Here is a 72,089-nt window from a genome sequence, read left to right as displayed (position 1 = left end):
ATGTCCACTCAATAATATTTCTAATTAAAATATGGTGGTTATTAAATAGTCTCCCACCCAAATTTGTGACCTTCTAAAGTTAAAAATCTGCTAATTAGCTACTAATTGATAACAAAATAATTAAGAATTCTAGCGGACAATTGATAACTACTAATTAGTTACTCCTAGAGCTAAAAATCTAGGGACCAACACACAAGAGTTAAGAATCCTAGTGGCCATCTGATAACTACTAATTAATTATTCCTCCTGTAACTGTGGACTTCGAGGCTTGTGTTTTGAGTTTGGGTTTGGAACCTTTAATGTGTCGTCTTTATAGTGACTATAATAGAATGGATCAAATGCAACTCCTTCCATTTCAAGCTGACGGTTACAGATATACGTATCCATCCGTTATTTTTCAAAAAGATTGTCGCAGAGGCTAAACTAATTCAATTTTTCAAGGTTTTTTTTATCTATTCTTTCCGGATCCGTAATATTCATCCAGAACCCTCATATGTTTCTTCGGTAAATCAATATAATAATACCTCATCAGTTTCTCAAGGGAAGGACTACACTGATAGAAGCAATGATAACATTGAAATGTGTGAATCAAATTTATAATAGGAAAAAGAAACACCGACTATTATGCATATTGAAGTGTTATGTTTTATTTCAACCAATTAATTTCAACCTTAATATTGTAAAAATACAATTGCTATTAAATATTGTTTAGATCCATATAATAAATATACGTTAACTATACATTCATGCATATTTAACTTTATAAATTGAAATATGTTAATAAGAAATGGATGAAAATCAATGATCTAATTAGCATGATTCATCGTGACCATGTACATGTATTTAAGATAGTTAAGTTGTCTAACTTTTAACCACATATGTTCATTAACTGTATTTTAAAAACTTTTAGACTGCTCTGAATTTAGAATTGCCTATAATTTTTGAAAATCTGAATTTTTAATATTACATTGGGCTTATTTGGGAGGTGTACTTTTTTGAATATTTGTCTAAAATTTTAATGTAGCATACTATAGACTTTTTAAAAAAAATTTATGAATGATGTATTTTTTAAAAAAAATTTACGATAGCAATTTTTTGGATTTTTTTTTGTGTTTGTTTAAAAGGACAAATGAAACTAAAAGATTGTTTGACAGAAAAAGTAGAATTTTTTATAAAATTTTTGCACAAAAAGTGATTCACAATTGCTCCTTTCTAAACTTGATTCACAAAATTGGTGTAACACTAAAATATTCCAACATTGATATATATAAGATTTTTTTCTTTTTATTCTCAAACATCTATAAAAGCTCAATTAAATATGATGAGAAATATATCAATTCAACAATAAAAGAATTTATAATTAAGTCTCATACATAATTCTTAAGATGTGTTGACTAATTGAACTACTCATTTCGATTCATCCACAGATGATCGGTCATTGCTTAACTGAGTCTATCCGAAATTGACATCTTTTCTGCCATCATATCAAATTGTGTTAATTGAGATTCTAGATCACCGTTGATATCTAAATTCTGTGCAATGCGTGCTCGTATGACAATATCTATGATAATATCGCTGATAAAATTATGCAACACACAACAACCTATGACGATATCTCTCTAGAATTCAATGGGCAATTTTGCATCTACCCATCCAAAATTTTGAAGTGTTGTTTCAATATCTCAAATGTCCACTAATAATATTTCTAATTGAAGTATAGTTGCGATTAAATAGTCCCCCCAACCCAATTTGTGACCTCATAGAGTTAAAAATCTACTAATTATCTACTAATTGATAACAAAATACCTAAGAATCCTAGCGCCCAATTGATAACTACTAATTAGTTACTCCTAGAACTAAAAATCTAGCGGCCAACACAGAAGAGTTAAGAATCCTAGTGGCAAATTGATAACTACTAATTAATTACTTGTCTTGTAACTGTGGACTTGGAGACTTGTGCTTTGAACTTGGATTTGGAGCCTTCAATGTGTCGTTTTCATAGTGACCATAATAGAATGGATCAAATGCAACTCCTCCCGTTTCAAGTTGACGGTTATAGACATGCGTATTCATCCGCGATTTTTCAAAGTGATTGCCGCAGAGGCTGCCCAGATTCAAATTTTTGAAGTTTTTTTTTTATCTATTCATCCCGGATCCATAATGTTCATCCAGAACCTTCATATGTTTCTGCGATAAATCAATGTAATAATACCTCATCAGTTTCTCAAGAAAAGAACTACACTAATAAAAACAATGAAAAAACTGAAATGTGTGAGCCAAATTTAGAATAGGAAAAAGAAACACCGACTATTATGCATATTGAAGTGTTATGCTTTACTTCAACCAATTCATTTCTATCTTAATATTGTAAAAATGCAATTGCTCTTAAATATTGTTTAGGTCCATAAGATAAATATACGTTAACTACACATTAGTGCATATTTAAGTTTATAAATTGAAATCTCTTAATAAATAATGGATGAAAATCATTGATCTAATTAACATGATTCATCGTGACCATGTATATGTATTTATAATAACTAAGTTGTCTAACTTTTAACCTCATATATTCATTAACTATATTTTAAAAACTTTTGGATTGCTCCAAATTTAGAATTGCCTATAATTTTTGAAAATCAAAATTTTTAATGTTGCATTAGGCCTGCTTCAGAGGTGTACTTTTTGGATATTTGTCTAAAATTTTAATGTAGCATACTATAAAATTTCTAAAAAAAACTTCTGAATGATGTGTTTTAAAAAAATTTTTACATTAGAAACTTTTTGGATTTTTTTTTTGTGTTTGTTTAAAAGAACAAATCTAACTAAAAGATTGTTTGACAGAGAAAGTGGGATTTTTTATAAATTTATTCACAAAATGTGATTCACAATTGCTCCTTTCTAAACTTGATTCACAAAATTTGTGTAACACTAAAATATTCCAACATTAGTATATATAAGATTTTTTTTCTTTTCATTCTCAAACATCAGTAAATGATCAATTAAATATGTCAAAAAATACATCAATTTAACAATAAAAAAATTATAATTAAATCTCGTACATGATTCTTAAGGTGTGTTGTCTAATTGAACTATTCATTTCGATTCATCTACATATGATCAGTCATTGCTTAACGGAGTCCATCCCAAATGGACATCTCTTCTATCGTCATATCAAGTTGTGTTAATTGAGATTCTAGATCACCGTTAATATGTAAATTCATGGCAATACATGCTCGTATGACAATATCTATGATAATATCTCTGATAAAATTATGCAGCACACAACAACGTATGATAATATCTCCATAGAGTTCAATGGGCAGTTTTGCATCTTTCCATCCAAAATTTTGAATTGTTGTTTCAATATCTCAAATGTCCACTCAATAATATTTCTAATTGAAGTATGGTGGTGATTAAATAGTCCTCCAACCCAATTTGTGATCTCCTAGAGTTAAAAATCTACTAATTAGCTACTAATTGATAACAAAATAGTTAAGAATCCTAATGGCTAATTGATAACTACTAATTAGTTACTCCTAGAGCTAAAAATCTGGTGGTTAACACAGAAGAGTTAAGAATCCCAGTGGTCAATTGATAACTATTTATTAATTACTTCTCCTGTAACTGTGGAATTGGAGGTTTGTGCTTTGAGCTTGGGTTTAGAGCCTTCAATGTGTCGTCTTTCAGTGACCGTAATAGAATGGATCAAATGCAACTCCTCCTGTTTCAAGCTGACGGTTACAGACATGCGTATCCATTTGTGATTTCTCAAAGAGATTGCCGCAGAGACTGCACTGATTCAATTTTTTAAGATTTTTTTTATATCTATTCTTTTCGGATCCGTAATGTTCATCCAGAACCCTCATATGCTTTTTTGGTAAATCAATGTAATAATGCCTCATCAGTTTCTCAAAGGAAAGACTATTCTAATAAAGGCACTGATAACACTGAAATGTGTGAGTCAAATTTGGAATAGGAAAAAGAAACAACGACTATTATACATAGTGAAGTGTTATGTTTTACTTCAACCAATTCATTTCTATCTTAATATTGTAAAAATGCAATTGCTCTTAAATATTGTTTAGGTCCATAAGATAAATATACGTTAACTATACATTAGTGCATATTTAAGTTTATAAATTGAAATCTCTTAATAAATAATGGATGAAAATCATTGATCTAATTAACATGATTCATCGTGACCATGTCCATGTATTTAAGATAATTAAATTGTCTAACTTTTAACCTCATATGTTCATTAACTATATTTTAAAAATTTTTGGACTGTTCCAAATTTAGAATTGTCTATAATTTTTGAAAATCTAAATTTTTAATACTATTGATGGCTGTCAAACTACCAAAAGTAAAATTTATATTAGACCTAATACCAAAACTGAATGAGTATAGCGGTGAGTAGGGTCGTCTCCTCAGGGAAATAGTAGACTTATCACATACAGATGATTTGGAAGATTTTGGAAGAGAGATAAAAGAAACAAATTAAAGATGTAAGATCACTAACTAAACAATTATAAGAAGTGCAATAGCTAAAGAATGTAATAAATACTTAATTGACACAACCTAGTCAAGGAGATAATCTCGGCACCAGTTCACGCAATTGATCATAGATACCTGAAGTAATCCACACGTTCACAAATAAATTGGTTAAAGCAATTCAACAACCGTCGAACCACCAATCTCTCCTTAATTATGTGGTAGTTCAGAGACGCTCTTAAACTACCTTCTTGTAAATTAGATAACCCCAAAGACGCTCGAAGGATTTAATCTATTCATAGCTTTAGGAATTAGAGAGACCCAATTCTAGTTAACAAACACACATGCAGGTTCATTTAAACTAGATCAACTATTCCCACGTCCCAGATTAGATTGCTTGCGAGGCAATGAAATTGTGCCATTCGCCACTAATTTAAGACAATCAAGTGATACACACTCTTGTCCTAATTGGCAGTATACCATTCAGACAATTGAACAATTGGCCATATTGATCCAATAAATCCAAACAATAATAGATTATTAAATCAAAGAACAATTAAATATTCACAAACGCCGAATTTAGAATAAGCAAAAAGATCTCACAATTATTTGTGCACCAGACCTTAATTATTTCTCAACTAGATAAAAAAACTAGTCTTGCCGCATAATCACGAAGCAATTGAAAGCTTTCATAGAGTTTAGCCAATTGAAGAAAAGTAGAGAGCGGCACAACCGCTAGTCTCCAACTCACGTATAAGAAGGGAAAAAAGATAAAAGATTCCAGATGCTAGTCTATTGCTGTCCTATTTAAAGTCTCGCCGCCGCCTCTTTCTTTGCCAATCAAGAGTTTGTTTCCATAAAGGATAGCTTCCTTATTTTCCTCTTTGAGTTGTTGCCAAAGGTATTCTTTGAAGATATTTCCTAATCCCATGTAACTTCAAGCACATCCCCCAAGAATTGCAGCAGCTTCCAGGGACAGGTCTCGCGGTTCGTTTTTTTTATGCAGCTCTGTGATCTTTGGTGTGGGCACGCTCTGGAATGACTAGTCTTCTGAAATTTTGCCTTTTTTTGTCACTTTTAACACCAGTTGCCTGCAAATAACACTAATACCAAATATGAATAGAAACCCATTACTCTGGATAATAAATGACCAAAATCAAGACCAAACATCAATGAATAAAGCGCGCAATTATCTCTCTATCAACTACATTGGGCCTCCTTGGGAGGTGTACTTTTTGGATATTTGTCTAAAATTTTAATATAGCATATTATAGAATTTTTAACAAAAAATTGTGAATGATTTGTTTTTTTAAAAAAAATTTACTATAGCAATTTTTTGATTTTTTTTTTGTGTTTGTTTAAAAGAACAAATAAAACTAAAAGATTGTTTGACAGAAAAAGTGAAATTTTTTTATAAAATTTATGCACAAAAAGTGATTCACAATTGCTCCCTTTTAAACTTGATTCACAAAATTTGTGTAGTACTAAAATATTCAAACATTGGTATATATAAGATTTTTTTCTTTTCATTCTCAAATATCTGTAAAAACTCAATTAAATATGTCAAAAAATACATCAATTCAACAATAAAAAAATTTGTAATTAAGTCTCATACATGATTCTTAAGATGTATTGTCTAATTGAACTATTCATTTCGATTCATCTACATATGATCAGTCATTGATTAACGGAATTCGTCCTATATGGACATCTCTTCTGCCGTCATATCAAGTTGTGTTAATTGAGATTCTAGATCACCGTTGATATCTAAATTCACGGCAATGCGTGTTCGTATGACAATATCTATGATAATATCTCTGATAAAATTATGCAACACACAACAATCTATGACAATATCTCTCTAGAGTTCACTGGGTAGTTTTGCATCTTCCTATCTAAAATTTTGAATTGTTGTTTCAATATCCCGATTGTCCATACAATAATATTTCTAATTGAAGTATGGTGGTGAATAAATAGTGCTCCACCCCAATTTATGACCTTCTAGAGTTAAAAATCTACTAATTAGCTGTTAATTGATAACAAAATAGTTAAGAATCCTAGCGACTAATTGATAACTACTAATTTATTACTCCTAGAACTAAAAATCTAGTGGCCAACACAGAAGAGTTAAAAATCCCAGTGATCAATTGATAACTACTTATTAATTACTTCTCCTGTAACTGTGGACTTGGAGGCTTGTGCTTTGAGCTTGGGTTTGGAGCCTTCAATGTGTCGTCTTCATAGTGATCATAATAGAATGGATCAAATGCAACTCTTTTCATTTCAAACTGACGGTTACAGACATACGTATTCATCCATGATTTTTCAAAGAGATTGCCGCAGAGGCTGCACTGATTCAATTTTTCAAGATTTTTTTTTATCTATTCTTCCCGGATCCGTAATATTCATCCAGAACCCTCATATGCTTTTTTGGTAAATCAATGTAATAATACCTCATCAGTTTCAAGGGAAGTACTATACTGATAAAGGCAATGATAACACTGAAATGTGTGAGTCAAATTTAGAATAGAAAAAAGAAACACCGACTGTTATGCATATTGAAGTGTTATGTTTTATTTCAACCAATTCATTTCTACCTTAATATTGTAAAAATGCAATTGCTATTAAATATTGTTTAGGTCCATATGATAAATATACGTTAACTACAAATTAGTGCATATTTAAGTTTATAAATTGAAATATCTTAATAAGTAGTGGATGAAAATCATTGATCTAGTTAGCATGATTCATCGTGACCATGTACATGTATTTAAAATAATTAAATTGTCCAACTTTTAACCTCATATATTCATTAATTATATTTTAAAACTTTTGGACTGTTCTAAATTTAGAATTGTCTATAAATTTTGAAAATCTAAATTTTTAATACTACATTGGGCCTACTTGGGAGGTGTACTTTTTGGATATTTGTCTAAAATTTTAATTTGCATACTATAGACTTTTTTTAAAAAAAAACTTATGAATAATGTATTTAAAAAAAAAATTTTTACTATAGCAATTTTTTGGATTTTTTTTTGTGTTTGTTTAAAAGAACAAATGAAACCAAAAGATTGTTTGATAGAGAAAGTGAGATTTTTTATAAAATTTATGCACAAAAAGTGATTCACAATTGCTCCTTTCTAAACTTGATTCACAAAATTGGTGTAGCACTAAAATATTCCAACATTCTTATATATAAGATTTTTTTCTTTTCATTCTCAAACATCTGTAAAGGCTTAATTAAATATGTTGAAAAATATATCAATTCAAAAATAAAAAAAAATTGTAATTAAGTCTCGTACATGATTCTTAAGATGTGTTGTCTAATTGAACTACTCATTTCGATTCATCTACATATGATCAGACATTGCTTAACGGAGTCCGTCCCAATTGGACATATTTTCTGCCGTCATATCAACTTGTGTTAATTGAAGTTTTAGATCACCATTGGTATCTAAATTCAGAGCAATGCGTGCTTGTATGATAATATCTATGATAATATCTCTGATAAAATTATACAGCACACAACAACCTATGACAATATCTCTCTAGGATTCAATGGACAGTTTTGCATCTACCCATCCAAAATTTTGAATTGTTGTTTCATTATTCCAAATGTCAACTCAATAACATTTCTAATTGAAGTATGGGTGTGATTAAATAATCCCCCCACCTGAATTTGTGACCTCCCTCCCGAACCACTCTTAAAGAGCTCCACGAAACTAGCATATTATTGTACATTGCATCAACCATATAATACTTAGCAACATAAAGAATATAGAGTTTGGATTGGTAATGGCATCTGTAATGACTCGACTATCATGGGTACTGCCTTCCCACCTAACTCTCACATGTACGAATATCATATCATAATTAAAAATTATTCAAATATTTTGTGAGATGAGCCCCATTCGATTATGAAAGACATCATTTTTGTGCCTAGGCACTCAAGCTGATACATTGATTTCATCAATAGTCATAATACAATCTTATAACTTATTCAAATTAATTATTAACTTTATTTAAAAGTAAGCACTTTTTAATCAAAACTTCAACATATATACCTTAAGTCATGGGTAAAAACAATTGCTATTTAAGATCCTATTAATGAATATCATTCATGTTTATCTGTTGAAGTACATTGGGTTCTAATTGAATGAATGCCTTGCATGTATGGAGCACATGACGATGGATTGTCTAGAAAGAATGTTGAAAACATTCAGCCAAAACCCTTTGTATCAAGTCATGGTTTAGACCATATAACCCAATTGCCAAATTTTCTTTTAGAGTCAACTTATAATTCGGACCCTAAATTATGTATCCACCTTTCCTCATGATAATGCAAAAGTGAAGAAAGGTTTGCACATCCATTCATGTGTTCTCCAGCATCCTAGCATAGTGGCTAGTAATAAGTTCATTTATCCATTATTCGCTCGTTAGTGCACTTGTTCGACACTGTTGCTTTGGAAGCAATAGCAGCCTTGCTCCATATTGCTAGGTTAATATGGTTGCAGCATAGTTATCAACTTCATTTGAATCATCTAGATTCATCTCAAACTCAAGATCATGGTTGCCCATATCTGAAAGTAGCACTTGCCCTCCGCTTGGATAACCTGCCAAGGAAAAGAAATGTGTAGATACATCAAATTATTAGATGCATCCATTAATCACTTGGGCCCTTTTCAAGAAGTGGTCCTCCATAATATGTCTAGCGTTAAAAATAACAACAATAATAACAAACATTAAGTAAACACAAAAGTGTTAAATAAGGCTAAAACGTTGATAGGACGCATTTTTGTTATTAAATTTACAATTGTTTTTCCCTTGATTTTAGTCAAATATTGCATTAATTGGTAGATTCTACTTATATTTGGTAATTGGTGCTGGTGGTAGGGATCCCGAGTAAAAAGAAATTAAAGATGTAATTTTTAACTGGATTTCTATGCAATTCAGCGTGGGCGCATCAAAGTCTAAATTCTACATGTCCGAAAAGTACGGAATTTGTCACGTGATCTCCAGTCGTGAATTGAAGTAGCAATAATTAGATGCTTTGCCAGATGGATAGTCTTTTACTCCCACTCGAATACTAGTCTATCTATGTACTAAAACTTTTCTTTTTTGGATAAGAATGTTAATTGGTTGGGAATTTGATTTTGTTTAGGAAGAGTAGCTTATTAGGAGAAGGAAACAAAATAAGGCACATTATCATCTATCTATTCTTTATCGTGAGGGTGAGGGAGCATTAGCATTATTTTTTTTTGTCTTTCCTACAAGAAACAAGAACTGATGTCTTTTCTCTTCTTTTGATACTTTATCTCATATATTTTGGAGAATGGTCTCGGTAAATAATTCAAATATTTTGTATGTGGTTTTTTCCATGGAGATGAACTAAACTCTTCATTCTAGTCAAAAAACAACAGAGGATTTGGTTTAACTAAATTGTGAGATCGAATTGATTATATTTATTTCTTTTATTTACTGGTATTCGTATATTTTCTGATTTAATTTCTTATGGTTATTATATTATTTGAATATCTAGGGTTCGGTGTTTAAATTAATCTAATAACCTAAAATTAATTAAAGCAGTTAAATCCATAATTATTTAGTTATTTTAAATTAGTGGTAACTAGTATGATTGGTTTTGTGTCAGGGGGACAAATGGGCTAATTTAAAATAACCTTCGTAGCATATGATCTGATTAGAACATGGTTTCTCTAATTCTTAAGACAATTAGGAAATTGAACTCTAAGGTTGTAACTAGAGTTTTTTTTTTTTTAGAGTAATGGTTAATAGTCGTACCTTAATCATCAAAACAGTAAGGAGAAGTTGATTGTCATCACTTGTTTAATAGTTATAAATTGTTTATCAGTGAGTAAATGAAATTATTATTTTATCAATGATCAATTGAGTAAATCATTTCCGAAGTTATTTCTTGATTAGAGTTTATCTATTATTACTTGAATTTTAATAAATTATTTAGTTTTTATTTATTTATTTTTTCTGAGTTATTTAATTATTCTCGATTTTATAAAAATCCCCCTATTTTGGGCTCTAGAAGAAACAAATTTTTCACAGTCTCTGTGGATTTAACCCTACTCACCGCTATATACAAAAATTTACATTTTATTTGAGTAAATATTTATAATTGCACATGATCGACACTTGTCAAACATCTTCACTCCAAACACATGAGTGTTTGATCTACAGTGCAACAGTTCAAAGAAACATTGACAATTTCTAACCTCTAAAGAAAAATAAAATAAATAATCTAAAGTGTTTATACAATCATAGCGTGGCATCACATTTCCGAAGTTATTTCTTGATTAAAGTTTTATCTATTATTACTTCAATTTTAATAAATTATTTATTTTGTCTAAGTTATTTAATTATTTTCGATTTTATAAAAATCCCCTATATTTTGGGTTCTAGAAGAAACAAAATTTTTATAGTCTCTGTGGATTTGACCCTGTTCACTGCTATATACAAAAATTTATATTTTATTTGAGTAAATATTTATAATTGCACATGATCGACACTTGTCAAACATCTTCACTCCAAACACATGAGTGTTTGATCTATAGTGCATCAGTTCAAAGAAACATTGACAATTTCTAACCTCTAAAGAAAAATAAAATAAATAATCTAAAGTGTTTATACAATCACGGAGTGGCATCACACCAACATAAACACAAAGTGAAAAAATGAAACAAAGTCTAAACATAGACATCAGTCCCAAGCAATCCTTATGCATCATCCAAATTCCCCCTGAAATCCTTAACCGTCTCCTAGTCTCGCTCTTCAGATTTAGGAATGTGATCTGGTAATCTTTGAACTCAATCAAAACGTGAGCAACTATAACAAACATCCCGTCATCCAAATCTAGCTGTTTAGGATGGTCTTTTGCTTTTGTTACAAAGTACATATCATTTTCAAGAGTGAGGAGGGGGGGAATGGGATTAGGAGGGGCAGGGGTTTGGGAACCAATGGAACTTGACATGTTGTTCTTCTAACCAAAGTGGGAGTTCATCCACAATATGGCATTGCTATATGGCTCTCAGCTTAGGCTAGAGGGGAAAGTAGGGTTCACATTAGAACTTTTCGAGGTCTTTCACTTCCCCTTGCCTTTAATTTATTTTTTGTTATACTTTTTTGTTTGCTGCCACATCCTGGACCTTATTGTCAGATAAATTTATTTAGGTTAATTTTGGGTATCCCTCATATTTTTGGTTTCTCGCTCTTTATCACTATCAATTGAGGATTAACTCGAATCACATGAATATTTTCCTGATGCAAAAATTCCATCAAATACTTTGGCTAACTTGAAAAATACCTGATAATCCTTGTTATGAAAGGACTCAAAAGATGGATTCTCCTACAATCAAACACAATAAATGAGACAATAAAAGAGTTAATTTATGATATGCATGTGGCACCAAATGTAACTTAAACTAAACTAAAAAAACCTATCAATCAAGGGAATACTAAACCTTAATCACAACTGCCCATTTCTCCTTAGATGTTGTAAATGTATAGAGGTAAGGATTCCAACCAGCACCAATTTTCCTCAGTCGCGTACTATTTGTATTCGAGTGTTAAGTGCCACAAGGCATAATACTTTGCTTAGATTTGTGAGATATCAAACTGGTTGTATTTTTCTTCAAACATCTTTATAATTTCTGAGTCTTAAGATTCCTCGTGCATAGTTTACAAGCCCTCTTAAGTGTTACCAAAAGGCTAGCAAACTAGGGCTCCTTATCAAATGGGAACTAAACCCAACCTATTCTTGATGTACCAGGTAAATTCTCCATTATTTTCTTTTTCTTTGGATCACAAAATCATCAACACAGAGTAAATCTATTAGTGTATAGGTAGTGGCTAACATGTACAACAATAATCTTTGTAATATATTAGTAAAGATATTAAAAATGTAAATATTTTATGCAATTTCAAACGAAAAGAACGCCCCTAATATGTTACTAAAATGCCTTATAGGGACATCTTCCAAAATACTATATCAATTGCTGACACATACCTTGAAGTAATTCATAATGCAAACTTCTAAGTTGTTCTCTCCTCACTAAAAAATTTGCCGAACGAGAAGCAACAGAATTTTTCAATTGACGGGTTGACAAGGTGATCGACAAATTCCTGCAAGTGCAGTAAGTCGATTGTAGTAGTGAATTACTTGGAATATATTACAGGAATAAGTTAATTTTTCTACTTTAATTATTCTAGACAACTAATAAAATTCAAATTCAAAGGGATTGTAATCTATAACTAAAAAAATGAACAAATAGTCAAGGCAAATTAAAAAGAGTTAAGAAAATAGTTGACACGAGTCTAGGGTTTCAAATTTTGATCCAACATTTGAATTAATTATCCAATTGATTTATTAACATTCCAATAATGTATCACACACAATCATCTTAAATTATTTCTCAACACATCTAAGTTATGCCTCGTTAAATCTTGCGTCTCTCTTGAGATCATAAGTATTTAATCAAATCCTTTAAAATTTTAGGTGATATAATTACGTTATACAAGCCCTCACTTACTCTTGTGATTAGGCTAAGTGTATTTATTTATCTAGTGCACAACTATATATCTTTTCTTAATTCAATACAAACCCTAAAAGCATATCTATGGTAGCAAATTACAAATATGTAATTAAGCCAAGATACGTAAATCAAGGCAAAAGTTAAGATATTAACTAAGTTAAATAATCAAATCTCCTTCAAAAAACCCTAACCCTAGAAATAATTTTGGTCGACATATAATTAAAACCAAGAATTCAAAGTTTGGATAAAAAAAGAAGATAAAAAGTAAAGAAAACTTCTCAATTTCCCTTGCTTCGATCTCCATCTTGATCTTCCTCTTTGATTCTTCCATACTTCCTCAATCTTTCAAGAAAAGAAGATGTAAAAAGGATAAATTAGTGCTAGTCTAATATTTTCTAACCTCTAAAAATGTCTTAGATAGCCCCTATTTATAGTTTCTTGAAGTAGTATCCCAAACAAAGTAGGATTAGGCTTATTGAAGCTGAAAAATAATGATTTCACGCAACTTTCTAATGAACTGTGACATAAACTTTGGTATTAACTCCAACACTGGAGTTGTGTCAAAGTTCAAAAGTGGCCAAGACTAGAGGAACATCAGTGAGAAGACCAAAATGAACACCGGCGCCGGTTATAACAGATCCGCAAGCAAATCACTATTTGAAACCAAAAAAACTCAATCAAAGAGACCGAATCAGCTCTTGCACAAAACACAAAAGCTGTAGCCCTTTAAATTAGCTTTCCAATGCTATAGTAATAATGATATCATTTGGAGGTCTAGACATTGAGATATGCCTAACATACTGAGAATTGGTTAGACGAGCATTGTAGCAAAACTATACTTCAATATTTTAAATTTTTGACTATGAAAGTGTGAGAATTGGACTTTGATGTCCCATTGAAATTGTAGATAATTCTCTTAACTTCATAAGAATCATCTCAACCCAATTTGTGTACCTCAAGTTATTGCCAAAATAGAGAAACATGTCATTTCGGCCAAACCTCTTACTCTTTATGTTTTCTTTTTCTATTGTTTCTTCGCATCACATTTTTGGTCCAATTTCTCTCCAATTAAGCTTTTCACATATTAGAATAATATAAGGACAAAATTAAATAGTTTCTATTCAAAATAAAGCCCAAATATTATAGTTAACTAGCAATTTATGCTTATAAATGTACTATAGTTTATACCCTATCACAAGGAAAATAAATTGATAATCAATACATTCAAGTAGCTCAAACCTATCAAAATATACACAATATTTAGAAATAATTCCAACCTCTCGCAAATAGACCAAATATAGGGAGACATATACCTTCCAAGAAGATGGTAGTTAAGATGGATTTTATCCATGTAATGGTACTCGGACTCTATAATAAACCATATATGCTCTTACTTAAAAGTGAAATTGGAAATAGACTAAATATATAGCTAATACATTAAGTTCATTCAATTCCTTGATTACCAAAACAAAACACCATAAAAACAAAGAAAAATGTCCTCAACTACTAAAATTAAAATCAAAAGGACTAATTAAATTACCTAAAGAAACACTAAGTCATTTGTATTTAAATTTTCTTTTCTAACATATTCATCAAGTCCACTTCTTGATTAGCAAAACATAATCAATAAACTAAAAACAAACAAATAAACATATGTCAATAGAAAAAAATTAAAACCAAATTCAATAATTAACATTAACCTTGCTATTCTTTAAAGTAAGAACCATCTTATTGTCAATTGAAATAGATTAAGACAGTTTCAATTGTCTAGGATGAACATAAAACATCAAACAATCGGGCTAAAAAGACAACGGACACAAAATCAAGATATCACACTACTAGGATGAAACAAATACCCAGGAAATACTCGATAAGGTTGCATTCTTAGACTTGGAACTACAAATATTCATTAACATTTGCTTTACACTCAATATTGTAAATTCATAAATTACACATGTACCAATATAAGGCCATCTTTCTAATTATCCAAATTACCAAGTTCCCAATCTCTATACAAAAATGTCAAAACACAACTCAACAAAAGTTGCAGAATCTTAGACGAAAAAAAAAAAAGAAAACCCAGGAATAAAAATCAAAACTTTTCATGAAAAATGATAAGATGAACAAGAAAAGAAGGCATGTTGACTGAACCAAATAAGTGAGTAGGTAGCAATTTTTTAATAAATTCATAAATTACACATATACCAATAGGGCAAATTATCCAATTGGCCCTTTAACTCTTTGTTTAGATAAAATTAAGCCCTTCATCTATTTTTTTCTGACTTTAAGCCCTTGAACTTGTAAAACTGGTAAACTGTGGCCCTTTTAGCCAGTTTCTCTGGTTTTGCAACCGGAGGACCAATTCACACGAATGCAACTGTGCTTCTTCAAAGGGCATTTTTGTCTGCATATTCTAAACAAAAAGCGCACAACTCCTCCCTCCCTCCATTTTCCTAACCCAACCCTACCCAACTGCTAGTCGAAACTTCACAGCAACAATGGAAGCAACAATGGAGTGGCAAGAGAAAAGGTTTCCTACATTTTCCTTACCCATTTTCATCTTCCCTTAAGGATCTTTGCGGAGGGAGAAGAGCAAGAGAGAATCAGCACTGTCGGCTTTGGGTATCATCGACATTGAAGCAACAAGGAGTGGCAAATCAGGCCGGAAAATCATCGACATTGAAGCAAGAGAGAAGTCTGAAAGGAAAAAAAAAAAAGGGGAGAAGGTAAAAGCTTTGTGAAGGGAAGAAAAAAATGCGCAAATATCGCGGCCCTCTGCTTCCTACTTGTCGTTGCGGTAAAGTCACGAAGATGATTACTTCTTGGACTGATAGAAATCCAGGAAGAAGGTACGCCGTTTGCTCAGAAGAAATTGGTGGCTGCGGGTATTGGAATTGGATTGACGACGAGATGTGCCGTCGTTCTATTGAGGTGATACCAGGCCTTCTAAGGAGGATCAATGCAACAGAAAAGCAAAAAGACGAATTTGAAACTGCAGCCGCGAGATCCGAGGCAAAAGCTGCCAAGTTGAAGGCAAAATTGAGAGAAACAGAGAAGCAGCTGCGGTGGCAGAAATGGTTGAACAAGTTGCTTGTAAGGGTTTTTGTGGTAAGTTGGTTGGTTGCTGTAATAATGGTGCTTACAGAGAAAAAAATTGCAGGTGGAGTCTCTCTTGGGATGCTCCAAATTGGGAATAAATGTAATGGGATTATGCAAATTGAAGAGGATACATGAAGGGCAGTGTGTAAGTGTAACATATTGCCATCGGTACTGTCAGTTTTGAGAACCATGGATGGAGCAAATGGATCTATGGTGTATGATGCAGATGGTTAGGGAGAAGTATATTGTATTGTTTAGCTTAAACAAGTCATTGTTGTACCCACAGATTAGTGTGAAAGTATGGTTGAACCCAATCAATGCTAACTGTAATTTTCGGCAAGTAATGTGATGAGAATTATTTATCCCAATTCGCATGTCATGGGCTTTGTTGGATTTATTTGATTTATCTAGTCAACAAAAACTGCTATACCAAACCATACAAATATAAGATAGCAACTGCATAATATTAGAATATAATTAGCAAAAGGAAATTACAATGGTGTTTGCCTGTAAATACAGTCAACAATCACTTTCATAGGAAACAGACAAATACACAAAAAGCAGTGACCTGTGTCCATCTAACTAGATACCAAGCACAGGCACATGCTTTGATTCCCCACAAAAGCCTATTCAAAAAAATATCATTTATAGTTTCAACATTCTAGTTACATCCATTTACAGTCAACAAAATCACACAAAAATATTTGCAGGTCCAGCAATACTTCAAGAACTTGTTCCAGATGGACCCTTTCCTCTTCCCCTTCCCCTGCCTCTTCCTCTTCCTCCACCTCTTCCCTGCCAGTTTCCAACATTGAAAGGTGGATCTTTACCCAAATAAGCATAGTTGAGATTAATAAAACCTTTGCCTGCTTCTGTCAGTGGCCTTTTTGATGTACTTCTCTTGTTCCTATGAACTGCTGGCCTTGAGGTGGATTGTTGGGACTGAGGTTGATGTGTTGGCTGCTGCTGAGAAGGCTGGGACTGAGGTTGCTGTGTTGGCTGCTGTTGAGAAGGCTGGGACTGAGGTTGCTGTGTTGGTGGCTGCTGAGAAGGCTGGGACTGATTTCTTTGTCCCTGATTCTTGCTTACCTACAAATTAAAGAAAGCATTTCAGATCACAAAAAAAGGTCACAAACAAGCTGAAAGTTATAATGAAGTGCAAACGCACACGTTGTCTTTTTGTTGGTGCTTCGTGCTGCTGCTGTTGAGAAGGTTGTCCAGTAGGTGCTGGTTGTTGAGAAGGTTGCTGTTCAGTAGATGACTTAGGAGGATTCTTGCAAGTTTTAGCATTATGTCCAATCCCTCCACACTTTCTACAGTGGATTACAACCCTCTTTCGTAACCTTTTGTCATGATCTTTTCGTTCTGTAACATCTCTCTTTCTAGCTTTCTTTGGCCTACCAGGTTGAGTGACACTTGCTGGTGGATCCAACTCCAGCATGTCTGACTGTGGCCACTGAATATCTCCATTAATAGGCTGCAACACATTATCATAGATGGTAAAAAATACCTCCCTATGATAGCAATTAGCCAACATTTTGTAGGGATCCTTTTTAGCTCTATGTAGAGCAGCAATTGCATGGGAACATGGAATGCCACTCAAGGCCCACAAATTGCAGGTGCACTCATTTTTGTCAAGGTCAACAGCAAATTGGGCTCCCCGTGGCCCTTTTGCTTGATAACCTGAGCTTGAATTCCATGTTATTTCCCATTGTGCTGCACGTTTGACCCTTTCTTCCACAATTTGTCTAATGAGTGGTTCACCATCTAACTTGTATTTTTCCATTGCTGCCCTTCTCTTTTGGATCCTTTCCATGAGGTATTCCCTAATAGCCTCCATCATAGAAATAATAGGCTGGTCCCTAGCCTCTAAAATATGGGCATTAAATGATTCACAGAGGTTATTAACCAACATATCACACTGTGTATGTTTGGAAAAAAAGGCCTTACACCAATGTCGAGGGTGTGGTCCCTTCTTCACCCATGCATGTGCTTCTTGGTCATAGGCTTCAAGGTCATCCAAGGCTTGGTTGAAATGTTCAACTGTTGTGGTGCTTGCTATATGCCACAATCGATCCTTTAAACCTAATCCTGGATGTTTCTTCTTGAAATTCCTATACATGTGTTGAACACAGTATCTGTGTTCAGAATTTGGTAGAACCTCTGCGAGTGCTCTGTCTAGTCCCTACAAAAAATATCACAACAGGTATAAGTTAGATATCTAAGCCAAGTGGTTAGTTTGAGGGCAACAAGTATGCTATATTAAAAGTTCAGGGGCTTGTTTTTACCTACACTAAAAGTTCAGGGGCTTAAAATCTGCTATAAAAAGTTCAGGGGCTTGTTTTTACCATAGAATAAAAGTTTTAGATCTCTCATTAAACTTTTACCTTCTGCTGGTCGGACATGAAAGTATAATGTCCCTGGTTCTGTATTTCCAGGTCGGCACTCAAGAGGGTTAGGAACTATCTCCATTGCTCCGTGGCCTCTTTTTCAACAGCTGCTCATGCAACTGGCCAAAAGCCGTTGTTGGGATCCACTGCAATAGCTGTCAACAGCTGGCCTGGGTACCTACCTTTAATATGACATCCATCCAAACACAAAATAGGTCTGCACCCATCTTTAAAGCCTTTCTTCAGTGGGCCAAGGCAGCAGTACATCCTCATGAACCTTGGATTACATCCAGGTTCTCTAAATGGAGTGAACATAACCTCCATTGTACTGCCAGGATGAGTCCTTTTAATTTCTTCACAATATTGCCATATTTTTTTGTATTGTGACTCAGCTGACCCCTTGATCTTCTCTATAGCTAGTGTTTTCGCCTTAGCTGCAACATGCTTAGATACTTCTGCCTGGTAGTCTTCATGGACTGTTTGCCTTAACTCTCTTGTTGGCAGATTGTTATTTGATCTTATCCTCTCTACATACCTGTCAGACAGCCACTTGGGTGTGATATTCTTATTTTTCCATGCATGGCTGCATGTTTCATGGACATCATGCAGACTCTTTACTACCAAGTCCTTTGTGCCCAGAGCCTTTTCTATTGAAGCAAATACAAACCATTTACATGGTTCCCTGCACTTGGCCCTCACCCTGGTGGGCTCATTTTTACTAGTCCAAACAGGTTTACCCATCCTAATCCCATACTCAGTCACAGCAGATTTGAATTGCGCTCTTGACTCAAACTTCATCCCAATCTCGAATTTGGGATCCCTGAGGAATTTCTCTAGGACAAAGTCCTTGTATCTCCCTTTGAATTCATCATCTGAAGAGTCATTGTCACTGCTCAGGTGATCAGGGATGTAATCTTGTTGGAGTGAATCTATATCCTCTGGTGCCTGGCTAGTTTGTTCTGCTGATCTGGTTCTCTTTCTCCTAACTTGTTTCTTTCTCGCACCTTGCTGTTGTGTTTCCAGGTCAGTTTCTGTTTGCCTTCCACAAACATTCTCCTGTTCTGAACATTGCGTCTGGTCAGTTGTTTCATCTCTCTGCTGTTGCTGTGAAGTTTCACCACAACCATCAGCATTCGAATTCAAAATGTGCAGCATAATCTCTTCACCACCATATTCATTGGCACCACTAAATCTATCATTTTCTTCCTCTACTTGTGATTCAGATTCATCATCTATGTTTTCACCCTCTGCTTCATGTTCACCTTGCTGTTCACCACCATAGTCAGCTTCATGTTCACCCTCAGCTTCATGTTCACCTTCGTGTTCACCACCACCATAATCAGCTTCATGAACACCCTCTTCTGTCCCAACATTACTAGCTGCATGAGTGCTTTTTGCTGTTTTTGCACCCCCTACCTTTTCAACCATATCTACACATTCTACTGGCCTAACATTACTATCCCTTTGACTGTTTTTTGCTCTTTTTTCACCCCCTACATTCCCCAACCATACAATCCCTTCTACTACTCTTCCCAGTACCTACATATCTAGTTATGCATTCTTCCTCATCTACTTCCTCTATGACAACTCCAATTTTCTTTTTCCCCTTGTCTGGTGACTCTATTATTACAGCATTTTTCAGTTCTTCAATTTCTGGGTCTGTCAGATGATGGCAATACACTTCCATCACCTTGAATTTATATGCCCAGTCACAGAATGTCCTAACATGGGTATCAGTAGACAATTCTCTCAAACCATTCCTCATGTCTGCAACTGGTTCAAGGTAATAGTATAAAATGGTTGCATTACGATGACCAACTTTTCCAATCATTTTATTCAACTCATGCATTGACATACGTTCAGCATCACACATATCTATGTAGGCCACTTCTCCATTCTCATAACTGACATAATTTTCCCAATTTATTCTTCCCCCATGGTGTAATCTTATGCTAAATATTTCACATTCTGGATCTGCATATCAATATGAATATATTTTTTCAATACAAGTTGGGCTACAACAAATGCAGATAAATATACTATTCAAATTCAAATATAATTAATTAAAATTTCAATTTCTTTTTCACATGCTTTTTATCAAGGGGAAACCCTAATGTAATGCTTAAATCGAAGTTAAACAATAAAAAAGTTCCAACTTTTAATGAAATGCTAATTATTTGTCAATCCCTACAGTTTTTGAACATCTAAACAACAAACTTTGGTACCCACCACTATATCCCCACATCTAGGACCACTGGCACGTCACTTTCAATAACCCCCACCACCAAAATTTTACTCTTTTCACCCATCTGACCACTAAATATGCTACATATTTCACATTTAAAGGTTCGAATGAATATACATACCATAAGCGAGGACAGGATCAAAGTATTCATTTTCTGGCCTGATTTGCCACCCCTCCATTGTTGCTTCAATGTCGATGATACCCAAACCCGACAAGTAGGAATTAACTCTCTTGCTCTTCTCCCTCCGCAAAGATCCTCAAGAGAAGATGAAAATGGGTAAGGCTGTTGCTGTGAAGTTTCGACTAGCAGTTGGGTTGGGTTAGGAAAATGGAGGGAAGGTGGAGGAGTTGTGCGCTTTTTGTTTAGAATATACGGACAAAAATACCCTTTGAAGAAGCACAGTTGCATTCGTGTGAATTGATCCTCCGGTTGCAAAACCGTAGAAACTGGCTAAAAGGGCCACGGTTTACCAGTTTTACAAGTTCAAGGGGTTAAAGTCAGAAAAAAATAGATGAGGGGCTTAATTTTATCTAGACAAAGAGTTAAAGGGCCAATTGGATAATTTGCCCATACCAATATAAAGCCATCTTTCTAATTATCCAAATTACTAAGTTCTCAATCTCTGTACAAAAATGCCAAAATGCAACTCAACAAGAGCTGCAGAAACTCAATCAAGCTTAATATTCTAGTCAAAAGGCTAGAGGCAGTAATCAGGATTAAGCCCTAAAGAATAAATTTATAGTTTTACCCCTAAAATGAATCGAGTTGAGTACTTGCAGCTCATATGAAGTGTGAATTGGTATCCGGTTCTACGTCTAAACTACCAAAACTACTACATGCCCCACTCTTAAATCTGGTTTTGGCACTCATTTTTTCAAATTGAATATACCTATTTTCTTTATTTTTCAATTTTTTAGTTACATTAGAACAATACTAATCAGGTTGCTTCCCAAGTTGAGTTTAATAACTATAGCTTGAGAGTAAGTTGGTTACGTGTCCCTTTATAACAAATAATGAAGAAAAATCAAATTAAAAAATCTAAAAAGACAATTGTTGCTTCAAATTCAGTTAAGTTACAACTTATCTGTGTATATGTTATGCTATAGCATTTCAAGAGCACTTCTTTTACTAATTTAACGAATGACATTTTAGTTCTCAAGAGTTTATTAATTAACAAATTCATATTAAAATATGTGCTTTTTTTAATAATACAAATCATGATTTTGATAGGAAAAATATGTCATTGAAAAAAAATGTAAACTGCTAATACCAACAACAATTAAATTTTGGCATATATTTGTGAAAAAAGGAAATCGATAACAAGTGATGAAATGACAATTTTGTCCTCTATTGTAAACTTTATAGTAGGACGTATTGGTACTCGACATATAAAATCTATCCCACTCTAATCTCAAAAGTATAAAATATGGTACTCGACATATAAATGTTTCCCACTCTAATCTGAAAAGTATAAAATATGTCTTACTTTAGTCCTAAAATATAAAATCTATCGCAATTTAATTCGTTAGCCATCTAATTTTTTCCACTTAAGTATAAAACTTATCCCATTTCCTTGAACGATTTTACTTAAGTAAGACAAATTTAATAATTCAAAAACTAAAATGTTCCACTTTAAAGTTTAGGGACAATAGTGGGAAGGCATGTATAGTTGAATATTGCAAAGTGGAATTAACCCAACTATTACTACCAAGAGCAATTAAAATTTTGATAAATATTTGTGGGAAAAAATAAAAAGGGCAAAATTCTTCGATGGCCATTAAACTATTCACTGTGTTTATTTTTGACCATTAAACTATTTTTCGTCTCAATTTAGCCACTCAACTAACTAAATTAGTATACCCATGGTCATTTTGTTTGGTTTTTGCTTTTAATTTACAAAATAAACCAAACACGTGCAATCATGTGCCTAAATCTAAGGGTAAATATGTCCATTGAACTTCTCCATCTGACCTAAAAGCTCTGACAGCCATTCAACAATTCAGCTCACACACATTTGATCATTCAAACAATTTTTTGTTTCAATATAGTTACTGAACTCTTAAATCAGTAGACTAGTGATCATTCTATCAAATTTTTCTGTTAATGCTAAAGGAATGAGCGATATATGCATTTCATGTACCAAAAACAAGGACAATTTTGTAAGATCAATTTTTTCCAATCTATAGTTTAAAATTTTTTAATTAACAAAAAATTTTAAAATCTATAATAGTTGCTTTAGTATATTCTAATTTATAAGTTTTGACAAAAAAATTTATATGCTCAAGTTCTTGTGAATTATTTCCAAGCACCCTGAAATTAAATGAAAATAATAGATCTAATGACAAATTTTGAATTAAAACTCGCTAATGACCCAGTGGGTCTGTTTGGATAGAGTGTTATTTGAAATAATAGATCTAATGACCCAGTTCACTATTTTGGTGAGTTAGAGTGATCAATTTGGATGAAAGATCACTAAGAATTTATTGTTTGTATAGTTTAATGGCTATTTAAGATTTTTGTCTCATCTATTTGGACGAATTTACATATGGATTTTGGCGTGTGGAGTACACATGCAACTCGTTCCATTAGAATTAACACTAAATTTGGATGGAATGGCTACTAATATACACATTTGTGAGTTGTGTGGCTATTTTGAATCAAAAAATAATTGAATGGCTAAAATTGTACTGTCAGAATTGTTCAGTGGCTCCTGAAATTTTGCCTTCAAGTCAAGAAGTTTAGTGGACATATTTACCCTTAGGTTTTGATATATGATTTATAAGTGTTAGGTTTATTTTATAGATTAAGAGAAAACTTTGATCAAATGGCCACGAATGCATGGATTGGTTGGTTAGTTGAAGGATTGAATTGAGATAAAATATAGTTTGATGGTCAAAAGTAAACATAAGGAATAGTTTAATGCCGAGATTTTTTTGCCCAAATCAAAAAAAGGGACTGTTGACAAGCAATGGAATTACTACCTTGTGACTAGGGCTGCAAACGAGTCGAGCCGAGTCGAGGTTTGAGCTAATCGAGCCGAGCCTCGACTAAATTTTACCAAACTCGAGCTCGAGCTCGACGAGCCGGCAAATTTCGAGCTCGAACTCGACTCGAATCAAGTCGAGTCGAACTCGAAAAAAAAATAAAAAATAAATATTTTATTAAAAAATAAATAAATAAAATAATATTTTTTTCTTAATAAATAATAAAATATTAAGGACATATACGTAATTTTACTATGAAAATAAAAAATAAAAAAAATATATATAATATAATCTGAGCTCGAGCTCGAGCTCGAATTTGACTCGAGCCAGCTCGAGCTCGACTCGAGTTCGATTAACATCGAACTCGACTCGAGCTTGACTCGAGCAGCTCGCGAGCCGCTCGATTCGTTTGCAGCCCTACTTGTGACCATCGAGCTTTTTTGCTCAAAATAAAAATGGGGACAGTTGACAAGTAGTGAAATGACAACTTTGTCCTCCATCAGACATCTTATTTACAGAACTCAGTTTTTGGTATTCCCCTTGGCTACTGCGTGTTGTGTGTGTATTTTAGACACATACAGAGTGAGAGAGAGAGATCAACCGCAATGTACCGCCAACCGGCGATGGGGGACTACGGCAGCAACGGCTACCACCACCACACCAACCACCAGCACAGTGGCGGTGGTCAGGTGGCAGCGGGGCATCGAGGAAGGCGGGGAAGCCGCGGGAGGCAGCGAAGAGATGGCAGCGGTAGCAATAGTAGTGCTAGTAGGGTTTATAATTACTACGGCGCTCAGCAGCAGGAAAAAGAAGAAGAAAGGGCTCCTCCGCCTCCGCCGTGCACGGACTTTGATGTTGCCTATTTTCACTCCTATGCTCACGTTGGCATTCACGAAGAAATGATCAAGGTAGTACTATCCCTTTTTCCTCCGAATTCTTTGCTCAATTTAGGAAAGGTTCTACATTTTGTCGTAAAAGTTTAACTTTTTTACTATTAATTGAATTTGCGAATAATTTGAAGAATTTGTTAAGAAAAAGAGGTGTTTTTGTTGATCTGTTTATTTGTTTTAGGTTGTTTCTCTGTCTTGTTAGGGAAAGGAACTTAGTTTTTCTGTAATCTTGTAATTGTAGGGATTAAAATCTTGGTAAAAGTTTACTTTTTTGTAATTTGGGAAAGGTTCTACATTTTATTGTATAGGTTTAACTTTTTCACTATTAATTGAATTTTTGAATAATTTGAAGAATTGGTTAAGAAAAAGAGGTGTTTTTGTTGATCTGTTTATTTGTTTTAGGTTGTTTCTCTGTCTTGTTAGGGAAAGGAACTTAATTTTTCTTGAATCTTGTAATTGTGGGGATTAAAATCTTGGTTTTTAGTTTTTCTGTAATCTTGTAATTGTGGGTATTAAAATCTCAGTTTTTATACTGTGGGGAACTTAATTTTTCTGTAATCTTGTGATTGTGGGGATTAAAATCTTGTTTTTAGTTTTTCTGTAATCTTGTAATTGTGGGGATTAAAATCTTGGTTTTTATATTTTCGGTCTATTTGGGGTGGCAAATGGTTCGCAATACTAGGGATTGTGTTACTCATTGTAGTGCTTGAATGATGTGTTAATCTGCTTCATCCATGCAGGATCGTGCACGGACTGAAACTTACCGGAACGCAATTTTGCAGCATCAGAGTCACATTGCAGGAAAAGTGAGTTGATAGCCGTAAAAGGGTTAATTTTTGTGATGAATGATGTTAATGTCTATTCCTATGTTATCATATATTTGAATAACATCAGATAAGGTTGATCTATGTAGTAGCTATAAGACAGAAGATGCTAAACCTGTAAAGGATCTCTGTGGGATACTTTTATGAAATTCGTATGGTAGTCGTGCCTAAGATTCATGCTATACACTCTTTAAGAGGATATATCCATGAAAATTGTAGCTTGACTATTCTTAACTGATGCAATTTTCTGGTTAATATTTGACTTCTCAAATTCATACAATCATGTTTGCAGGTTGTAGTTGATGTTGGTTGTGGAACAGGGATTCTTTCCATATTTTGTGCTCAGGCTGGTGCTAAAAGAGTAAGATATTTTTGTGATTAATCTTTGTTACATGCTTAAATCACATAAAGTCTTGTTGTACATCAATAGTATTTGGCCCTTAGAATGTGGTGCAAACAAGTCAAAGACTGCCATAGGAAAGGTTGTTCTACATTTAGAATAAAATTTTTCACATCCCACATAAGTGCTAAGAGTGCATATTAAAATGCTTTTGCTTCAGAAAGACAAGGAGATAACGAAAGCATTGGAATTGAGTTTCAGATGTGCAGATGCCTGCATTGACTTTTTGTGGAAAAGTGGGCTGACATTGATTATCTATATTGTAGAAGAGAAGCTTTTCCATTTTTCTTGTCTTCTTTGCTTAAAGAGATTTCATTACAATTCTCTATCACTGTTTCTTTCTGTTGCTATCAGCCTGATGTTAATGATTGTTTCTGTTGCTATCACCCTGATGATAATGATTGTTTTTCCAGGTGTATGCAGTGGATGCCAGTGACATTGCCATACAGGTACTTTCTTTTCTTGGGGGGAAAAAAGAAATTTTGACTTAAAAAAATGAAAAATGCCTCAAGTTGTTACTTATACCAGAAACAACGGCCATCATTAGTACCTGCTTTGGCATTTTAATATTGTGCAGTTTTACATGTTTAGTTCTTGAGTTTTTCATTAAAGACAGTGTATGTTGCAGAAGAAATGCATCTATGCAACAACTTGATTTTAACATTTCTTGAAACTCCGCTAGAAGGACATGGTTATGAGTTGACAATTATATTTTAAATTGATTGACAGGCAAATGAAGTGATAAAGGCTAACAACTTATCTGACACGGTCATTGTTTTACATGGGCGTGTTGAGGTAGGTCACTAGTAAACAAGCATTTGTGTCGCTATTTTGTTTCCAAAAGGTTGGGTTGATTTTATTGTTATTTGGCATTGGATGATTGGATTAGAGTTTGATATTGTAAACGAGCATTTGTGTTGCTTATAAAGATGCATCTATGTCACTGTTTGCTGGTTTGATATTTCTTCTGTTTAGCTCTTGACATTTGCTGGCTTGATCAGAATTTGATCAGCTGACTTTTGCAATTGGAAGCAGAAATTCTTGTATATGTAAGCTCCAAAAAGATAATATATAAGTGCAAGTATAGTTCTAGTCCCCAATTTCTTAGACCGAGGAACGTGCCATCCTTAACATATCTTGATCATAACTTGAGTGCTATACTGCCTATGTTGATCTAGTCTTGTGTGTGTTAGGACGGAAAGAACTTGCTTTTCTTAGTTTTGCTCATAATTGTCTTGTGTTTGTCAACTATTGATCATATTATTTTTCTTGATGTTATTGTGTTGATTACGAATAACATGGCGACCTATTATAAGAGTATGTTACTAGAGTAATTTAATTACTGATGATTATTGGGTTTGAAAGAGTTATAGTTGCATTAGAGATGAGCTTCGATAATTAGAGTAGGCATTTGCTCTGTTGGTAAAAGTTATTTCAAGAGTAAAGATACAAATCATATAGGTTGATAGGTTTTATATGGCTTGCAAATCTTCTATGCTAGCTCGTTTTTGAGACAAAGAATTTGCATTTAAGTTCATGCTATGGTATCTGTTTTTTCTACTTATCGGTGCATCTTGTCTTCATCTATCTTTGGCTTATCAAAATTTTGTTCATGTCTCTGTGTCGTGCATCATTGATTTCTATTCCTTAAGCTACTTGTCAGTAATAGTTTTAGCTGAGATTTGAAATAAGTAAATAAACATTCTATCATGTTTGAATAGCTGGATAACCACCTGAAGGTTTTTAAACACGCGTGATTTTGAGGCTTTATTTATCTATAGGTAGAAGTAAGGGATCAGGGGAAAGATTAGTTTGTTTATGATGAAAAGTATGACAGTGCCATTAGGTTATTCATTACTTTTGTTAGAGATTATGCACATTTGTAAATGCATGTGATTTGGTCTAGATTCTTCATTTCTTTTGAGAATTCTATAGCGTTACTTGTCTATTATACTTCATCAAGATGAAAGTATGTGCATTCTTCAAATCTGCATATTGTTATTCTTTGAAGCAGGATTGTTGACATTAGTTAATGTGTTCTTAGGCAGAAACTCACAAGCAATAGCTGAATGATAAACTTGCTTAATTTGGTGATATATATATTTTTTTGGCAATTAACTATACCTGGAGTTATTTATTGGTCTCCTGAAAAAGTTGCTATGTCATATTGTCAACAAGAACTGCAATGAGGCAAGCTGCATTTTAGGTCTCTTGTTTAAGATGTTCTTATGAGGGCGGTACAATCGTATCAGCTATGGGAAATGGAAATTGGAGGAAATTGTTTGATACATTCTTTCAGCTTGAGACCATGGTTTAATGGAAATCACTTTCTAAGTCACAGGCATTTTAATGTTTGTTAAGTATTTCCTCTGGTTCAGTTACATCTTGTTCATGACATCCAGAGTTTTAAAGCTAAATTCAAGGTTTTTCTTTTTATTTTTTTCGGCCCTGTCATTTAAGGCTGGTTATTTGCTGTTGTTTTTGGCTTGCTTTCCACGCCAATCCCTCGACCCCTCTTATTGATTAGTGAGCGGTTTGTTATAAAATGACGCGAAGGAGTGCCAATCTGTTTACACATTGGAGACCAAGGTTAGACAAAAGGACAGGGAATAAAGCAAGGGCCTAATCAAATGGTATATCAAACAAATACTCAAGCCTTCTGCAACAGAATGTCCTCTTTATGTACTCAAATTTTTGCATCATCTAGCATTCGACACATTGAACAGTTATGTTTTTGAGAGCTAGTGGAACAAAATGCATGCTAGACACAGCACGATTAACCTAGCCATTGCTATAAAAACTTGCATTATTATTTCTTAATTGTTGGGTATCTTTGCATGCAAACTAAGAGGAAAGATTGAAAATTTTCCGTTGACTGGACTGTTTCAGCGCGTTTGGGGATGAGCTTTGGGATATTAACACGTGACATCAGATTCAGTTTGCATTTGCTGCTATTTTGTATAGATATTAGTCATCTTATGTACTTTTGAATAAGGCCTATGTTGGAGTTTTAGGAAGAAAAGAATAGACGAGAGAAGTTATGAGAGGCAACTAAAAAAAAATGAAAAAAGAAAAACAGAGAGTTACATGACAAACTTTGTCCAATCTACTTTGACAGTTTAAGAAAGAGGTTTGACGATTTAGGATGAAAAGAGTGGGATGATTAACGACTTTGGTTGTTAGAATTTTCTTGTTTAGTCCTTATTTTTTTTTGGGGGGGGGGTGGTGGTTGGTTCTTGGGGGGTAAAATTGGCATTTCAGAAATTTTACCAGCTTTAATTACATTTTCTCTCCTTTTTCCTGTCAAAGTTGGACAGAAAAGACTCTGGATTCTGTTTCTACAAGTCCTCTCATTACTCTTTCATTCTTGTTAAACTCCCTTAGGAAAGAAAGTGTTCACTTTTTTTCGAGTCTTCTCTTTTCTTCTTTTCCCTTTCCTTTTGAAACTAGCTGGAAATGTTTCTTTTTAAGCTTTCTTGACATGAGTATGTCTTGTTTTGTTCATCATAGGATGTTGAAATTGATGAAGAAGTCGATGTTATCATCTCTGAATGGATGGGCTACATGCTTCTTTATGAGGTAATCCACAAACAGGGATGCCATGCATATGGCCCTTCCCAATATCAAAGTGCATTTCGACTATTTAATTTTCTTGTTTCTAATTTGATATGCAAGTGCCTTGTAGAGCATGCTAGGAAGTGTGATTAGAGCAAGAGATCGTTGGCTGAAACCTGGAGGTCTAATTCTTCCTTCAAATGCCACGGTATGATGACTTGTTCCTTAGTATGCCAAATTGTTGCAGTCAACTGTTAATGCAAACTTTTGTTCACCTGGTTTGTAACAAATCAGGCTAGGAAAATGGATCAGGGAGAATTTTATTGGCACAACACTTGAGTTTTTTGTTAATTGATTTCATTTTTTAATTTGAAACTAGAAAGATCCATTGCCAATCTTGTAATTTTTTCAACTAGAAAATAGTTAGAATGACCTGATAGGGGCCAAGATGGATTTTGGTAGTCAGTTTGATAACTGAAGATCTATTGTGTGAACATCTTGTCTCTGTCTTTTTCTTTCGACATGAAGAATAGTGAAATTGCAAAGAGCATCATGGTAGTATCATTCTTATGCACATAATACATCCAGTCTAGTATGTGATAATAGACTCATTCTTTCGTGTTAGTTATCTGGACTTTGAAAAGAGATTCACTTTGGTTTGGTATTTTGTACTTTCTACAGTTATACATGGCACCTGTGACACATCCAGACCGATATTCTGATAGCATTGACTTTTGGCGCAATGTGTATGGAATTGATAGTGAGTACCTATGCAAGATCGGTGCTTTATTCTTGATAACTGTTTGATTATGCATCTTATGCAAGGGAAGCTCCCTTGATGAGTAACGAAGTAATTTTGGGTTTAAAACTATTGTTCTTACCTGAGATAATTTAGAAAATGTATAATCGGGCGTCCATTTTGCTTTCTTAGAAAATTTGCTTGTCTTGTGTATTCTGTTTTCAATAGTGGGTATCTGGCATAAATGGGTTTTATTTACCTGAAGTTTTCACTTTAATGGTCCTTTAATGGACAGATTTTCTGTTATTTCTTGGCCTGGCAAACAAAGTTATTGGAGGTATTCCAGGTCAATTGCTGAAGCAATACAAATTGCACTCTGGATTGAGTACTTAATTGTTTCCTTATCATGTCTTTGATACTTATGCTTTCTGGAGAATAACCATTTAGTTGACTTTATGAATAACTCCATTGGAGGCTTATGTGAAAATCTGGTTTCATGACAGTGTCTGCAATGCTACCATTAGCAAAACAGTGTGCATTTGAAGAGCCATCTGTGGAGACAATTAGCGGAGAAAATGTTCTGACGTGGCCTCATGTGGTGAGCTTTCATTCTTATCACCTTCTGTTGTTGGCATTCATTGCACTATTTGTATTTTTAACCATATATGAACTTTTCACGGTTAATCTAGCAGAGAGATCATTTTCCGACTTGCCCTTCTAATTGGGACTGGTTTCATGCATTTGCATTGGTGGCACTTCATCTTCTATGATGCTGTGTCACCTTTTGCACAGCCATATGTTTAAGCTCTCATTTGAAACTGGGAATTTAGTGAAAACTTGTTGTAAACCTATATGCCAAGAAAGAAAAGCAGAGGAGCTAAAAGATGGTGAAGTGGTTCTTGGATCACAAAAAGAAACATCTAACTCAGATGTTAGATCCAGAAAGCTAAATTTTTCTCAGAGCAAAGGGGACACCAATTTTGTAACCTAGAATTTATACTTTGCTTATTAACATATTTCACATCTAGAGTTATTTTATATGGTTAATTTTTAGCAGAAAATCCTGAAGGAAGTGATATTCTCTTTCTTGAAGTCTAATTTTGAAGTGTAAAGTGTTTTTTCTCTTGGGATACTTCATATAATGCTAGGTAATACTTTGACATATTCCAAAACACATCCTTAAAATATAATTTTCTCATATTTATATTCCAACTATTATATTCCAAGAAAGAAAAGCAGAGGAGCTAAAAGATGGTGAAGTGGTTCTTGGATCACAAAAAGAAACATATAACTCAGATGTAAGATCCAGAAAGCTAAATTTTTCTCAGAGCAAAGGGGACAACAATTTTGTAACCTAGAATTTATACTTTGCTTATTAACATATTTCACATCTAGAGTTATATTGTCTGATCAAATTTGCTCCATTTGTGCCTTTAAACATCTGAAAAGTTTTTTCTTTTATCACATGATTGGTAATGCCAATATGCTGATGCTTTGTCTGCATTTCCCATTCTGACATTGAGTATTCTATGGTTTTTCTTTTGGTGACACATGCAATTTACTAATTGAGATTCTTATAGAATAACAGTTTCAAATGTTTGTGGTAGTTAACTGGGTATCCTGTTTTGCCATACTTCTTATGCTTCTTATGATGTCTGGAAACATGGTTTGTTGTTTTCTAGTTTAGATTGTTTTTTATGCAGAGGTACATCATCTTTTTTCTGATGGAAAGTTATATAGTGCATGAATTGTTGCTTAATTACTTTTTCAACTTTGTCATAGGTAAAAAATGTGGACTGCTATACAGTTTCAGTTCATGAGCTAGAGTCAATCACAACAAGCTTTAGGTTTCAGTCAATGATGCGAGGTAAATTGTGTAAGAATCTCTTGTCATCTCTTTTAGTTTTGTACATCATATTGTTGATGATCTTGAATACTTTTGTTTAGTGGAATGATCACCTAGTAAATCTCTCTGCTTTTCAGCACCATTCCATGGTTTTGCTTTCTGGTTTGATGTGGAGTTCAACGGGCCTGATCTAAATCCTTCCAATAATGACACATCTTCATTCAATGCATCCTCCAACGGCTATGTTACTGATCCTAATCAGCGAAAGAAGCGTCCCAATCCCAATGAAGCACTTGTGCTTTCAACTGCACCTGAGGATCCTCCAACACACTGGCAACAGGTGCAGTACTACTGCTTTTCTTTAGAATTTTAACATCCAAAGAATGTGTGTATGATATAAACTATTAGTGTTTTTCGGTTTCCGATCATTTGAGTTATTTTGTGCAACTAATTTGCAGTTAGACTAGTTTTCTAGCAATCTTACCTGTAGTAGAGTACTTATCTGGGTTTTTGGGCTTTTCTGTTTCTGGAGGAGTGACCAAGTGTGTTTGTAATTTGTTATATATGGAACTGGAAATTATATATCGGTGATAATTGTGAGAAATTGTCTGTAACTTGATTTCTTTTCAGCAAGTTCCACAGAAAATTCTGTCTGTTGAAGAAATTTTGTCCGTGATTTCTTTCTATTGCCAAGAAGTAAGCTATTTGCTGCTGAAATTGGTTCTTCATTGGCATTGATAACTATTACAAATTCTAAACTTGATTTAGTCTCATGATTTCTTTTTATACTTTCAAAGGCTAATTCCTGTTGCTGGGTTAGCAAGTTGATGACTTACTCCCCCTTTTATATCCCCATCAGCATTTGCAGTGTTTTTGGATCTAGACTCTTTGATGTGAAACTTACTTTGGGCCTTCCACCCCATTTTGCTTGGCAGACCTTGATATACTTCTATGATCCCATAGATGTGGAGCAAGATCAAGTTATTGAAGGTTCTGTAACTTTGTCACAGAGCAAGGAAAATGCTCGGTTCATGAATATCCATCTTGAATATGCGTAAGTTAAAGCTTATGACTCTTGAAACTTTAGAACTTTTGATTTGCTTGTTTCTTTACTCTTGTTTTATCTTATACTGAGCCTAAATCTTTTAAGAGTGAATTTGCTCCTGCAGATCTGGTGGTCGATCATTTGTAAAAGAGTCAGTTATGCGATGAGCTAGCTAGGTAATTCCTTCCGAGTTAATTTGTTGGGTTCATGAACTGGAGCTAGAGGATTTCAAATGGAACTTTTCTTGGGCTGTTGTGTGCTAATTTGTTCTGCTTCTTAGATTGACTGCCACTTAAGAGTTTCAACATATTGTTGGATTCACGTCATTTCTACTGTCATTACTTCCTGAAGCTTCGAGAAGTAATTGGATATGTTTGACTGTGAAAAGTGAAATTTTAATAGTTTTTCTTGTACAAAATCAAGTACAGGAAGATGCTGAAAGAATTATTGCAATGACCCTTGGTGCCCTGGAATGGTTGGTGGTACCTGTAACTCATACTTTTAGAATGTCATACATGGAAAATAGGTAAAAGCAGAAACTGTGACTCTTGGGATTCAGGTTAGGTGTTGTGTTTTTCTTGTTTATGCCTTGTGGCAGATAGGATCTAGCTTTATTGTTGTTGACGATTCTAGGATTTAGCTTTATTGTTGTTGAGCTTACTAGGATTTAGCTTTACTGTTGTTGAGCTTATAGTTATTCGGCCGGTTAGGAGAAAAATATTGGTTGATTTACTGAATATTTCTGTAGTATTTATAAGGTGTCCCAACATTTCTCTATGTTATACACTGCTATGAATCTTGACATATCTGTCTACTATTTTTGGATCCAGCTGTGATAATGTGAGATCGAGTGGTAAATTTTTGAGATGAAACAGGCTTTACATCTTTGTTATGGTAGTAGGTACATGCGCAGACTATACTTTCAGTGTGTGTTTGTCTTTGAAAGAAAGAAACTGGATATCTGTAAATTTGATCACTATGCACTACGTAACAATTTCTTAGTTTGTAAAATGTTGGTTAAATCGTTAATGTGGCGATGGATTGTTAAATATATTCGTGGTTTCAAGTAGATGCGTATCAGACTTTACTGGAAAGTTTACAAGACAAACATGATCAGGAATTTTGACTTTGTTGAATGCCCGTTAGTAAATTTTAGGCTTGGCCCATGTTCAAATCTGACCGTGCCTCTCGATAGTAATGTGAGGGTTAACTGCTGTAGTCTGTATTGTCTATGGAAACTTTTAGGTGGTATTGCCTGCAGTCTCACTTTGGCTTAGCCAATGAAAATATCAAGAGACTCAAACTTGATGAACCCCTTGTGCGATAAGAAGCATCTGATTTTGTTTAGTGCTTGATGATAATTGAGTGCGTAATTGTTAGTTTGTAAATTTCTGGAACAGAAATGCATTTAACTTGATAGCCTAAAGATGTAAGCTGTACATTCATGATCATGCAAAGAAGCTTTATGAAGCTTATATAGGAGATCATTCTTATCATTATGGGTTCAAAGACGAGTTTATACTCATCAGTAAGGCAGTTAGTAGGATGTTTTCTGGTAGTCCTACTTGTTCTTCATACAATTATACATTCAAATCTTGGAAATTCAAATAGCAAGATGTAATAATTCTCGTTGTCTATTTCCCTAATCTTCTTCCTCTCGCCTCAAAAGGCATTAGGATTGATTCATTTTGATTACTATTCAAGTGTCAGCAAGGATTCTAATTTGATTATACGCAGTATCCTTTTCAATGTTTGAATGCAGCACTCAACTATTACTAAACATTTTATGGAAGACCAAGAAATCTTTCTTATTAACAATTTGGTTGGAACTTTTCATCAGAAAGTGCTGTAGAGTTGTTGCATTTTTGTCTGTATCAGGTATTAAAAAATGCACTTGGCAACCAAGTACATCCATTCTTTAAAAGATACAACTGATATTGGAGTTCTTTCCTCTCCATTACAGAAGTACGATGGCCTCAAAAAGTCACTGTATTACTAGTCTAGTCTACTATTTCAAACATATTTATAGTACATCAAGCAGATGATTGTGATCGATCTGGGAGGATTTAAAAAAAGGTTAAAAAAAAAACAAGTAGATGATTGCTATCAAACATTGAGCACAATCTGGTTGACAACTACTGTTGTCGACCATCTAGAAGCATCACTAATCCCTCCATTACTTAAAGAAAACTAGAATTTCTTAATCTCTAACAGGCACACTATGACACTAACATATCTAGAAATGAATATTTCTTGTTTCGTTTTGTTCTTTTTAGACTATTTTTTGTGTTTGTCATTACTAATTCTCAATCTAGTTTAGCAAGATATCAGAAGCCGAATCCATTTAACCATATACATACATATATAACTGATAAGATTATGGATTGGCAAACATAAACTTGATTCTCAGTTTTCAGGCTAAAGAGCTGGTTGATTCAAATGGAAGATTTGCTGTAATTGTAGGAGTTCTAGGACATCACAAGTTGCGATTTTTTCTTTCGTTGATCACTTGTTTTCAGAATTATTTGCATGAGATATGCATATGCAGATTTTATCTAATCACAATTACCACAGAAAGCTGCCTTTTATTTTATTTTATAACTTCCTCAAGCTTTCTGGATATAGCTGCAGACTACAGAAACAAGTTGCTTATTTGATCTATTCAAGTTTGTTGTTATTATCCAAAAAGTGTTTCCAGCAATTCGTTAATAAAATTTGCTTTTTATTAAAAAAAAATATTGTTGTTATTGTTGTTATTAATATTGTATTAGTATTGTCATTGTTATTTTGCAATTATTTGACCAGTTGATCAGAAACTTCATAGCTTTAGTTCAATGAATATCACCAACACTATTTTTGACAAACAATTGCAATTACCTCTAAGCAATTTAATAGCTGAATTATGCTTAGGGTTTCAAGGGTATAATTTCTATAACGATAAAATTCGTTTTAGATCTATTCCCATCTAGAATGATAATATTTTGAATGCAAAAATTTGATGTTCCTAAGCAATTTAGAACACCAAATTGCCATTTATGATCCAATTATCTTTTCCATTTTAGAGACTTATTTAGAAGAGAAAAGAAGGGTCTACGAATTAGGAATGAGGAATTAACACCATATATCCTCTACTTGTCTATGCTTGATTCTTCTGATTACCTTGTTTCTTGTTACTGGTATTCTTTTTTTTTTTTTCTGCAACGTTAGATTTTTGTATTGATTGGCAAAAAAACTTACATGAGCAAAGGCTCAAGAAATTCTATACAAGAGTGTGAGACACACTGAGGATTAATCCATTCCTCATCTTGAAATATGCCTAAAGCATAATCACTAATCACTTCACATCTAGAGTCTAAGCTCCTATCTAAACAAAAGGAGCATTTCTGAAATAAGGACCTGAGGTCGTTAATATCATCTATCAAAGTAGCCATTTTGATGTCCTTTGCCATCCTTTCCGTTATCATCTTCAGTAGCTGGGGGCTGGGGATGTGGACAACAATTTCCTTCCATTGCTGGTGTCTAGCCTTTATGATGGCCATTTTCACAGCTTCTGCAGTAGACTGCATCTGATTCACTGTTTTTCTGTCAATAAGTGCCCAGGCAGCCACCCACTGATTGTTGAAAGTAGATGCAAAAATCCCCATGCCAATATTGTGTGTGTCTCTGTGTGTGTGTGAGAGAGAGAGAGAGAGGGAACACAAAGTTTAAAACATTGTTTATTGAACTGTTGAAAAAGTATTTGTTTAGTGATTACAACTTTTAGGTGTTATAATTGCTCAATTATTGGAAAGTAGTGCAACTCCTATATTATATGCAACCCAAACTGCTATTTTCTTTTTGGTTTGTGACATTTCCACTCCAAATTCTTTTCTATTTTCCTGCCCAATCCATTTAGGGTTTGCTTGTCGTATTTAAGAGCATAAACTCAGTAGAAAATTCTTTGTGTCTTAATCTTCTTCCACACCCTCAGATATTTAGTATCTTTATCAACTTCAACACACAATAATTTTTATGTTCAGTTGTCTGAACCAGTATGGTCTAGTGACAACTACTAAAGCTAGTGGAAATCAAAAAGCTAAATGGATTTAGATATTGCTTACTTAGCAACTTACATTTAGTTTATTCACAGAGGCGATGAAAGCTCATAATTGAGATAACTATAATATATATATATATATATATATATATATATATATATATTTAACATTTACTTACATTAAGAAAGTTCAATATTTTTCTTAACTCGATTTCTTTTGAAAACTCATATGGCTAGGGTTTTTTGTCCTTAAGTTTTCGTTAGTTTTGGGTATTATGTTACCTAGCGTATTGAGGTTTGTTCAGTTCCTTAATGTTTAGTTAGATTTAATCATCAATTTTAATTATCAAATAAATTCAAGTCTTTCGGAAGCCCTCATATCGCAACAATCTGAATGATTGAAATCTCTCTGGCAAAACTCGTGAACAAGATCATCTTGTCAAAGATGGATTTCTTTATTTTCATCAATCAATTAGTGGTATGGCCCAGAATCAGATTCAAATTCTACCATGTCTAAGATGGTTTACACTTTTTGGCTGCATGATATAACATATATTTGATTCTAGAGGTATCCTTGAGCAATCATTTAGGCAAAATTCAACTTGGATGAATGATCGTGATAATATTTTGGCTGCATGGCAACAAATGAGATGAGCTAAGCCGCCATTATCGGTTAAAAAGAGAGATTATATGAAATCTTTACTTTTTAAACAAACCTCCCACTGATTAAGAGAAGAAAAAGTTGGTATTGCCTAGCATTAATTTAGTTTAAAGCTAGATTATATTAATCCTAATGCATGATGAGCTTATCATCAATAGAACAACAAAAGAACAATAACTTTCCGGGAGATAACTCGTGCAAACCATAAAGTTGATGTATCGATTACAATAATTGCAGTTAATTTAATTCTTCTTTTCGCTTTGAACTGCACGTAGATTAAAGACTTAATGTAGAGCCAGTGGAAATTGCTGCAGCACACAGTTAGCTATTTGTCTGGTTGGAGATTCGAATCTGTGACTCTTTCTGCCTAGATATGGTAGCTTGACTTGGGATTGTGGAAATGTTTTCTAGCATAATTGAATCTCCATATTCACAAATTTAATACATTGGTTCTAAAACCATACTTTTGCTTCACTGTAGTATCGTCCCTGAATCTAACTATGATTCACGATGATGGAGGAAATGGATCGAAAAAAGGGAAATTTTAGTTACAATATATCTAATAAAACAGTTTGGGCGAGAGGGAGGCTGTGAGTCACTCGGAATACGGATTTGTGGTTGGTTGATTCTTTCAAATTGATTCAATTTTCACTTGTGAAAATAAGAACTATCTCAAGTTACACTAAGTTATGTCACAAGCTGTGCACTTGTAATGGTCCTAGAAACATATCGTCCAGGAGAAAAGGGATGGTAGGAAAAACAAAACTAAAATGAATTACAACTCTAGCAATCAAATTATATACGGAAGTTGAATAGTACAATTCCCTAATCCTAGAATAAGGTTTTTCGCCAATATAAAGAAATAGAAGAAAATACTTATGGAACATTTCTTGGTATCATTTTTGTGTAAATAAATGGAAAAATTGGCATAGTGGAGCACTTAGCAAGAAAGACCAAATTTATGCATGCGGAGTCAAACAACTAGACAGTTGCTTCCCTATAAGGGTTCGTGTAGAATACTCAAAACATTCTTGCAAAATTATTTGTTATTGCCAACTAAAATGACCCAAAACTACATGAATTCCAAGAATACACTTAAGCTGGATCCATAAAACCGTTTCAATATTTTGAACTTCAATAGTTTGATGGAAATGAGCTTAAGAACTTCTATACCTACACATCAATCCAGTAGCAAAGTCTTTGTGTGGAGGCAACCACTAAAATTATGAGGCAAGAAGTCTGGGTGTCATTAGGTCCAAAAGAATCTTAGGACTATATTTTCACCACCTTAGTCATGTTTGCTTTCCAGCTGGATTTTTTTTTCCTTCAAACAAAATGGAATACAACTAGGAATAAGCTAGATTTTGGGATCCGTATCGGAGGAGTTTCAAAACTAGTAGCAACAAGTTTATTCAGCAAAATTCAAGCACTTGCATATTCATGTAAAACTTGTACTCCGCAAAAAAAATTCCTGTGATTAAATTGATCAAGTCACAATTTTGGTTCCCAAAGTTTAGGCATTTTGCCAAGTATAATCTCAACAGTCAAGCAATAACAGCTTGAAAAAACTTGAATACAACAACTAATCTGGTCTCTAAAGTTTCCAATTTAATCAGAAAAGGACACTTGACAGGATTTGGTCCCTAATATTTCTCATCTTGTTTGAAAAAAAAAAACAATTGTTAGATCATGGACTAGCATTCTCTAATGGTGAGGGTCATGTAAAAGTCACTTCGATGATAGTTAAAAATAAAAAATAAAAAATAAGATCTGTTGTCCTAAAAATCTATTGGAATCTATAATTTACTCATTTCTCACTTCCATGCTAATGTTAATCACAGCTTCAAACTTGCACTTGTTCTGGAAAATTAGAAATTTTGGATCTCTATTACAAAGTAACTCTTTCAGAGAATTCTAAATCTTTTATTTTGTCTTCTTAGTGGATGCCCACATGATTTCTCAACATGGTCAGTGACTGAGCTAATTCTATCTATATATTTTCCTTTTTGCCAAAATTGAAAAAAGACCAAATTTATAACCATTGAAACTTTGAGACCACTTGGGTCACAGTTGGAAACTTCAGAGAGATCAAATTTGGTTTGTTGTAAACTGTGGAGATCACTTAGTACACTACCCAAACTTTGGGGCAATTTGTTCTCCAATTACCGCTTAAAAAAAAAAATCAAACTATTTATGCTTTTCCTCTACAATTTTGGATCATTCTATGAATCTCAATTAAGTTTTATATGTGGTCAAAACCGTAGCTACTTTTAGTGTTTCAACAATCCAAGGTTTTCACAAGTTTAGTGCAAAACATGGCCATGACACTATTGTAAATTGTGCGTCATAATGAACGTGTACCAAAGTCCAAACAACGCACAATTGACTACTCACAACCCATGGTGACCATAACATCTAAGAAAAATGGCTAGCTACATAATTTTTGAGCGAAAATTACAAGTTTAAAATGCTTAAGCTAAACTAAATTAGCCTACAATTTGAATATTAATTACTAACGAACCAATATTCAATTCATTCGACGTGAGATATAGGCGTGACAAATATAGTTACACTTGTTTATTGAGTTAGTGTACATGAATAAAATTTACGTGTACAACAAAATTATATAAGCATACACTAGCTTATGTAAAAAAATATAATAATCATACAATCTTATGAAAATCTCAACTATGCCTGCTCCGGTCCTTTCATCGCAATAGCCCACAACCAATTAAACCTAAAGTTACAGTCTCTATGCTTTCTTTGAGTAGGGTGCAAAGGAAGGCACTCAAATGGCCTCTTGCCCCACGTTATAATTTACTTAATGCGTGGTACAGCATCTTATCATCTCCAGGAAGCTTCATGTTGTGTCATTATTATTCATCTCATGCTGGAGGAAAAAATGCAGTGCATGAGGTTCTTGTTATCACATCTTTTTATCCACCCATGCCCGGCATTTTTGCACGCTTTTTAACAGCTTCAATCATTAAATTCCAAACAAAAAGATGAAAGGCCTCCACAAATCATTTGGGAAGGTCAGACCATGAATGCTGCATGCTTGTTTATCATTGCTGTTTTGGTTTTGGATTTTTATGTTCCAAACTACAATTTCATTGACTAGAAACTAATGTATTAGACTTGTGAGCAAGTCCAAGATGGCCCTCCAAGGTTTTTTAACTTTTTTTTTTTAAAAAAAAAAATCCTTGTAAAAGTGTCTCAATTGCTCTGGTAAATTTGGGTATTTCCTTGTGTTCTCAAAGGATATCTATAGCCCCTTAGTGACATTTATATTGTCATATTTTGTAGTTTACATTACACAAAAAATGTCACCTTATAAGAAATGGATAGTTTGCAAAGATAACTCTCTCAAGCATACGCATATTAAAAATTCAAAATATGCATTGCACATAGAAAACGCCAAATTGACTTGTTTCATGAAGAGGGCATGATCGAACAATTGGTGGAGGAAAGTTTATTTCCAAGACTTCGCCCATGGGTTGGGTGACTAAAACAAAGGGGACTCGAGGATTATTATTTTGGATCTCCAATTGTACTTGTTTTGGTGTACCGATATAAGTGACAATTCTTTGAATAAAAAATTTGCCTACAAACGTAGAAAAAACCAAGCATAAAACTTAAGTATATATACGATGATTGAAGCTGTGCAATGATGAATACAAAAAAAAATAGAATGTTACCCACAACAGATAATTCTATTTCTGCAAAGGGTTTTTCTAACGCGTGGTTAACGAGCATCCGTTGGCACATTAATAATTATTACTTTCCATCGCATTTATACACTTTTTTTAGTTGGTTTTTTTGTTGTTCTAAAAATCTTATATTTGAAGTACATCTTAACGACTGTTCAACAAGTACCCGTTAGGTACTCCTTTATGCAAAAGCCAACTAATTAATTCACTTTTTAAACGATTTCGTAATTATCTTCTATAACCGCTGAGACAAATATATATATATATATATATATATATATTTATTTATTTATTTATTTATTGTGGTTTGCGTTCCATGTATGGGCTCCGTCCACTTTTACCATTTTTAAAAATGTATTGCCTACAGCTAAAAGAAAAGTTTTTCCGAATAAATATTTATGGTTTCTGCTTTATAAAAATTAATTAATAGAAACGTGGAGCATGGGCTTATTAAACCAAGTCTATGCTTTTGATGACAATAATATATGCTAGTACTATATGAACCCACGAATTGGTCAAATCAATCATGGTGCAAAGTATACATGACAGTTCATTTACACCCCACAGACAAAGGATAAAAGGGGCTAGGCCATTTTTGACCTCTTTTGCACCATTGCCAGTTAGTAATTACAACCATTGTTTACCTCGAGATTTCAGCAGTAAAACTTTTTAGTCCTGTATCAGTACCATAGTTTACTCCATACTCCGACTAACTATTTTAACTTTTTTTTTGTAATCATTTTGTCTACAAGGTTTGTTAATCTAGCCAGAGTTTTTTTTTTTTTCTATTAAGATTTTAAATCGAAAACTTTCTATTTACAGTCGCTCTCGTCTTACCATCCAATCCAACCTTCTCCCTAATCTAGTCAAAATTAAAAAAGCAATGAACATGCAATTTTAATTTACTTGATCGCTAAATTTTCGTCCTCAAAAAAAAAAAAAAATTTAGTCTCCAAATCATTCAAATTGAGTTTATTGTCATATAATTATTAAAGAGCATTAATTCTTCTTAAAACTGACCAGACCATATGGGCATTTCGACTTTCGAGTTTCATATGATTGATCTCGTAAAGCATGCAGATATTTAGGCAAAGTACTTTTATTCGATTAAAGTAAAAGAATGTCGATACAATAAAAACAAATAAAGGTAAGGGAGGGGGAGAGTCCCTGTCACTCAATTAAAGGAATTAGAGGTCCGCAATTTAAAATTTTCATTTTCTCCCCTACTTAAAAAATAAATAATAAATATATTATAAGCCAATGAATGATCAAAAGCTTTTATATATCTCTAATGTTCCTAAAACCAGTAATATTTTGCAATTAAAAATTAACATTTAGCATACATATTTTTAAGGTTGTGTATATAGATTGCTTCCTTCCCAAAATTATATGATTAAAACTAACTAAAAAAAAGTTATTAAAATAAATGGACAGAAATTCCCGTTGCCTGATTTTATGCCTTAGGATGGTGATTCCCAAGCAAAAGTTCTTTAGTTGCAGCAAACACATTAAAGTTAATTGATGCAGTTCCGCACATAGGTTTCAAACTTTATATTAAGACATGCCTGTGTTTAGAAGTAATAGAATCACTAATAAAGTGACTATGCACTTTGGACTTAAAGAAGCTCAAGATTTATTGTCCTTTTTAGGTACAAAAGGTGGCTCTTCATGCATATACAAAAAGAAAGCAGAAGTGATCAAATTTAATATATTACTGTACAAAAAGCTTAATAGGGCGTTCCAAGGAAGGCTAGCCTGAAACATAGGAGTAATATAATCTATGCCTTTTCAAATAAACTATAAATTATGTTGAAGCTCCACTAATGTCAAGGGTCTCTTAATATATAAGACATAATTGTAAAAAAGTGTTGGTAGGCTGCAACAAAAAAAGTAAGACTTGTATCAATTCTACAAAAGTCTGGTAGATCTTTAGTTAAAAGTTAGTATTAATTCATTCGACATCAAAATGTTTGTAGCCTTTCAAATATTATGCAATTATAGACTACAATAATTTGCAAATCAAATCAGGTCTAAGGAGAAAATAAAATTTTCAGATGTGGTGTATATTCTCAAAATTTGAGCGGTTGTAGATTGAAAATAATACTTGTATTATAGTAAAAGTTTTTTTTTTTTTTGCTTTTTGAGTTTAGCTTTTGGATTAATCTCATATATTTGTATAGGATTTCACGGTTGGATGCATGATATATATATAATTTAAATTTAAATTTAAATTCAAATTAATTATTATACATTCAATGGTAACGGTGTCAATACTGTCGGTATATAAAAGATAGGGCAAATTACATTTTACCCCCATGTGGTTTAGTGTTTTTGTACATAACTCCCCATGATTTCAAATGTTATACATAACCCTCTCATGATTTGGATTAAAATGTTAAAATAACAAAATTTGCAAGCCATAACGAAGTTACCTAAAATGTCAAAAATACCCCTATGTAAAGTTGAAAATTATTTATTAACTTCAGGGGGTTATGTGTATATTTTAAAAATTATAAGGGGGTTATATGGTAAAGCATTAAACCATAAGGGAGTTATATGGTAAAAACATAAAATCATACGGAATTAGTGCGTCATGTATATTATATTTATATATTTTGGTCATTTCAACTATTTTAATTTTTAAACAAAGGTAATTTTGATATTTTTAAAGATTCCATTACAAATGATCATTTTCGTAACTTTGATACTTTAATCCAAATCTTGAGAGAGTTATGTATGACTTTTGAAATTATAGGGGGTTATGTACAAAAATACTAAATCATAGGGGAGTAAAATGCAATTTGCCCTAAAAGATAAATCTTAGTCTTTCGCAAATCAATTGCATAATTGTGCCTATTTTGCGCTGCAGAACTTTTGCATTTTGAAGCGGACTTGACTTCCTGTGTGGCAAACCGGAAATCATGTGAAAGGATGTCCAAGACATGTCAACAATAGGCTTAGTTAGCAGTACCAGATAAAAAAATAGGAAGCAATGCCTTGACTAGACTTTTGTGAGGGTAGACAATTTAGACGTACACACGGAGAAGATCCGACATAATAATGAAGCTTATGAAGAGCTAGCTCAAAAGTATTCAGCAAAAATCATGTAGAGAAAGAAGGTGAAAGTATTCAAGATTAGGACAATTTTTTTTGAATTTTAAATGCTGAAAAGCAAGGACAAATTAGAGACAAAGAAACATGGCTAAACCATGAATAAGCTTCAATTTTGAATAGCATCAAAAAGAAAAGTAAAATCGACTGTGAACCCAAAAATGCCCATTGCTAAAATTTGTCAGTGTACATAACTAAAAAAGAAAAGAGCAACTCATGTATATATAACAAGAAAAGAAGCAGAGGAAATAAAGGAGAGAAATCATATTCTGTCAACCAAATAGGACCCGTCGTTTAACCTGGATTAACAAAATTGATATTGAGATTTCTTGTGAATAATTTTATATCCGGTCCCATGGCTAGAGGAGGGATCTTAGAATGCTTGCCGTTGCCAAATTCAATGTTCAAATCCTGGATCTTACAGTTGAGGTAGAAGGGTGTGAAGAGTAATATTTTAAAAGGTGAAAACATTTAGTTGAGCATTTAATGTTCGCTAAAATGAGACAAAAGCCCCAGGGCAAGGGGCGTAAGCCCCACAAATTTTGATTTTTCTATATATTTAAAAGGATAAAAAATATATATAAGAATAGTAAATATATATAGTATATAATAATTACTAATAAATACAAAATCTTGATAAAATTAAAGAAAATTATAGAAACATTATAAGAAAAAAAATCATAATCTTGCATTTCAAAGCATTTTTCTTAAAAATTTCAAGACGACAAAACGTTCAAATTATAAGGCTAACGATCAATTGTTTGAAGCTACAGCCTATGTTTCTTTAAAAACAAAATCTAAAGTCTAAATCAGTCATTAGTCATCTAGTCATGTTAGTAAACAATAACTATACCTTGACATCAACAAAAAGGAAAGAAATATAAGAAACAAAGTCATAAATGCTTCTACTTTATATATTTTTTTTCAAACAATTTTCAAAGAGAAAACAAATGAAATCCTTTTTTAAGATTAATGAAGAATGAATGAGATAGGAAACAAAAAAAGAAAGAAAGGAAAGCAAAACAAAGTTCAAACTTTTTTAAAAAAAAAACCGACAAGTTCCCGAATGCTTGACGCCCTAAATGCCTAGGTGCATGCCCCATAGAATGGGGCAAATGCCCAAAAACACTTGCGCCTTATTCAATTGCCCTGTGGCATTCGAGGCTTGCCCCTCCCTAGGACTTGCCTTGGAGGTCACAAAAAAAAAAAGCCTTTGAAAACACTGGTGGAGAGGGGGGGGAGGATTTTTTTTTTAAAAAAAAAAATCTAAATCCTTAGGGAAGAAATCATAATGCTAGAAGTTCCATCTACCAAACAACATAAATAAGGAAAATTGTAATCTCATGATACAAATTTCTAAGTCCTTTTGGCTAAACTTTACATGCTGAAGACTTGTTTCTCCTTTTGACCACGTTAAGAGACATTTATCGGAAATCCCTCTTCCTAGTTATTCCAATTAAAGCCTCTTTTCCAAATTAACTTGACAACGGGCCAATCCTACGAAAGCATAAATGCTATATATATAGTACCTTTTCTCTTTTCAACATATTTTGGACCTATACTTCCTAGTAGGATTGCTACTTTGCTTGTGACCACTTCCATTCTTATTGTTGGGAACCACAAATTGATGTTTCTAGGTAGTTACTAAGAAAATAAACAATGTCTATACATATATACTGTACAATGTACTTTATAATGCTGTCCTTTTAGCAGTACAGAAAAAGCATACATTCATTAAGGACTTATTGTATCATTATTGTATCAGTAGAATATACCTATTTAATCATACTCCACTTTGCATGATGTAAATCAGCACTAAAATAAGTAATATAAGAATACTAATTGTACTTTTTTTTTTCTTAAAAAAGGGTCACCCCATTCAAATTCAACGTTCGAATCCTACTAGTTTCACGTTGCAAGTATGAAATAGTTAAGCTTTTGCTAAGAATAATATCACTAGACAAATAAGTGAAAATTTTGGGCACGATATAAATTAACTTGGGCACTTTTTATTCATCAAAATTGGGTAATTTGCTTAGATCAAAAAATTGATCGCATAATTTAGCACTTGCATGTATAAAAGTAGGAAGGAAAATAAGTTTGATTATAGCAACCTCTTGGTCATGACTTGCGTACATAATATAGCCTTTAACAATCCAAAAAAGCAAGTTTTTACCACAAAGATGAAATCGAGACACTGTTATAAGAGACACAACAAACCAAAAATTGCTCATAACTCCATATCATCATAATTCAAATAGCAGTGGAAACTTGTATTTGTGGGGTTTCTTGTCAAAAGGTAAAAAGAAGTCTCCAAATCGTTGGCCAATGAGGCTATGACCAAGGGACCATGCAGTTTCTATTTTCTACTCAAAACCGTCCAAAGAATGCTTATGACAAACTCTTTTCTGACTGTTGCCACTTGGGGAGGTAAGACAACAAACAGTAAATGACAATCAAATATAGTAATGATCTCCAGAATATTGGATTTTAGTGTGAGCAAGTAAATTGTGGAATAATTTCCTATGAATTTAGACACTGTCATGTACATTGATTGTCCTCTAAAAATGAAATATCGTGTTCTTAACTTTTAGTTTTTGCATTTAATTCTTGTTAAACAAGATCCAATCAAGTATCACTCCAATATTACTTACCAAAAAAAATGGTATCATCAATATTTTCAGGAAAAAGTACCTCCAATATTTTTGAAGTGAACCAATCAAGTGGTCCAAAACCCCCCAAAGTGCTACCTCTAAAAGGAAAAGAAAACCAGACATCACATAGCAATATATGACTACTTGTCTTCAAAACACAACACACACACACACACACACACACACACACACACATATATAGTCAATTTCTGACATGTTCAGCCTTGTGTGTATATATAGACACACGTACACAACAAACAAGTGTGTGTGTGTGTGTAATTAGCAGTTTAATTAGCACTAGACAGACAACAAAAGACAGTCAATCCAATATAAAACCTAAACGTACAGGCCTAACCACAGAAGAAGAAGCCCACCACTCAATTATTTCCCACCTCTTTCTCAAACCCCACACCGGTTTCTGGCGTCCCCCCCACCTCTCTCCCGTCTTCAAATAAGCACTTCTCAAAACCCAAAGCAAATAAATTCCCCACCATTCCACCCTTTCCCCAAAACCCAAAACCTCAGTATTCTAGTCTCCACACCCGGACTTTTAAGCCAAAAAAATGCTACTTGTGTCCTTACAACCACTACTACAACTATCATTTTCCTTAGTTGTGGTGGTGCTACTACTATTCCTGCTAAACCTTTCTTTTTTGCCAACTTCAGCCACCACCGAAACCGCCACCTCGGCCGGCCATGCAATACCTTACCCAGCCTTCGAACACTTCCCTGTAAGAGAAACCATCTTGGCTACCAAAATAACCAAAATCCAGACAATACCAACGGATGTGTTAGACGATGAACTGAACCAAGAACACAAGCAAAATCATAGTAGCGGTAATGGAAAGAATGAGAAGTGGAGGCTTAAGCTGCTTCACAGAGATAAGATGGGATATTCCCATTTTGTTGATCATCATGAGCGTTTTCATGCCCGCATGAAAAGGGACGTCAAAAGGGTTGCTGCCATCATTAGTAAAATTTCAGGTGGCGGGGCCGCCGCAGCAGCCGCCACCAATGGTGGCGGTGGGGAGAGTAAAGAAGCTACAAATAATTATGGGGTGGAGGAATTTGGGACGGAGGTGGTGTCAGGGATGGAGCAGGGGAGCGGAGAATATTTTGTTAGGATTGGCGTTGGTAGTCCACCAAGGAACCAATACATGGTCGTTGATTCCGGCAGTGACATTGTGTGGGTCCAATGTCAACCTTGTAATTTGTGTTATCACCAATCCGACCCGGTTTTTGACCCTTCTCTTTCCGCTTCGTTTGCTGGGGTTTCTTGTGGATCCTCAATATGTGATCGGGTCGAAAACTCCGGGTGTCATTCAGGCCGGTGCAAATATGAGGTTATGTATGGTGATGGATCATACACAAAGGGCACACTGGCCCTCGAAACACTTTCTTTCGGTGGTACCACGGTCCAAAATGTGGCTATCGGATGCGGTCATAGGAATCGGGGCATGTTTATTGGAGCTGCCGGCTTACTGGGTCTTGGAGGAGGATCAATGTCGCTTGTGGGTCAGTTAGGTGGGCAAACGGGTGGAGCATTTACTTATTGTCTTGTAAGTCGGGGCACCAGCTCGTCCGGGTCATTAGAGTTCGGACGTGGAGCATTACCCGTGGGTGCTGCATGGGTACCGTTGCTTCGCAACCCACGGGCCCCGAGTTTCTACTATATCGGGCTGTCGGGTTTAGGGGTCGGAGGCATGCAGCTACCTATATCCGAAGACGTTTTTCGGTTATCCGAATTGGGAGATGGTGGTGTGGTGATGGACTCCGGCACAGCTGTCACAAGGCTTCCTACGGCAGCTTATGTGGCTTTTCGCGATGCATTCCTCACGGAAACCGCCAGCCTACCTCGAGCTTCCGCCGTTTCAATATTTGACACGTGCTATGATTTGAACGGGTTTGTAACGGTTCGGGTACCAACAGTATCATTTTTCCTCTCGGGCGGGCCAATCCTGACCCTTCCGGCTAGAAATTTTCTAATTCCAGTGGATGAAAGGGGTACCTTCTGTTTTGCTTTTGCTCCATCACCCACGGGACCTTCCATAATAGGAAACATCCAGCAAGAAGGCATTCAAATTTCTTTTGATGGATCAAATGGATTTGTAGGATTTGGACCTAACGTTTGCTGAGCCAAAAATTGTAAAAAGTGAGTTTTGCTTAGTCTAAAGTTTAGTGGGATATATTGTACTAGGATACAAGGTTACAATTATTAGTATGACATGTATGGTATGAATATTATATGGTTCTTTTGTTCTAGGCATGGAATGATTATTATTAGAGGCCTAAAGTGTGTTTTTGCTCCTCAAGAAGGAGAAAAGGGAATGTAATAACGGTGCTATACAAAATCAACTTTCTAAGGATCCATTTTTTCTTCATATTCCCATGCACGGTTGCCATTAGTTCACATTTCACGCGCAAAGGTATGGAATTAGAGGGCAAAAAAGGGCAAATTGCAGCCAAGGCATTGATTATATAGAAAAGCATGCCTTAAACAAAAGTCAAATCTTGGCTGTAGGACAGATGAAGTCAGTCAAAAGTATCCCACAGAAAGGCCATTCCTTCAAGGTTTAGGGCTCTTTCTCTTAGGCAAGAGGATCCAAGAGAATCCTTTTCACTTCTTTCCTATATATATATATAGTCCTGAGTGAGAGATGGAAATGGCTAATCACTGAGTGAGTGGCCACTAAAATGAGACTAAATCCCTATTTGGCCTGTAGGTTGAGGATTCGAACTCCACTTGCAGTGAAAAAAATTCAAAAGAGGTGCCAGAGTACCCCTTTAATCTAATCAGATTCTTATACCTACTAACCACTTATACACAATATCTTTAAATTCTTCCTCTAACTAGGTTATAGAAATATTATCGTTAACATAAAAAAAAAAAGAAAAAGAAAGGTGGAAATGGTTCAAAGTTGCTACTGCGGAATGGTCAAGACCCTGACAAAATACCTTGCTCATTGCCCAACACCCCACCAATCCTTTTCCAAATTTTCCTAATTTTTCCAAGATTCCTACCTCACAAAAAACAAGATTGGCAGTTAAAATGATGAGAGGAGGGATCCACCATGCAGGTGGACATGTGAAGCCATCACTAGGGGTTTTGGTCTACCTTTCTTGCAGCCTAATTGGTACATTCATCCATTCAAGCAATGACTTTTGCAAAGGAGTCCGCTTTTTGCCTCTTTTGAGATATTGACATCCAAATATTGCTCTTTCTTCAACTGGAGATCATAATGAGGATAAAAATGTTTTAAGGCTTTATCTCAAAACACATTCTGATTTTCAGCTGAAATGTACGCAACTGAACTGAACATCTCTTAATGCTACATTTTTTGTTGTCTCAAATTTTACCACACTGGGATAATGGAGGACCTTTAGAGGCCCACAAAAGTTCACAATTTGTTCATGAAATTAGTGAAAGGAAGGGAATCAATAAAAGCTAATTTACCCTTTTGCTCAGACGTTATGATCCTGCTCCTTGAGGATATACTTCATTCTTACTTTTGTATTTTGGTTGTTTTGTCAAAACAGTTTAGCTCCTAAAAAGTTATCTACTGTTGGGCTTAAACTAGAACTGTTTTAGGGCATTTTCTAGAACTGTGTTCATGAAACTACTATTGGGTTTAAACTAGAACTTCACGTAGGACCAAACTCATTTTGGTGTTCTATTTTTTTTTGGCTGGTTTTTGGGAGGGGGGGGGGGTTTAGAGATGCATAAATTAAAGTAGAACTCCCTATTTACTTCAATTGATTGCACCTTTTTATACCCCGAAAGGAAAACAGATACACTTTCAGAAGAATTTAAAAATACCAAACAAAAGAAGAATTTAAATAGTACGAGTCTCTACAGAAACTGGGAGCATATTCTCTTCAGAGTACTTGGTCAATAATCTTGCTTAATTACAAACAATTAGTGAAAGATAATTAGCGAGGGAAAAAAATAAATGTAAAGATATGATTCACTAAATAATGACAAATATATAGAGCATGGAGTAGTATTATATACACTTCAATTAAGTGCTTAAAAACATTTTTCTTCTTTCGGGACAATACTGCAGGAAATAGACTTCAGATGCAGTTATCACTACAAAATATATATTCCTATGCAGCTATGCTGGCAAAAACATGAAGCAATGCTATTGAGAGGGCATAGTGGTCCTGTTCCTTCTGCAAGGTCTAATGCTAGGGAATGGAATCAGGAAGATCCCTGTTACAAAACACTGCAAATATTGAGGCAAATGTACATGGGCTCCTTTTTCGAATTTGCAAGGACGGCAAGCTCAGCCGTAGCAGCATTTTACCAAGGGCCAAAACTTGAGTAGACCTGATCTTCATAGATTCAATAGCTCAAATTGTGCCACACTATTTAATGAAATGGTGTGACACAATCTGAGCCATTGAGTTTTTAAAAATCGGGTTTACTCGAGTGTAAGCCTTTAGCAAGATTCGGTCATCCAGGATTGCGTTTGAACAACCATTTTTGCCTACTTCAGTCTTTCTTTACATCAGCTAGCTCTTAATGCCGGTTTACTTCATTCGTTGGATATGATACTTTAAGCAGCACCTGAAATTCAACAAACTGCAGCAATATACACAACTCAAAATTGGCTGCTTCTCATGATCCTATTACAAAAGCTTTTGCTTCTATATCCAGTTGCTTTAACCTAAACCACAAAACAACTAGAGACATAAATCCCCCTACATCTGGCATCGAAGCAAGAGCTGAAATGCTGCAAGCCTGCTGATAGCTGCACTTCTAACATGTCTAATATGCATTACTAAAAATATGAAACATCTGTACATGAAAATTAAACATTTTTAATCGATGTAAGCCAGAAATTCGCATTTCTGGCTGCAAAAAACCAGTTGCCAACCACTAGAAATGCACCAAGATATAGCAGTCCAATTACATAATATGGCTGCATACTCAGGAAGTGCAGGTGCACCAAAAATTTTTTTTTTTTGTGGATGTCATCATTCAGCAGGTAATCCACAATTTTTTCAGTGTTCTTCTAAAGCAGGCCATTTGCAGATGACCGTGTCTGCCCTGATTCCCCCTCGAACAAAAATCTGAGATCATCTATGGTTAAGCGAGTTGCAGAGCCACCACTTGGATCTTCACCAAAAGCAGATGCAACCATTTTTCTCTTTTCTTCCTGAAACAGAAAAGGGGCTAATTATGGCATGACCAATTAAGTGAAACTTGCATGGCAAAGACAATGCAATGATTACTAGGGAATAAAAATTAGTATTAATACATAAAAGACTAATTTACAAAGAAGCCCCAGCAGTGAACTCATCAAAACAACCGAACTACCACTACGTTTCAGTTGTGAGACTCTGCTCAAAGCTAGTAATTGCCAGAATATGTAACGTATTTTATTTCAGTCTACAATAATCCCCATGCACATAAAAGCCTAACACTTGATCTCTTCTGATCACTAAACCACCTTCATTATTCTGTCGTAACAATTCTACTCAGAGAGACCATAGCAGCGAGCTCTTCTCAACTCTGGAATTTGAAAGTGATGTGTAAATACCATTTTTTGTTATTCCCAGACTAAAAGAGCCCAAGGGGATGGAGTCAGACCTCCCACAATAATATCCTCCAGCTCATTTTCAATATTTGAGAGTCTCTAAGACTAATTTAAATTCATAAAAGAGATTTGGCAAGCAATGATCTTTGACTTTTAATAGTGGAAAATTTAATCAGGACAACTACAAAATTTAGCCAGCAAAATGGGACTACATCTATCTGATTACCAATAAGCAGAATAACCATGATGTTAAACATGCACTTATAAAGTTTGAATTGTAAGTATATCTAAGATATGCCTTAACAAATAATCAGGAGAAACCAAATTATACTTTTAAAAGACGTTTCAAACTTTTCAAACACTAACTTAAGTTAGAATTAACATCTACATCTTTATAAGAGAATTTAAAAATTTAAATGCAGCAAATTTTGATCTTCACTGTGTTATAAATATCAAATAGATAGTTGGATAACATTGGCAGTGTTTTACTCTTCTTTTCTTTTCTTTTCTTCTCTCTCTCTTGCTTTTGTTAATATTATAAAACTGACACCCAATCAGTACCCATTTACTCCACAAACATTTGCCAAAATTTTCTTCTTGTCATTCTCCCATAACTATCATTTATTACGGAGTTAACTCTATACTATATTTAGAAATAAGACCCAAAAAGAAAATATAAATAAACACTTCCAGTTCTCATTCTTCACTTTTTAAGTACACGAACTCACACACAATCCTTGTGCAGCTAAGAGAACAAAAACTGTTATAGCAACCCTGTCATATGACATTGTAACTCTATTGTCTTGGTTAATCTTAGTTAATTATCATAACCTGGTCAATTGGTTAAGCATCAGGTAAAGGTACATGTACTGTTTGATTCACTTGAAGACGAATGACAAAAAGCTGCGCCAGGGCTAGTTTCACAATCTCATTCTTCACTGTTCCTATTGAAGAACGTATTTTCTAGAGCAGGTCCTTTAACTGGTTCTTCAGCAATTTCTTAGTAACCATACATTACCCGAAATAATTTGATAGAGAACAAGGGGAATTAGAGATGGGCAGTTTAGACAACAATCATGACCAAGAGGAACCAGGAAAAAAAAAAGGTGATTCAGGGAGTCGTGCATACCTTGCTTCTTTTGTTGTCTTAGCTTTAAGTGCTACACATTCAATAGGCCCAGCATATATTAAATAAGGATACTGTTTTAGAAGACCATATCTATGGGGAATAAACTATACATTTTTTTCTGCAAATTGGAATTTACATAGCAAGAGTTACTAATTAGACCAAACGAGAGGTACAATGAGCAAGGTTCTTTCAAGTGAAAAAGATGAAAGTTTATAATATATCACAGGCTACTGACCAATAACGATGAGCACTTCACTCAGGAAAAAAGGCACTATCAGAAATTAGCCAACATACCCAACAATCAGACCTTATTACATAAACAAAAAAATGTTATATTTTACCTGGAGAGCTAAAATCCGATCTTCAACAGTATCCTTTACGGTTAACCGTGAAACAGTAACAGGACGGGTCTGTCCTATTCTATGAGCTCTATCAACAGCCTGATCTTCAGTAGTTGGATTCCACCAAAGATCTAAAAGAATCACATGACTGGCTGCCACCATATTAAGACCTAGATTTCCAGCTTTTAAAGACATTAACATAACAGTCACCTGCAAGATTGTAAACAGTATGATATATAGAACATACAATAGACAAGTAAACAAAATAAAAGACAAAACACAACAAAGGATCCACTTCACATATAAAAGAGAGATGATTAGAGCAAGAAAAAGGAGCACTAGTACACATGTAAAGTTCTACCATAGTGCTTCATAGATGTTATCCTGTGTCCTCGTATATCTCATGTAGAAGAATAAACAAGCCTTCTCCCAAATCTATATGCATGTGTGCTTGTGTGCGTGTAGACTTCTTATACATATCAGTGCCCCATATGCTATTATTTGGCGTGCCAGCTCCTCTAGAAAGTACTTCATTGTTTTTTTTTTTTGCTTTAATTTATTAGAAAGCAGGTTATGCAGCTTTACCCATAACAGCTGTATGAGTATTTTGCGGCCACAACATGCCATTATTTTAGGAATTTGACTAGTCTAATAAATAAATATATTGCTGCATTCAATATACAAAATCCCCCTAGTCCATAAAATGCAGACACATCATACAACTAATTTGACCATTTCAGAATTGGATATAAGTGTGCACAATTTGTTATTCAAGAAAGAAATATGGAGAAAATAGAAGGTGAAGACAACACTCATGACTTGAGCAAACAGCAATCCAGACCATTTAGTTCCACAGTTGGTAACTTGGGAGTTCCTTAATATCTCTAAGGAATGGGCTGACATGAAAGACATACTGTTAAAAAATAAAATCTCAAAAATCAATTTATCATGAATTGGGGAAACAAGATTTTAACCTCGGGATTGGTGTTAAATTCTTTGACAGCCCTGTCTCTAGCCGCTAGAGACATTGTACCATCAAGCCTTCGGTACTCTATACCAGAACTGTTAAGCGAAATCTCAACCAAGTCTAGCATGCTTGTCCATTGGGAGAACACAATAGCTTTTGTTTGTCTGGAAATCTGTGAATAAGCAGCTCCATTTCCTGATGATGAAGCATCACCATTCAGTTGCATTTCATTTCTTTCTGAACTAAGACTTAGTTTACAACATGACTGTATAATATCAAGGGCAGCTTTGATTTTGGAACTATATTTATCTTTGAGCACTGCTGATTTTTCATCATTTCCTGATATATTGGCATGATAACTGTCAAAGTCGCTAGATAGACATTTCTGTAATGCAGCTTTGGAAAAGATAACATCAGCACTAAGTTGTTGTTTGCATCCAGATTCAGGACATGTAGTGTCCTCCCCGGTCAAGTAATCTGACACACACTGAAAGCAGAAAACATGCCCACAAATAGTAACAACTGCATTTTCAGGTGGATCCTGCAAAAATAAGAAGCAGAGGAATCAGATTAAGAAAGTAGACAAAGTCAAACAACATCAAGAATTTCTGTGATGAAAGGTAAAAAAACAATAACTACACAAAGAAGAACAGACAACTAAACTGACACTGGAGAAGTTTAGAATGCTATAAACCTCAGTCATTCACTTACCAAACATTCACCACTTACTAATACTTGTGAGATGTTCATCTAGAATATCACAAAAGATATAGCACAGTCTTCTATAAAGTAAAAAATGGCACAAATACGTCATAATGCCACATTTATAAGAACAAGAAAAAGTAGCAAAGATTAGGAGAATCACTTAATTAAAGCATTATCTTAATTCAAGAAACATGTAAACATGGTAAAATAACTGCATAGTGCTTCAATACCTGAATGTCTGTGCCTAAATAGGATAAGTTTACCTAAATGATGTATACAATAAAAAGTTATCCTTTACATATGCATTATATTCTTAATATGTATGTAGACATTATGCACACATGGTCCCAACTTCCCCAATTAGCTTTTCAGCACCTTATCAGTAAGATTTTCAATTCAGTAAAATCAAAACTAGTGTCACTGTTGGATGCAAAAATATGAAGCTTACGAGGGAAGCACAATATGCTTTCTACTCCATTTGGTTACTTTCACGTGGCGCTTCTCTAACAATGTTCAAAAAGAGCCAGAATAAGATGTATGCATGCATGCATGATCATTATAAAATATGCTCTAAATGCTGTAACATCCTAATCTCTGAAGTGATGTTCTATGTTCGTGTCGTGCAGTACCCGTGTCCACTACAAACACCAAACTGCAACTGAACTTGTCATTGACCAAAGGCATCAACATATTGCTAGAAGACAAAGCTGCAATAAGCATATAAGCGCAAGACAGAATGAAGAAATTCTAAGATGAAGGTTAAAAGAAATAGGTATGAGAAAGGAGAGAAGGATGATGATTGAACTCACATTGCATGAACCACAGATGGCCAAGGACATTTCAAGTTGACCCAATAAATATTGAATTTTTTGTCTTGAAAGCCTCTTCAACGTTTCTGAGGACTCTATTCCCACAGAATCAGAACTAAATCCTTTGACAAGTTGTGGGTGATCACAAGCCTGGCGAAGGCGTAGAAGCATCAATAGAATATTTGCATAATTCTGATTCACGGTGCCAGCAGCAGCATAAGCCTGCAAGCAAAGTTCAACACCTTAGACACATGGAAAAAAACTTGAATGAAACCCATAGACATGGTCTAAAAATCTGGTATTTACCCAACCAGTAAAAATTAAAAGGCCAATGCAAACTCATGTTATACAGAGGATATCAACAATGAACTAAAGACTATATTCCATTTCCAGGTCAGAGAAAAATCACTCCTTTTTTCCCTGTTCATGCAGAACAAAAGCACAAACCAAAAAATAAACGAAAAAAGGGGAAGAAAATAAGTTGAGTATAATAAATTCAAGAAGTCCATGTAAACAGTTTGGAGTGCGTTATTCGAGATAATGGTTACAACTTGAAATAAATCAACAAAACAGTAAAGAATCCACTACTGGATAAACTTTGTCCCTTTTTAACTCACTTGAACCAAGTTCCTTGACTTTAAGAATTTCTAGAATCTTCAAATACTTCCAGAGAATCGCAAATATGTTATCAAATGTTTCTAAGTGAAGCAATCTAATGATGGTAGAGGCCACAGGTTTTTCCAAAAGTCTCCTTAGATTTCATTATTGCTGCTATTCTCTTTCCTAATTGCTAATGAACTTTTTCAAAATTTTGTGACACAAATCTATTTTCCAAACCCTGGCATAAGGCCTATGGCATTCTAGATGCGACTCAGAGAGCAGACTCCTCTTCTTTCCAATCTCAACCAACAAGGAACAAGTGCATCTTTTACCCTGCAATGCTAAAATACTAAAAAGACCAAAATGCCAATAAGATTGTCAGCGAATCATTCCTATTTGACATTCAAGATATTCCAACCATTTTAACCATCAAGCAACCATGCACAAACAAACCGCCCCAAACCCCAGGGGGGGGGCAGGACCACTTTCCAGCCAGCTTTTAACCCAACAATTCATTGCAAACCAGATACAACATGGAAGTTACCGCAATTCTAACTTAACATAAACAAAACTTGCCAATGCTCTAGACTCAAGTACTAAATTCTGCTATAAAACATTCCTAAAAAGAATAAACAAGCACCTTGAATTGCGAGCGTGAATCAGCTTCTAGCTTGTTATAGAAAGCCCGTTCCTCAGCAGAGAAGTCCACCTTGGTCAAACATGTAGTTTTGGGTGGTAGTGTTATTATAGGTTTCCCATCAAGCAATGTTCCTGTGACAAGCCAAAGATTATTAGCATCTGTGTACAAGTGATTTGACAACACATCAACAATAATCAGTCAAATGTAAAAAGCAAATGTGCAAGCAACAAGAGGGACTATGAGGAAAGAAGACTAGAGGACTTCCCTAAAGTTTCCCAGCACAAGCAGGTTATTATGCAGATAAAGAGTGAAAAGGAAGACAAATGACATTGACATACTATATCCCTGTACATAGAGCATGCAGCAAATTGAGACAAAAATGAAAAAGCAACTTTAACAAGACTCTGGCATGTGCCACCAACATAAAGGTAAATAAATACAAGGTACATTTCACTCGTCATTTTGCAGAATGAAATGATGTGTATACTTCGAAAGCAAAAGTCCCATATCAAAATTAATTATCCAACTTGAAGGGGAAATCAGAAAGGTTTCTTCAAAGAAAAGAAGGAAAAAAAAAGGAAAAAAGAAAAATACCACAGCATGATTGCATCATTATAAGTGACCAAAAATGTCACGTAATTTCTATTTACAAAGAAGAAACCAATGAGTTTGTCTCACTCGATCAATATCACCACCAAGAACATGATGGCTGAGAGAGAATTTTCTTTTGTTTTTTGTTGCACTATGGTTATGATGCAAAAGCATGATTACTGAGAAAAAGGAATAAAACCTGAACTAGAATATCAAGACGGACACCGCAAGCGGATAATTTAAATGTTTTTGCCCTAAAGCTCCATCAATCAAGAATATCTGTTGACATTAATGGGTGATGTCTAGTTCAATAATCAACATTCTCAGCACTGAAGAACATTTTAAAAGCCACTATACTGTGAAGAAAAACACACTCTTTACAGATATTTCTCCAACCGTAGACAGTACATTCTTCTTTAGCAGAAAAATAGATCCATTGACAAGAGAAAAGAAGTACATATAACAAGACTGACAACTACTAATTTTGAAAAGAACTTTTAACAATTAGAAAAGATTAGCTTAGTATACAAGCATGAAAAGAAATACATAGAAAGAAAAGCAATTAAACACAATTTCAAGGAGCAAAACTGCTCCCCAGCGAGATCCAATGAATACTAGAAACAGTTCTGTTCTGTAAAACCTGAATCCCACCAAAATTTCCCAAAAGATCTCTTCCCAACTATATCAAGTGATGCACATTGAGCCCAATGAAACCAGAAACATCACGTTCAGTTCCAACAACATACCAAATCCCTCTCAATTACTAGACACGACAACTAATCAGCAAAGCCCGCAACATTCTCAACCAATTAAGAAAAAGATGCTCCCTAGGCTTACATTTTATGAGTTTTCAATATTAGTGCACTGATAACATGTTGTTGTTGTTATAATAATAATAATAATAATTAATTATCATTATTATTATTATTATTATTATTATTATTAATTGTCCCTCAAAAAGCCATTTGTTTTAGAAGGGAAAACCTGGATCTTTTTAGAGGACTCAGTCTGCCAATATAATTACATCAAGAAAGAGAACCAGTAGCAAATTTCAAACATGATATGTGGAATCTGGAAGAGCAGACAAAAATCATCATCCAACTAAAATCTAAATCCAGACAGGAGAATAACGTGTAAGATGTGGGATGACAAAGAATAAGAGCAACTTCTTTCTTAAGAGATATGCATATATGCATTTATGTGTGTGTGTGTGTGTGTGTGTAGAGAGAGAAAGAAAGGGAAGAAGGAAAAACAAATTCAGGCATGATGAACATATGGAAGAAAACAAACACTCAGGTAAGAAAGACAAAGTTCAGGATTTACACATGAACTTCACAGAGATGGAGAAGGGAAGAAACCATTAGAAATGTCTACAAGGTGGAAGAAAAGAAAAAGAACTGCTGTGAATGATTTTGGAGAAATGCATGTCTGACACACAGAAATCTTAGCATTCTGTCCACTATTTTGCTAGCCAAATTACGAATTCCATTGATTTGCCACACAATTTGATTCTAGAAAAACTGCCATGATCCCCTGTCAGAATCCATGTTACTCGGACTCTACTCTTTGCCCTGCCATACCCGTGTCCAACCCTTGATTTTGTACTAAAGTAGCCATGCTTGCGGGACCTGTAGCCAAGTTCAGGTAACATAGGCTACAATGCCGTTTCAGAATACTAGACCCATGAACTCTTCAAACGTTATGTCAAAACTAACTTTCCAAGATAAGTATATTAGCTCCCTTTAACCAATAATCACACATCAAGAAAAGAAACAATATGATTCAGTGAAGCTTCTCTTTGTAACAACTTTATGTCTGACGAAAATTTAACAGCACATGGTAATTGGGTCAACAACCACTGGTAAGTTAAAGGATAAGTAACAAGAACCAATGAGTTGAAAAGTATAAGAGCAGATATTGTCAAAAAAACAAAGACAAGATCATTAAAAGGTACTGCCATACTCTAACCAATTCCATTTTTATCAATTTAACTCAGCCTCACCTATAAAGTCATGAGATTGTGAAATTATGCTCCATTTCTCAATCACTAACAGGATACCCAGCTGACTCACTAAGTTCTCCTTCTCACATATTCATTAATGCTTCAAGAGTACAATGTTTTATATCCTAGATTTCTGTCACAAAAGCACGGAAAATTGTTGGATTTTCAACAGCATTAGACACTACAATTGTATAATTCTCCCTTCTATTGACTGCTATAGCGAACTAATGTCTTTGCAATACTTAGAAGTTTCCATACGGTATGGCAGTCATTAAGAACTATTTATGTTGGCCTGTTCTTAGACCTAATTTGCTTTGTGAGGAACTTGAACTTCGAAAGCAATCTAAATTTCAACTTTTCAATTGCCATGTTAGGCTTGGTTTTCTGCTGTACTAGAAGGAAAGTTACACCTTAAAAACAAGGAAAGTAGCGGTAGGATAGCGTGGAACTGAAATGATTTCCTGACGATTTTAAGTCCTCCCAAAAGGAGATCAAAAACCCAAAAATCACAAAAGAGGCAAGGATCCACTTCAAGGCCCCACCTCCCCCTCCCCCTCACTTCCTCTCTCTGTGTCTCTGTGCATGTGTGTCAGCTGCCTCCTCTGTGCCTTCATCAACAATCCCTCCTTTTACGGTAGCCCAAAAAGGGGAAAAAAATTCTAGAAGCTATCACAATCCTTGTCATATCATCCTTATGTCCTACCATAAGCTTAACCAATTTCAACTTATATCAACCACCTATGTTGCTCGGACCCTCCGTTCAGCCCTGGCGCACCCGTGTCGACACGACACAGGTGTGGGTGTGGGATCCGTATCAGATGTGGTCAGACAGATTTGGTGCGTTGACTGTTTCGGACTTGGCTTTCATCTAAAATTGCTATTCATCCGTGTGCTTGTATCTTTGTGAAAGAGGTAGATACTTTTGACTTCAAGAGGATTGCAGAGATTGGAAGAGGATTGAGGCAAAGATGAAGAGGGTAAGGATGCATATGCAGAGCAATTTCCACGATCTAATTATCCAACCTATCTTTGTGCCGTGTCCACATACCCGTGTCCACATATCTAGACGTGGCCCCATATCCTAGTTTTCAGAGTTAAATGAATCCAACACCTAGATATGTACCTGTATCCAACACCTGCACCTCACTCTGAGCAACATAGTTAACCACCATTTTCAATCTGAACCTAACATAAAACCAATTGCTGCTACATCAATTTTATTCATTTTGACTAGATTTCCAGATAAAAGAAGCCAAAAATCATACATTTAATTATTGATACTTTAGCCATTCTTTTGCACAAGTTGACTGCACGAAGCCTTATCTAGCACTTTCATGCTCAACAAACAATAAAAACTTTCCATGACGCATAAGTTGCAGCAATAGGAAATCCCCAGTCTAGTGGGACTTTTAAGTTAAGAGAAAAGAGAGGATTTTCTTTTTAAGGAGAAGAGAGAAATTTGACACCTCCACTTCCCATAAATCTTAAAGAAGAGAAAGGCATGCCGCTCAATGACTGGGTTGGGCATCACCTCATACTTTTCATAGGAAAATAGAAAAACTCCAGCCCACAAAGCAGCACAAGAAATGGAGAAAAAACAATGCAACTGAAAGAACATGCATTCACACTGCTTTGCACAAATAGAATCCAACACAAAAATTATCAGGTTGTACATATTCTGACCTTTATATCTACAGCAAATACACTATTCCAGTTCAAACATGAGAGCTACAAGCCCCAAGTTATATATGTGTGCTTCCCACAAGCCAATGCGACCAGCTAATGCCCACAACTAAGACATGAAGAAGAAGAAAATAAACAAGAATAACAAGAATCAGTGCACCTTTTGTTCGACGCAACATTATTCCCCTCAGGACGACTTGAAGCTTTGTGTAACCACGAATCGAGTCTCTAGATATCAGAAGCTTAATGTTGGCAATAAATTCTTTGTACTGTGAATATGGATGATATCTCAGAAACCTAAAGTAGCTGAATAACTCATCAATTGTATTTTGTATTGGTGTTCCAGACAAACACCACCTCCTTTTTGCTCTAAGTGTGCAGCAAGCTCGAGCAATTTGAGTCCTGTGGTTTTTTATTGTCTGGGCTTCATCTAAAATCACCCTGAACCAACGCACACTCGCAAGTGCGCCACCATCGGACTGAGTTCCTCTTTTACCTTTCTTTACCTTCTTATTACAAGATGCTTTCTTCTGCTTCTTATTCACATGAAACTCAGAAGATAATCCATATCTCTCTCCATTGTTATGGTCATTATCCTCCTCCTCAACCAAAGGTTGCTTGGGAACTTCAATCGTCACAATTGCATATGTTGTTAAAACCACATCATACTTTGCCAATTCAGAAGGTTCCCTCGTCCTGTTTCCTCCATGATAGATTAACACTGAGAGCTTGTGTTCCTCAGAGACTTTCTCATCCAACTCACGAGCCCATTGTCGAAGCACACTTGCTGGACAAATAACTAATGTACCAGCTGCTGGCCTCTTATTGCGAAACTGAGTCATGGAACTACTCGGTCCTGAAAGCTCTTCCAAATCGTCAGACTCTCCCTTTATCTTTGGCTTCTCAGGAGTGCTACCAGCATTTTCTTCTTCATCATTATCCAGATTGAAGGCTTCGGCTTTGGTAGTAGATAACTTCTCTGATTTAGAATCCTCCTGTAAAGACCTATGCTTTTGTATGAGTGCAATCATTGAGATGGTCTTACCTAGGCCCTGTAGGATAATAGGATCATGAGCCAGTGTTACTGTCTAAGGTTGAAATTGGTTATATGCAAAGTAATGCAAACAACACTTTATATGGTATGACCTGATCATCCGCCAGAATTCCACCCGAGCAATAAACACCCGCTGTTTCCCTCTCCATCATCCATGCTAAAGCAATTTTCTGATGAGGGGAAATACATTTTATCCTTAAGATCTTTAAAACTTAAGAATATAACAGATTACTCAAGGTAAGGTTGGAAACCTGGTGCCGAAGCAGAGAAACTGATAAAACACCCTCAGGCAGATCAGTTTCACGTGTAGGTTGGTTAATACCCTGCCCACAAAAAGAGAACAATATGTGTTAATTCTCCTGACTATTAACTATTTGGTGATTCCATATATCAAATCTAAATTAATAAAGACAGATCCCACTTCTCAAGAAAGTTCATAAATTCTAAGCATCACTACAACATGTTGCCTGATGATCAACAGCATACAAAAACTTTTAACAGCATCAGCAAGAAGATATAAGAGGCTGCCACAAGCACTTCGCAGATCCATACTTACCCAAACAGGTATTATCTGTTATGAAGAGCTTCAACTATTGACTTCTACAGTTTGTTCCAGTTAAAGCAATGCTACTTTGACCACATCACAGATTTCTGTTTCAGCTTTTACATTATTCATGAATTACTCAGGATCCCAATATTTATAGCAAACTCACATATTGAAACCAGACAATATTCAAACACAAAGGATGGAATCCAATGCTAAGCTTTTCTCTGATAGAAGCACAAAACAAAATTAGCGCAGATGATAGACTTCCATTAACTTGTTCCAGTGGAGATGTCTCAGCCAAGCCGTTATATCATTCAAATGTATTTCATTATTCGGAAAAAAAATAAAAAAGACATGCTGAAACAAACATAGAATAATCTTTTTGGACCACAACTTCTACATTATTGTTCCCCCCCCCCCCCCCCGGGGCTCATATGCAATGCATTATAGCCAACATATTCACCAAAAACACAAGACAACACTTGATATATAGTGTTCCACCCCTTTTGAACTTAAGTACCCAACCTCAAGATGACTAACTATGGCTAGCCCTTCAACCTAATTCAAAAATTTCACACTTTGGTTATGCAGCAGGAATACGGTGTGGGGAAACCAGTTAACATAAATTATGAAGGCAGGTCAAACCAGATATAACAGAATTATTAAACAAAGGATTACTGAAACTTGCCTTTAAAGCTGCTTGTAAAATCATTCTTTCATCATTTCCAGCTTGCCTTTCTTCGCCTAACCCCCTATGAGGTTCACTCAAATTGGCATAAGTAGCTGAAGTATATTTACCATACGCTAAAGATGGAGGTAACATCCTACTCCCTCTGTTTTCATACATAACCGCATCATCAGTGCCCCTGCCAAAATGATAATTCAAGCTATTGGTTGAATTTGGCCTAGTGGACTGGGAAGCGTTTCCATGACTTTCCCGAAAGTGACTACTAGACACGTCCTCAACCAAATTGTTTGATCTGAAATTGGGCTGGGAAGTCTGGACCGATGTAGGATGCGTCCACCTCACCCGCTTAGTAGAACGCCATTCATCATCTGTAAAAAGGACCAAAATTTGGAATTAACAGTCCATTGTGGATTCTACGGCCAAAGTTTAGAGGAGGAACCATCTTACCATTATTACTCAAAAACTCTGAGCTGTCAACTCCAGCTGTATGTGAATAGGAAGTTCCTATATAGCCACTAGTGGTTGCATGAATTGGGGCTTTTGAAATACCAGGGGAAGTAAAATGCGATGAACTTCCATTAGAAGCAAATGGTCTTTTAGGAGATGAAACTGTTCGAGATGGACCGCCATTAACTGTTAAATTCGACAAGCATTAATTTAAATCATTTTCAATATACCAATCAAAACCTTCAAACTTTGGCATTTATAAACCTGCTGTATTTGATGGAGATGGCATTGCCCATGATGGAAGAGTCCTAGCATTGGATGATGAAGTAGAACCCCTACCTACGAAATTCAGCAAGCATGCACTGATGTCACAATTCAACAATCCAGTTAAAACTTGCAGAGATTGACATCAAAATCATAAAGTTCACCAGCCATATTTGACGAAGATGAAAATGCCCAATTAGGAAAACTCCTAGCATTGGAAGATGTTGCAGAGTCCCTTAAAGGCGACTCATCAAAATATTCATCTATCTCCCGCAAAATAGAATCGTCAGATGAACTAATATCAATAGGATCTACTGAAGCCATTCCAGCTGAATGCGGATTTTCTCTCGCAAAGACCAATTTAGAAGAGCTTCCAAACAAGGATCCAACCTATAATTAACTATCACAATTACGTCAGTTATTCTGACCAACAAAATAACAATAACCTCAATGACCAACTGTGCGTAAACATGAGAACAGACAAAATCTTTACTCACCACACGCCGCAACGGTCTCAAAAGCAATTCTGCAAATGGCCAATAAAGCCAGGTCTTTTTAGTGGAGTCCACCCCAAAGTGCAGAGGATCTCCATGGTCAGACATCTAAAATAAATGCATGTCTCCTGAATTCCCACAGCTCCTTTAGGGGAGAAAAGGGCCCAAAAAAAAAGGCACATTCCACCCAATAAAGGGCAAAAATAAGCAAAAGGGCAGATAATCCAGTTAAAATTTCAGTCCACATGAGTATGCATGAATCAAAAATAAAACCATCAAATAAAAATAAAGCTGCCCTACTTTCCATTCCCAAAAACAATTGCAACATGAATGCAAATAAACTATAATCCCAAAATCCACCAAATGGTCACCTGGGCCAACATGAAACATTCATCTTGAATGCAATCACAACATGAAAGTTTAGAACAGAACCAAATAACAAAATGAAAAGCAAAAAAGATCAAATTTTTAAAGCCCAAATACAAGAAGTATAAGAAAAGACTAGCAAATTCTCTTCAATGGCAAATCAAATTACCTCTATAAATGCTTTCCCAACGAAATATCAAATGGGCCTTTCTTAAATCAAGCATTTAGCACAAACAAACAAATTTCAGAAAAAAATAACAAAAAAAAACGCTAATAAACAGAAGAAGGGCTTTGTTCAAAAATATACCAGTTCGGGTGGAGTGTTGTATCCTCAGCCAACAGCTCACTGATTATTTAGTCAGAACTAGAAAAGATTACAATTTTTTGTGAAGAAAAGCAGTAGGAATTATTGGGAAATTCTTCTACAATCTGAAGCAACTGAAAGAAAGGAGGGCGGGTTTGGGACCTTGGGTTTGTGCTTCAATTCGGGTTTTAACTTTGAAAGTACACTTTCACTTGTTCGTACGATGCTGCTGTCGTCTCCTCCATCTCCATGACTCCCAAAGATTATATTTATTTGTACTTTTGGCCCAAAAGAGCCTTCCAATACGTAAGCAACCGCAGAAAACGTGCACTTTATGAAGGCTAGTTTTCGTTCCAGACCCTTTGAGGTATGAGATATTGTAAAACTTGCTAAATCTTTGAAACAGTTGCAAAATGAACCCCCCTTATTTCTTTGAGAGTAAAAACTTGATTTGGATGTAAAAAGTCTAGGCAAGAGAACGGTAGCGTATGGTAATATTTGTAGAAAAACCTTTTGAGATATGTAAAAGTCTTTTTTCTTTTTCATTTTTGTCTTTCTTTTTTCTTTTCCTTTACTTTTCTCTTCTTTTCTCCTTCCTCACATCATTATTCTTCTTTCCCCCTCTCTCCCCGCTGTTGACCACCATCATCAACACCTTCATCAAAGTCCTCTTTTCTTTTTTTTTTTTCTCTCTCTCTTCCCTCCTCTCTCCTCTCTCTACTCTCCCCCTCTCCTCCTTCCTCTTCCCTTATTTCCATCCTGCCTTTTCCCCTAACATTTCCTTCCCTCTCCCTTCTTGCCACCTTCCCCCTCCTCCTACTCCCGTGCAATCTGGTCACCCGACCAAACAGCAGGAAGGATAGAGAGGGTGGTGAGTAAAGGGAAAGGAGAAGGGAGGAGAAGAGGGAGGGGAAAGAAAGGAAAGACAAAAAAAAAATGAATTGTTGGTGCCAAGGAGATGGAGGGAGGGGATAAAGGAAGGGGAAGGAAATGAAAGACAAAAAAATATGAATTACTAGTGCCAGTCGGCAACAAAGTAGCAGTGGGTTAAGGAAAGGAGAAGGGAGGAAGAGAGGGAGGGAGGGGAAGGAAAAGAAAGACAAAAAAAATGAATTACTGGAGCCGGCCGGCAACAAATGTAGTAGTGGATTAAAATAGGGAGAGGAAGGAGAGAGGAAGAAGAAGAAAGAAAAGAAAAGAAAAGAAATATATTTTTAGTGTAAGTAGGAGGGTTCAAACCCAAAACTTTTGACTTACACTCGCTCCCCCATCATCGGAAAACTTTTTCGTGTGTTTATTTAAGATATGTATTTTCAAATTTAGATTTTTCTAACTGATGTCCTTAGAATACTCATTAATACACATAGTATTCACCTAACCTACCATATATATACATATACTAACAATTATTATACCCTTTTATATTTATATACTTTTCCTATTCAATCTTGTTTACCATCCCTTGTATTTATTTACTTTTCCTAATTAATTTTATAATTCCAAAAATATAACACTTAAAATATATTTTAACAGGCACCCATTAAACAAATCATTAAAATATTTTAGAAACTTTTTGACGTTACCGTAGTTAAAATTATTAAAAAAAACTTGTAGGATAAAAATTTAGCAAGAAACTCACTTGCCAAACAAGGGTCTAGATTTAGTTAGCTACTTAAGCTTTTGCTTAGCAAAAAAAAAAAAAAACAAAAAATAGGAAGAGACAATGAATCATGTCTTACATAGATAGGAGTTATGAATATAAGTAACTCACCAAAGTGTTTGGTAACAAATATTAGCATTAAATGCACACTCAATGTGTGTGCAATAAAGAAATAGTACATAATATCTATGGTCATATACTTTATATAAAAATTTCATTGCCAAAGCAAGCGTTAATCTTTTAAATTATTTTCATAAAATAATTTTACATTGGTAGTTAATAAAATCTGTATGATAAAAAATAATTATTAACAGATAATGCTTAGAAGTGAAAACATATGCTTACATAGTTAGAAGAAAAAAATACCCCAGGTGGTTATCTTGACAACATGTGTGTACATTTTTTTTTTAACATGTGTGTACATAGTTAAAGTAAAAGTAAATTTTCTTAAGAGTAAAAATAGAAGTTTATAAAGTGACAATAAATGTTTACTCCAAACCCCTTCTCCTTCCTTTATATATTGTAAGTATAGATAACAAATTTAGTCTTCAATAAATACAATGAAGCAAATTTTCAATTAGTTTGATTTAGTGATGGAACTAACTAGTGATCCATGTGTATACGTATATAGGAATGCTCTTAATTACTATTTCACTTTTTTCACTTAAAACTTGTATAGGAAAGAACTCTTATCATAAATATTTCCTTTAAAATGTTGTCGTAATAATCAAGAAAAAAGTTGAGAAAGTTAAGAAACATATGAGGTGCTGAAATGTCAATATATGTCATGAAATTTCAAGTAAAATTTAGTATAGGTACTAATTTTTTCATTTTTTTCATAGTCTAAGTAGGAGGGCTCAAATCTGAAATCTCTCATTTGCATTCCCTCCCTCCAATCCATGTAACTGTTAATCTTAGTCCCTAACTTTTGATTTTTACAAAACAATTGGATGATATTAATATCTCTTCAAGAAATACTTTCACCTATGAAGCAAATTTAATTCAAAGAACAAGAGCATTTGAAAGAGATAAAGGAAGTTGAAAGCTGTTGGACGCTCGTGAAGATAACATCGTGTGATGCCCTCACTTCTCCCTGAAGTGAATCAAAGGGCATCGGCGGGACACCTGCCCAACTCTCGCCAGAACTCGATACAAATTCAATTCAAACTTAAGGGTAACTATCGATACTAAAAGTCGAAAATATAAAGAAAGTTCACTACCTTAATAAACATTCAAGTCTTACATTACAAGATATCAAAAGTACATCTCATTCCCAATATATACAACTTTCAAAAGTTGTCTAGACAAATGCATTCAAAATTCTAATCAAACGTCCACCAAGAAGACTTTTCCATAATTCATTCAATTCCATCTCTTATTAAGGAAAACAAATCTAACGGGGTGACCGAATGCTCGTGAGGCCAAGAAACACAAATGCAAACACGTAGTCCAAGTAGCCACAACAATTATGCAGTAAGTGAAACTAAAGTTCGAGTAATTCATATTTCAAGTAGGAAAATAAGTAGAAATAATTCAAGGATACTGTAGCTCTCAGGAACTAAATTCCACATAGTCGAGTCAAGGTCTTGATAAAATCCCATGTTGACACTCCGTCAATCACATAAGTATCAAATCCTGTAGATACACCACTTTTTTCGAATCCCGTCACCTTTACACCCCCTTACCGGGCCCGCTCATCAAAGTTTTGATATTACTCGAGTACATCAGGGCAATACTACACGAGTATGTCAAATAAGATTTCTACAATAGATCATACTTTACGAATATCTCATGGTTTACTAAGCTTATCGACCAAGCCCACGCTGGCTCGATTTGCAAAGTTAGCCAACGAGTTTGGGCGTCTCCCGAATACGAATATGAATATAAGTCGATGAGCAGTACTCAAATTAACGATTCCAAATACGAATCACATTCACATTATTTCGTACAAGTCGAATACGAATTCATATAGCAAAATTCGAATATAATTTCATTTGAAAGAGAACGAGTGCGGTAAAATACACACTCGTCTCTAAAATTCCAAATTCACATAACGGATAAGAAGCAAGTTAAGCACTTAACAACAAATTCATGCACTTGACACTCACCAATCAAAATGAGGGAGTAAGTGCTCAAACAAGTTTTTAGGCATCCACTTCGAGATTCTCTTGAAGGTCCCCTTGAGCGTCTGAGCAAATAATAATTGACTATCACACACTATTACTCACAAATCCCTTGCTAACAAGGAAGATTGTACACTTGTACAATACTAAGAAAATGTCATGAAAGAGAGCGTTAATTACTCGTAAATCGAGACTCAAAAGTGGGATTTAATAACATAAAGAAAATTGATTTCCTTCATAAAATCAAATTTAAAATGGTCAATCAATATCGAAGGATAGGGAAGAGTTTCCAAAAACTCATTTCCCATCGAGTCGGAAAATTTCAGTTTTGCACATCAAATTTAGAAAAATCAGAAATTGCACTCAATAGGTCCAAAATTGGAAAACTTTATACCGTTGAAATATTGGTTCAAAGTACTAAAAATTCCTAGAAGACACTTTTCTAAGATTCTAAACGGAAGATATTCAAATTTCAGTTCAAAGTGGCTAATTTGAACAAGCGAGGCAGTTTTGGTCATGTTTTTTTGGCAAAGTTTGGAAATTCGGAAAAATTCACAGAAAATAAACTAGCCTCTGAAATTTGTAACATAATAAGAATTCCAATCAAGGTTTCAAACACAACAAACGAAACTGAATTCAGAGTTTTGAGCGCCAAGATACAGTAGCTCAAAGTTGGCTAAAATTGAAGACTGTTCGGTAAATTTTCCAGATTTGAAGAACAACTTTGACACAGCATTTGGGGTATCGAAATGGTTTTTAGAATAACACCAAATTTGGTACAATTAAACTTCCATATGAGGACTACTCCTTTATCAAATTTCACGTAAAAACTCGTACAGAAAGATAGTTAACAAAACTATCAAAGTTTAGAAAATTCTTAAAGCAAATCTGTCTTCTTGCTTTCTTTTCCTTTTTCGAACATTTTACCCAATAAAATCAACTCCAATTCTACCCATTTTTGAAATCAAGGTTCCAGGAACACTTAATAAGCATTTGAAAAGTAATGGGCATCAAGATTTTCAAAACAAAACGTCGCAAATCAAACCTAACCAGTCGGCTAGCAAGAAGAAAGGGGTTTTCCAGATTTCCAGCTTTGGCACAGTTTATAAATTGAACCACATCTCATTCAGTACAACTTGAAATTGAGAATGGTTGGTGGCGTTGGAAACTAGATTCAAAACTCTACATTTCATCCGAATAAGTCTTTCTCAAAATCAGTTCATAAGTAAGAGAAAATAGAGGCACAAAATGCAGCTACTACCTTCTCTCGGATAGACCATCAGAACAGGACATCAAACTTTGCCGAATCATTATGGCTCACTCATTTCGAATTAGAAAGTGAATTTTATACCATTGGAAAGATACAAATATCTAGTTTCAAATGCCTCAAACGACACTCAATTTTGACTTTTGTACAAAGAGTTATGTTAGATCAAAGTGGTACTGTTCAGACTGCCTGAACACATTTTCTAGATTTCTTCAATTTTCGAAATCTCAAATTTTGCTCAACCAATTCAAATGATTTTTGGTAGAAACTTTCTACACACCATATACAACATATATACATCAGTTTCACAGTCATTTGAGCATCAAAAATTCAAAATATAGGGAAAGCAAAATAGGACAGATTCGGCCAACTTGTCCTTTCACAGTTTCTCTCTTTCTTTTTCCTCTTCTAGTTTCTTTCATTAAAACTCATCACAAACACACTAACACACACATAAACATCATGGCAGCCCTCACATAACCAAGGTGGGAGTTCATAGAGCCCACTTCAACCAACCAAAACCAACCAACCACAACAATAAGGAAGCTACAAACTTCAAAACCAAGAAATGAAACAAGAAAGCAAGAGTTGATGGTTACCTTCTTAGCTTTAGATGAAACCAGAAA

The 72,089-nt window shown here is 34.7% G+C and overlaps 4 protein-coding genes across 8 annotated transcripts; 2 read left to right on the top strand and 2 right to left on the bottom strand.

Annotated features, from left to right (window-relative positions):
- Window positions 1-17,244: 17,244 nt before the first annotated feature.
- Window positions 17,245-18,553, bottom strand: LOC113715855 (uncharacterized). The gene is made up of 2 exons (XM_027240155.2): window positions 18,536-18,553; window positions 17,245-18,333 (listed from the first exon to the last, which is right to left on the bottom strand). Exons 1-2 carry the CDS (start codon window positions 18,551-18,553, stop codon window positions 17,245-17,247), a joined length of 1,107 nt encoding a protein of 368 aa, XP_027095956.2.
- Window positions 18,554-24,305: 5,752 nt separating this feature from the next.
- LOC113717302 (probable protein arginine N-methyltransferase 6) lies at window positions 24,306-33,871 on the top strand. 4 transcript variants are annotated; one of them, XM_027242088.2, is made up of 14 exons: window positions 24,306-24,676; window positions 25,399-25,464; window positions 25,775-25,843; window positions 26,296-26,331; window positions 26,612-26,677; window positions 29,393-29,461; window positions 29,568-29,645; window positions 30,119-30,197; window positions 30,680-30,774; window positions 31,959-32,052; window positions 32,160-32,362; window positions 32,958-33,076; window positions 33,192-33,243; window positions 33,496-33,590. In XM_027242088.2, exons 1-13 carry the CDS (start codon window positions 24,374-24,376, stop codon window positions 33,232-33,234), a joined length of 1,320 nt encoding a protein of 439 aa, XP_027097889.1. In that variant the 5' UTR covers window positions 24,306-24,373; the 3' UTR covers window positions 33,235-33,243; window positions 33,496-33,590. The 4 variants fall into 4 exon arrangements, with proteins under 4 accessions (XP_027097889.1, XP_027097887.1, XP_027097891.1 ...); XM_027242090.2 differs by having other exon boundaries at window positions 24,324-24,676; window positions 31,959-32,043; window positions 33,496-33,871; XM_027242086.2 differs by having other exon boundaries at window positions 24,307-24,676; window positions 33,192-33,590.
- Window positions 33,872-47,505: 13,634 nt separating this feature from the next.
- LOC113716379 (protein ASPARTIC PROTEASE IN GUARD CELL 2-like) lies at window positions 47,506-49,620 on the top strand. The gene has a single exon (XM_027240679.2). It carries the CDS (start codon window positions 47,803-47,805, stop codon window positions 49,372-49,374), a length of 1,572 nt encoding a protein of 523 aa, XP_027096480.1. The 5' UTR covers window positions 47,506-47,802; the 3' UTR covers window positions 49,375-49,620.
- Window positions 49,621-51,203: 1,583 nt separating this feature from the next.
- On the bottom strand, window positions 51,204-67,540 carry LOC113717040 (helicase-like transcription factor CHR28). Of its 2 annotated transcripts, XM_027241686.2 has the most exons (15): window positions 66,576-66,717; window positions 66,417-66,473; window positions 65,747-65,888; window positions 65,414-65,639; window positions 65,250-65,324; window positions 64,986-65,171; window positions 64,539-64,906; window positions 63,555-63,626; window positions 63,396-63,473; window positions 62,410-63,301; window positions 57,974-58,104; window positions 56,734-56,955; window positions 55,227-55,760; window positions 54,253-54,462; window positions 51,204-52,401 (listed from the first exon to the last, which is right to left on the bottom strand). In XM_027241686.2, the coding sequence occupies exons 3-15, from the start codon at window positions 65,849-65,851 to the stop codon at window positions 52,258-52,260; spliced, it is 3,243 nt and encodes a 1,080-aa protein (XP_027097487.1). In that variant the 5' UTR covers window positions 65,852-65,888; window positions 66,417-66,473; window positions 66,576-66,717; the 3' UTR covers window positions 51,204-52,257. The 2 variants fall into 2 exon arrangements, with proteins under 2 accessions (XP_027097487.1, XP_027097489.1); XM_027241688.2 differs by having other exon boundaries at window positions 65,414-65,649; window positions 66,417-67,540.
- Between the last annotated feature and the right edge of the window lie 4,549 nt (window positions 67,541-72,089).

The sequence above is a fragment of the Coffea arabica genome, chromosome 11c (genome assembly GCF_036785885.1).
Source record: "Coffea arabica cultivar ET-39 chromosome 11c, Coffea Arabica ET-39 HiFi, whole genome shotgun sequence".
NCBI lineage: Eukaryota > Viridiplantae > Streptophyta > Magnoliopsida > Gentianales > Rubiaceae > Coffea > Coffea arabica.
Note: the sequence above shows the minus strand (reverse complement) of the source record. Positions and strands in the feature narration are given on the sequence as shown.

What these genes read in the sequence shown, in the direction of transcription:
- LOC113717040 (XM_027241686.2), bottom strand. Translation starts at nt 65,851, where the DNA reads ATGTCTGACCATGGAGATCCTCTGCACTTTGGGGTGGACTCCACTAAA. An exon ending in ATCTTCGTCAAATATGGCTG is followed by an intron (nt 65,325 to 65,413) that starts GTGAACTTTATG and finishes TGAATTTCGTAG; the next exon opens with GTAGGGGTTCTACTTCATCA. An exon ending in AATTTAACACCAATCCCGAG is followed by an intron (nt 54,463 to 55,226) that starts GTTAAAATCTTG and finishes ACAATCTTGCAG; the next exon opens with GTGACTGTTATGTTAATGTC.
- LOC113717302 (XM_027242088.2), top strand. Translation starts at nt 24,374, where the DNA reads ATGTACCGCCAACCGGCGATGGGGGACTACGGCAGCAACGGCTACCAC. An exon ending in CTCAGGCTGGTGCTAAAAGA is followed by an intron (nt 25,844 to 26,295) that starts GTAAGATATTTT and finishes TTGTTTTTCCAG; the next exon opens with GTGTATGCAGTGGATGCCAG. An exon ending in TTTTACATGGGCGTGTTGAG is followed by an intron (nt 26,678 to 29,392) that starts GTAGGTCACTAG and finishes TGTTCATCATAG; the next exon opens with GATGTTGAAATTGATGAAGA.
- LOC113716379 (XM_027240679.2), top strand. Translation starts at nt 47,803, where the DNA reads ATGCTACTTGTGTCCTTACAACCACTACTACAACTATCATTTTCCTTA.